Source organism: Rana temporaria, chromosome 1, assembly GCF_905171775.1.
Source record: "Rana temporaria chromosome 1, aRanTem1.1, whole genome shotgun sequence".
Taxonomy (NCBI): Eukaryota; Metazoa; Chordata; class Amphibia; order Anura; family Ranidae; genus Rana; species Rana temporaria.
This window is the reverse complement of record NC_053489.1, coordinates 398181841-398253929: the sequence shown is the minus strand read 5'-3', so window position 1 is coordinate 398253929 and position 72089 is coordinate 398181841. Positions and strand designations below refer to the sequence as shown.

At 43.5% G+C, this 72089-nt stretch overlaps 1 protein-coding gene across 2 annotated transcripts; it reads right to left on the bottom strand.

The window, feature by feature from the left end:
• Positions 1–17204: 17204 nt before the first annotated feature.
• On the bottom strand, positions 17205–65873 carry KLHL26 (kelch like family member 26). 2 transcript variants are annotated; one of them, XM_040322938.1, is made up of 3 exons: positions 65737–65873; positions 43297–43473; positions 17205–18855 (listed from the first exon to the last, which is right to left on the bottom strand). In XM_040322938.1, exons 1-3 carry the CDS (start codon positions 65781–65783, stop codon positions 17265–17267), a joined length of 1815 nt encoding a protein of 604 aa, XP_040178872.1. In that variant the 5' UTR covers positions 65784–65873; the 3' UTR covers positions 17205–17264. The 2 variants fall into 2 exon arrangements, with proteins under 2 accessions (XP_040178872.1, XP_040178879.1); XM_040322945.1 differs by lacking the exon at positions 43297–43473.
• Positions 65874–72089: the final 6216 nt, after the last annotated feature.

The window sequence follows — 72089 nt, the reverse complement described above, 5'->3', positions numbered from 1 at the left end:
ATTTCGACCTGTTTTCGGCCAGCATTCGGAAATTCAAAAATTTTGGCAATTCAAACATTGGAAATTCGAAAATCAGAAATTCGAAATTCCAAAATTTTAATTTCGGAAATTTGGAAATTCAAAAATCCGTAAATAAAAAAATCGTTATTTCGGATAATTCATAACTTCAGATAAATTTGTATTTGTTACATTCACTAACAGCCAAATTTAAAAGGAAATTACAATCACTATAATTTAATAGTTATTATTTTGAATTTTATTGATTTTTCTTTTTTTTCTTCAGATATTCGGAAATTCAAAAATCTGAAAATTTTCAAAATTCTATAATTTGAAGTTACGAAATCCGAAAATTTCAATATTCCGAAATTCAAGTTTCAAATTTCGGAAATTTGGAAATTCAAAATTAGGAAATTTGAAAATGCGTAAATAAAAAAAAAAATTTCATTATTTCGGATAATTTGTATTTGTTACATTTACCAACAGCCAAATTTGAAAGGAAATTTCTATAATTTATTAGTTATTATTTCGAATTTTACCGATTTTTCTTTTTTTTTTAGATTTTCGAAAATTCTAAATTCGGAAATTCGAAAATCCCTAAATGATAAAAAAAAGTTTTCGTCATTTCGCATAATTCGTAACTTCAGATAAATTTTGTATTCGTTACATTCACTAACAGACAAATTTGATAGGTAAAAAATTCCAATAACTATAATTTTATAGTTATTTATTATAAGTTATTATTTCAAATTTTATTTGTAAGGTCGGTGGTTCAACTAGACCCCGGACTTTATAGGACTTCTGGATGTGTGGGGCTCTCTGATGCATCGGCAATGTCAATCCACCCACACAGACATATGGTGTGAAAAAACTAGACTTTATTTCTCATGCGTACTTGTACATAGTCAAATCATACAATAAAGGAATGCCTATGTCTCAGCCAATCATATTTAAGTAATTAGGTTATACAAGTAATATTCATCACAATTATACATCATGTGTAAAATATAACAATCTATCTTCTGTGTGTCCGACTAAACCTTGTTTCTACTGCACCTTATCTAATGTCATCGTTCTTTGCCCAGTACATAACATTTGGCAAGGTTGTTTTCTTAGCTTCTGTGTAACTAATCCTAGAAGCTCAAGGATACATCTTCATACAAGCATTAATTACTATGGGGGAACTCTAGCAAGTCTTAGAATGCATTGATATTATGGGGAAACTCTAGCAAGTCTTATAATGCATTGATATTATGGGGGAACTCTAGCCTTTCAATCCCTCCTTTTATTGTGTAGGCCCTAGCCTACACGATCACTCATTATACCATTTCTGCTCTATGGTCAACATTGCCATGCTGACCTTCTCACCCCTTTTCACATGGGGGTTAGTCATTTTCCTGGGATTGCAATAAGGAGAACACAACATGTATCAATCAGTGACAAAGAAAAATATTTTGCAACTTGGGCCTATGTGGAGTTGGTAAGTGGTCTAGGAACGAAACGGGGGTGAGGGGTTGCAGTGTTGTGTTGTGCCTAAGGCCCAATGTTTCTGCCCCTGTTTAACAGGGGCATCTAATAACAATTTTTAATGCAATACTTTGCATGTGGCTCTTTGCTGTGCTCCAATTACAGTATCTGTGAGGGGTTGCAGTGTTGTGCCTAAGGCCCAATGTTTCTGCACCTGTTTAACAGGGGCATCTAATAACAATTTTTAATGCAATACTTTGCATGTGGTTCTTTGCTGTGCTCCAATTACAGTATATGTGAGGGGTTGCAGTGTTGTGTTGTGCCTAAGGCCCAATGTTTCTGCCCCTGTTTAACAGGAGCATCTAATAACAATTTGTGATGCAATACTTTGCATGTGGCTCTTTGCTGCGCTCCAATTACATTATCTGTGAGGGGTTGCAGTTTTGTGACCCCAAATTTTCTGCCCCTGTTCTAGTACTTTTCATTGTTTGATTCTTTTCTAATTTGAGTTCATTCTAGCTTTCTCCTACGTTATCATAGTGTCATGTTTATTTTCCTGTACTAAATACTCATCATTGTCAATGTAAACACCACAAATCGAGATTTGTTCTTTTAAGCAGCATTGATATAATAAGAAGCCATACATTGTTGAGTATCGAAAAATATTTATTGCATCACACTTAAAATGTGTAATTTTTATTTTTTCAAAAAATATTTTAATATAAATTCTTGAATTTTTTTTGTCAAGAAATATATTTTTGATTTGAAATACTTGTCTACATCAATTTTTATTTTATTTTTTTAATTTATTTTTTTAATTCCTCCCCAGCACATCAATAAGATTCTTCATTTTTTGTTTATAATATTCTCTAGGGCGAGGTTTGTGTCCTTAATTTCTGCCCTGCAGGACATGATCTCCCCAATTAGGACATGGGCACTGTAGGTGTCCAATCCGCCCCCAACAGCTCGGACACCTCCTGAAATTTGAAAAAAAAACATGTGTTACAATTATGCAGGCCTACATGTATTACCTGAAGCTGTGCTGTATGACACTGACCTGATGTGGTGACATTTTGCACTTCCTGCACATCCGGCGAGGGTGGGGCTTGGCTCTGTGTGGGGTTGGTCGGCTCCACTGCTGCAGCTTCATTGCGCCCTATGAGATTGTAAAAAAAGGGATACATGAATCAAAAAGATTAGAGGCCTGAAAGAGGAATATCAATCATTCTTTTTAAAAAGTGTGGTAAAATTGTCTGTTTTTACAATCCTTCTAAGCTTAACACAGGATTTTATCCATTACCAAAGCTGCTACAATCTTTGGCCAAGTTTCCTACATGGAAAAACAACAAATATACACTGGATCACCTGTGTGTGACACCCTAACTAGGTTGTTCTTGTGACCAACACTCAGTGCCGATCCCGACCTCCCTGGGGCCCGAAGCAAAATGACATGGCACATTAAAAATGAGAAGCGGGAGGCGCTCTGACGACAGTGACATGTCACATTAAAGAATGTAGAGAAGTGGGGGGAGGGGGTGTTCTGCTGTCGGAAATGACATCTTACATTTAATTGAGAAGCAAGGGGTGCTGACTGCTTGCCTCTTCTCCCATGCAGCCAGCGAGTTGAGAAGTGGGGTGAGGGGGTGAAAATGACTTACCAGGCGGGGCCTCTAGTTATTTGGGGGGCCCTTTGCAGCTTTGCAGGGCCCTAAGCGGCTTGCATAGTGAGCCTATAGGTCGAATCGGCCATGCCAACCATTGTGCTACCAAGTCCATATGTGTAATCAACTGCTGTGCTGCTGAGCATACTCTCCTTTTACTGTATATTGACTTAAGTTGAATTATTTAAATCTAGTTAATAACACATCTACATTAAATAAAAAATTGGTCTCACATAAAATGATCATAAATAGAATGAACAACCGATTATTATGCCCACAAACATGAACCTTGAGACATCTATTCTTGAACTGTAAGACAACCTGAAAGAAAAAGCACATGCCGCAAAATAATAAACACAAATACTCAGAGTACACATGAAAATTACTTACGTCTTATGAGGACTCTTCGAATTCTCTCCATCTGCTCCAGGTCTCTTCTTTTCAAGTCTGACCACCTCTTCCTTAATTGCTGCCTTGACCTCTGCACCTTGAATTTCTCATGGAGAGTCATCTGAACCTTCTCCATTATCTGGGCCTTTACCTTCTTGGGCTTCTTGTAAGGCCCTTTTACACAATCATAGTCCTCCTTTTCAACAATGGCAACCATCTCCACCATCTCATCGAAGGTCATGTTGGTGGCTTTGTTCATGCTCCTGCTCCTGGTGCGTGCCTGGCCTCTCTCCTTACTTGAGGTTGAAGCTTCCTGTCTCTCCTGAGTGTCCTCCATCATGTCTTCAGTGAAGTGCATTGACCGACTGAAAAGGGGCGTGGCAATTACTAGCACGATTGTCATGGGCGGGGAGACGTGCGGAGCTTCTTGCATGCATAGTGTATAAGGGATATTGTGTGAGTGAGAACGTTGTTCGCAGTCGGTAGAAAACGTCGGTAAAACGATCGTGCAGTACGACGATACGAAACTTGATTTTTGGACTTTATGATCAGTGGATGGGTTTGTGGGTTAGATATGGGGAGAAAGCTAAGGCTTGACTGACATTAGCTTTTTTTGCTTAATTTTGACTTGCAGAAATAATGGAGGCCTTCAGAGAACAGGAGTTCTTCACAGAATGTGTTCAAAGGGGGCCCCGGATGGCAACCCCCTTTTTTCTAGAATTTTTCTTTCCCAAAAAAAAAAAAAAAAAAAGATTGAGCCAAGATCTGGCATTGTAATGGCCCCCCCACCCCTAAAATAATCGACATATTGTTGCCACACAGCACGTGCGCTTTGGGGGGCCAAGCCTGCATGGACAGTCTCACGGGCCACCACCACTGGAACATCAGTGGCCTCATCAGGCACAAGTGTCATGTAGTTTGTTGAGGGTCCCTTTAGGAAATTGTGCAATATGCAGCAGCAAAGTCTGAAATGGTTCAGATTCTTAACAAACCTTCAGTCCTTATCTTAGAGTCTCTCCCCATTTACAGATCATGTTAATCTGGCCATACACAAGTAGATTTTCAGAACATTTTTGCCAACATTTATATGAAAATTCTCAGTACAAGTTCCCGGTAAAGTTGCTGGCAAAGTTCACAGTAAAGTTGCCGGAAAAGTTCCCGGCAAAGCTGCCGGAAAAGTTCCCGGTAAAGTTTCCGGCAAAGTTGCCAGTAAAGTCCCGGCCAAGTTCCCTGTAAAGTTGCCAGAAAGTTCCCGGCAAACTTGCCTGTGAAGTTCCTGGTAAAGTTGCTGGCAAAGTTCCCGACAAAGTCCCCGGCAAAGCTGCCAGTAAAGTTGCCGGTAAAGTTGCCGGAAAAGCTGCCGGTAAAGTTCCCGGCAAAGTCCCCGGCAAAGCTGCCAGTAAAGTTTCCGGCAAAGTTCACGGTTAAATTGCCAGTTAAGTTGCCGGCAAAGTTCCAGGTAAAGTTGCCGGTAAAGTTACCAGTAAAGTTCCCGGCAAAGTTTCTGGCAAAGTTCCCTGTAAAGTTGCCGAAAAGTTACCAGCAAAGTTCCCAACAAAGTTCCCGGCAAACTTGCTTGTAAAGTTGCCGGCAAAGTTCCTGGCAAAGCTGCTGGTAAAGTCGCAGGTAAAGTTGCTGGCAAAGTTCCCGGTAAAGTTGCTGGAAAGTTCCCGATGAAGTTGCCGGAAAAGTAGCTGGGAAAGTTGCCGGTAAAGTTGCTGGAAAAGTTCACAGTAAAGTTGCCGGAAAAGTTCCCGGCAAAGCTGCCGGAAAAGTTCCCGGTAAAGTTTCCGGCAAAGTTGCCAGTAAAGTCCCGGCCAAGTTCCCTGTAAAGTTGCCAGAAAGTTCCCGGCAAACTTGCCTGTGAAGTTCCTGGTAAAGTTGCCGGCAAAGTTCCCGACAAAGTCCCCGGCAAAGCTGCCAGTAAAGTTGCCGCAAAGTTGCCGGTAAAGTTGCCGGAAAAGCTGCCAGTAAAGTTTCCGGCAAAGTTCACGGTTAAATTGCCAGTTAAGTTGCCGGCAAAGTTCCAGGTAAAGTTACCAGTAAAGTTCCCGGCAAAGTTTCTGGCAAAGTTCCCTGTAAAGTTGCCGAAAAGTTACCAGCAAAGTTCCCAACAAAGTTCCCGGCAAACTTGCTTGTAAAGTTGCCGGCAAAGTTCCTGGCAAAGCTGCTGGTAAAGTCGCAGGTAAAGTTGCTGGCAAAGTTCCCGGTAAAGTTGCTGGAAAGTTCCCGATGAAGTTGCCGGTAAAGTTGCTGGTAAAGTTGCTGGAAAAGTTCCCGGTAAAGTTGCTGGAAAAGTTCCTGACAAAGTTGCCAACAAAGTTCCCGGTAAAGTTGCCGGCAAAATTGCCGGAAAAGTAGCTGGGAAAGTTGCCAGAAAAGTTGCCGGTAAAGTTGCTGGAAAAGTTCCCGGTAAAGTTGCCAACAAAGTTCCTGACAAAGTTGCCAACAAAGTTCCCGGTAAAGTTGCCGGCAAAGTTCCCGGTAAAGTTGCCAGCAAAATTGCCAGAAAAGTAGCCGGCAAAGTTCCAGACAAAGTCCCTGGCAAAGCTGCCGGTAAAGTCGCCGGCAAAATTCCCGGTAAAGTTGCTGGAAAGTTCCCAGAAGAGTTCCCGGTAAAGTTGCTGGAAAGTTCCCAGAAGAGTTCCCGATGAAGTTGCCAACAAAGTTCCTGACAAAGTTGCCAACAAAGTTGCCGGTAAAGTTGCTGGAAAAGTTCCCGGTAAAGTTGCCGGCAAAATTGCCAACAAAGTTCCCAGTAAAGTTGCCAACAAAGTTGCCGGCAAAATTGCCGGAAAAGTAGCTGGGAAAGTTGCCAGAAAAGTTGCCGGTAAAGTTGCTGGAAAAGTTCCCGGCAAAGTTGCCGGGAAAGTTCAAGGTAAAGTTTCCGGTAAAGTTCCTGACAAAGTTCCCAGTACGTTTGCCGGCAAAGTTGCCAGTAAAGTTGGCGGCAACGTTCCCGGAAAAATTGCCAGAAAAGTTCCCGGCAAAGTTCCTGATGAAGTTGCTCGTAAAGTTGCCAACAAAGTTCCTGACAAAGTTGCCAACAAAGTTCCCAAAAAAGTTCCCGGTAAAGTTGCCGGCAAAATTGCCGGAAAAGTAGCTGGGAAAGTTCCCGGTAAAGTTGCCAACAAAGTTCCTGACAAAGTTGCCGGAAAGTTCCCGGCAAAGTTGCCGGAAAAGTAGCTGGGAAAGTTGCGAGAAAAGTTGCCGGTAAAGTTGCTGGAAAAGTTCCCGGTAAAGTTGCCAACAAAGTTCCTGGTAAAGTTGCCGGCAAAGTTCCCGGTAAAGTTGCTGGCAAAATTGCCGGAAAAGTATCTGGAAAAGTTGCCGGCAAAGTTCCCGACAAAGTTCCAGACAAAGCTGCCGGTAAAGTCGCCGGCAAAGTTCCCGGTAAAGTTGCCGGAAAAGATGCCAGCAAAGTTCCCGGCAAAGTTCCCAGAAGAGTTCCCGATGAAGTTGCCGGCAAAGTTCCCGGTAAAGTTGCTGGAAAAGTTCCCGGTAAAGTTCTCAACAAAGTTCCTGGTAAAGTTGCCGGCAAAATTGCCGGTAAAGTTGCTGGAAAAGTTCCCGGTAAAGTCGCCAACAAAGTTCCTGACAAAGTTGCTAACAAAGTTCCCGGTAAAGTTGCCAGAAAAGTTCCCGGTAAAGTTGCCGGCAAAATTGCCGGAAAAGTAGCTGGGAAAGTTGCCAGAAAAGTTCCCGGTAAAGTTGCCAACAAAGTTCCTGACAAAGTTGCCAACAAAGTTCCCAGTAAAGTTGCCGGAAAAGTTCCCAGTAAAGTTGCCGGAAAAGTTCCCAGTAAAGTTGCCAGTAAAGTTAACGGCAAAGCTGCCGGTAAAGTCCCTGGCAAAGCTGCCGGTAAAGTCGCCGGCAAAGTTCCCGGTAAAGTTGCCGGCAAAGTTCCCGGTAAAGTTGCCAGCAAAGTTCCTGATGAAGTTGCCGGTAAAGTTGCTGGAAAAGTTCCCGGTAAAAGTTGCCAACAAAGTTCCTGACAAAGTTGCCAACAAAGTTGCCGGGAAAAAGTTGCCAGCAAAATTGACGGAAAAGTAGCTGGGAAAGTTGCCAGTAAAGTTGCTGGAAAAGTTCCCGGCAAAGTTGCCGGAAAAGTTCCCGGTAAAGTTCCCGGTAATGTTGCCGGTAATGTTGCCGGCAAAGTTCCCGGTAATGTTGCCTGCAAAGTTCCCGGTAAAGTTGCCGGCAAAGTTCCTGACAAAGTTTCCGGTAAAGTTGCCGACAAAGTTCCCAGTACGTTTGCCGGCAAAATTGCCAGTAAAGTTGGCGGCAAAGTTCCCGGAAAAATTGCCAGAAAAGTTTCCGGCAAAGTTCCCGGTAAAGTTGCTGAAAATTTTTCCGGCAAAGTTCCCAGTAAAGTTGCCGGAAAATTCACGGTAAAGTTCCCAGCAAAGGTCCCGGTAAAGTTCCTGGCAAAGTTGCTGGTAAAGTTCCCGGTAAAATTGCCGGAAAAGGTTCTGGCAAAGTTCCCTGTAAAGTTGCCGAAAAGTTACCAGCAAAGTTCTCAACAAAGTTCCCGGCAAACGTGCCTATACAGTTCCTGGTAAAGTTGCCGACAAAGTTGCCGACAAAGTTCCCGGCAAAGTTCCCGGTAAAGTTGCCAACAAAGTTCCTGACAAAGTTGCCAACAAAGTTCCTGACAAAAGTTGCCAACAAAGTTCCTGACAAAGTTGCCGACAAAGTTGCCGACAAAGTTGCCGACAAAGTTGCCGGCAAAGTTCCCGGCAAAGTTCCCGGTAAAGTTGCCAACAAAGTTCCTGACAAAGTTGCCAACAAAGTTCCTGACAAAAGTTGCCAACAAAGTTCCTGACAAAGTTGCCAACAAAGTTCCTGACAAAGTTGCCAACAAAGTTCCCGGTAAAGTTGCCGGAAAAGTTGCCAGTAAAGTTGCCGGAAAAGTTCCTGGTAAAGTTGCCGGTAAAGTTCCCTACAAAGTTCCCGGTAAAGTTGCCGGAAAAAGTTCCCGGTGAAGTTGCTGGCAAAGTTCATGGTAAAGATCCCGGTAGAGTTGCCGGCAAAGTTCCTGGTAAAGTTGCCGGTAAAGGCCCCGGCAAAGGTCCCGGTAAAGTTGCCAGAAAAGTTCCCGGGAAAAGTTGCCAGCAAAGTTTCCGGTAAAGTTACCTGCAAAGTTCCTGGCAAAGGTCCCGGTAAAGGTCCCGGCAAAGTTCCTGGTAAAGTTCCCAGCAAAGTTGCCGGAAAAGTTCCTGGTAAAGTTGCCGGAAAGTTCCTGGTAAAGTTGCCGGCAAAGTTGCCGGAAAAGTTCATGGTAAAGATCCCGGTAGAGTTGCCGGAAAAGTTGCCGGTAAAGTTGCCAGTAAAGGCCCCGGCAAAGTTGCCGGAAAGTTCCTGGTAAAGTTGCCGGCAAAGTTCCTGGTAAAGTTGCCGGCAAAGTTCCTGGTAAAGTTGCTGGCAAAGTTCCCGGTAAAGTTGCCGGCAAAGTTCCTGGCAAAGGTCCCGGCAAAGTTGCCGGAAAAGTTCCCGGCAAAGTTCCCAGCAAAGTTGCCGGAAAAGTTCCTGGTAAAGTTGCCGGAAAGTTCCTGGTAAAGTTGCCGGCAAAGTTGCCGGAAAAGTTCATGGTAAAGATCCCGGTAGAGTTGCCGGAAAAGTTGCCGGTAAAGTTGCCAGTAAAGGCCCCGGCAAAGTTGCCGGAAAGTTCCTGGTAAAGTTGCCGGCAAAGTTCCTGGTAAAGTTGCCGGCAAAGTTCCTGGTAAAGTTGCTGGCAAAGTTCCCGGTAAAGTTGCCGGCAAAGTTCCTGGCAAAGGTCCCGGCAAAGTTGCCGGAAAAGTTCCCGGCAAAGTTCCCAGCAAAGTTGCCGGCAAAGTTCCTGGTAAAGTTGCCGGCAAAGTTGCCGGTAAAGTTCCTGGCAAAGGTCCCGGCAAAGTTCCTGGTAAAGTTGCCGGAAAAGTTCCCGGCAAAGTTCCTGGTAAAGTTCCCAGCAAAGTTGCCGGCAAAGTTCCTGGTAAAGTTGCCGGCAAAGTTCCCGGTAAAGTTGCCGGCAAAGTTGCCGGTAAAGTTCCTGGCAAAGGTCCCGGCAAAGTTCCTGGTAAAGTTGCCGGAAAAGTTCCCGGTAAAGTTGCTGGCAAAGTTCCCGGTAAAGTTGCCGGATAAGTTCCCGTCAAAGTTCCTGGTAATGTTGCCGGTAAAGTTGCTGGCAAAGTTCCCGGTAAAGTTGACGGCAAAGTTCCTGGCAAAGCTCCCGGTAAAGTTGCCGGCAAAGCTCCCGGTAAAGTTGCCGGAAAAGCTCCCGGTAAAGTTGCCGGCAAAGCTCCCAGTAAAGTTGCCGGAAAAAGTTCCCGGTAAAGTTGCCAGAAAAGCTCCCGGTAAAGTTGCCGGCAAAGTTGCCGGAAAAGTTCCTGGTAAAGTTGCCGGCAAAGTTCCTGGTAAAGTTGCTGGCAAAGTTCCCGGTAAAGTTGCCGGAAAAGTTCCTGGCAAAGGTCCCGGCAAAGTTGCCGGAAAAGTTCCCGGCAAAGTTCCCAGCAAAGTTGCCGGCAAAGTTCCTGGTAAAGTTGCCGGCAAAGTTGCCGGTAAAGTTCCTGGCAAAGGTCCCGGCAAAGTTCCTGGTAAAGTTGCCGGAAAAGTTCCCGGCAAAGTTCCTGGTAAAGTTCCCAGCAAAGTTGCCGGCAAAGTTCCTGGTAAAGTTGCCGGCAAAGTTCCCGGTAAAGTTGCCGGCAAAGTTGCCGGTAAAGTTCCTGGCAAAGGTCCCGGCAAAGTTCCTGGTAAAGTTGCCGGAAAAGTTCCCGGTAAAGTTGCTGGCAAAGTTCCCGGTAAAGTTGCCGGATAAGTTCCCGTCAAAGTTCCTGGTAATGTTGCCGGTAAAGTTGCTGGCAAAGTTCCCGGTAAAGTTGACGGCAAAGTTCCTGGCAAAGCTCCCGGTAAAGTTGCCGGCAAAGCTCCCGGTAAAGTTGCCGGAAAAGCTCCCGGTAAAGTTGCCGGCAAAGCTCCCAGTAAAGTTGCCGGAAAAAGTTCCCGGTAAAGTTGCCAGAAAAGCTCCCGGTAAAGTTGCCGGCAAAGCTCCCGGTAAAGTTGCCGTCAAAGTTCCCGGTAAAGTTGCCGGCAAAGTTCCCGGTAAAGTTGCCGGAAAAAGTTCCCGGTAAAGTTGCTGGAAAAAGTTCCCGGTAAAGTTGCTGGCAAAGTTCATGGTAAAGATCCCGGTAGAGTTGCCGGCAAAGTTCCTGGTAAAGTTGCCGGTAAAGTTGCCAGTAAAGGCCCCGGCAAAGTTGCCAGTAAAGTTCCTGGCAAAGGTCCCGGTAAAGTTGCCAGAAAAGTTCCCGGGAAAAGTTGCCAGCAAAGTTTCCGGTCAAGTTCCCTGCAAAGTTCCTGGCAAAGGTCCCGGCAAAGTTCCTGGTAAAGTTGCCGGAAAAGTTCCCGGCAAAGTTCCTGGTAAAGTTCCCAGCAAAGTTGCCGGCAAAGTTCCTGGTAAAGTTGCCGGCAAAGTTCCCGGTAAAGTTGCCGGCAAAGTTGCCGGTAAAGTTCCTGGCAAAGGTCCCGGCAAAGTTCCTGGTAAAGTTGCCGGAAAAGTTCCCGGTAAAGTTGCTGGCAAAGTTCCCGGTAAAGTTGCCGGATAAGTTCCCGTCAAAGTTCCTGGTAATGTTGCCGGTAAAGTTGCTGGCAAAGTTCCCGGTAAAGTTGACGGCAAAGTTCCTGGCAAAGCTCCCGGTAAAGTTGCCGGCAAAGCTCCCGGTAAAGTTGCCGGAAAAGCTCCCGGTAAAGTTGCCGGCAAAGCTCCCAGTAAAGTTGCCGGAAAAAGTTCCCGGTAAAGTTGCCAGAAAAGCTCCCGGTAAAGTTGCCGGCAAAGCTCCCGGTAAAGTTGCCGTCAAAGTTCCCGGTAAAGTTGCCGGCAAAGTTCCCGGTAAAGTTGCCGGAAAAAGTTCCCGGTAAAGTTGCTGGAAAAAGTTCCCGGTAAAGTTGCTGGCAAAGTTCATGGTAAAGATCCCGGTAGAGTTGCCGGCAAAGTTCCTGGTAAAGTTGCCGGTAAAGTTGCCAGTAAAGGCCCCGGCAAAGTTGCCAGTAAAGTTCCTGGCAAAGGTCCCGGTAAAGTTGCCAGAAAAGTTCCCGGGAAAAGTTGCCAGCAAAGTTTCCGGTCAAGTTCCCTGCAAAGTTCCTGGCAAAGGTCCCGGCAAAGTTCCTGGTAAAGTTCCCAGCAAAGTTGCCGGCAAAGTTCCTGGTAAAGTTGCCGGAAATATTGCCGGAAAAGTTCCTGGTAAAGTTGCCGGCAAAGTTCCTGGTAAAGTTGCCGGCAAAGTTCCTGGCAAAGGTCCCGGCAAAGTTCCTGGTAAAGTTGCCGGAAAAGTTCCCGGTAAAGTTGCTGGCAAAGTTCCCGGTAAAGTTGCCGGAAAAGTTCCCGGTAAAGTTGCCGGGAAAGGTCCCGGTAAAGTTGCCGGTAAAGTTCCCGATAAATTTGTCGGCAAAGTTGCCCAAAGCCAGGACTAACAAATCCCCCTACATACAGACTGAAGTCTCCCCTCTTCTGTCTTTACCACTGGGCACTTAAACCCCCTTAATAACAAGACCAATTTTCATCTTTCGGTGCTCTCACATTTTGAATGACAATTACTCAGTCATACAACATTGTACCCAAATAAAAATGTTGTCCTTTTTTCCCCACAAATGGAGCTTTCTTTTGGTGGCATTTAAATCACTGTTTGTTTTTTTGCACTATAAAAGAAAAAAGACTGAAAATTCTGTAAAAAAAAGAATTTTTCTTTGTTTGATATAAAATTTAGCAAATTTGTAATTTTTCTTCATAAATTTTGGCCAAAATTTATACTGCTACATATCTTTGGTAAAAATAAGTACAAATTGGTGAATATTATTTGGTCTTTGTGAAAGTTATAGCGTCCACAAGCTATGGTGCCAATATCCGAAAATTGTTCGGGGGTATTGCAGAGTATTGCACAGGGTATTGCAAAGTTGCCGGTAAAGTTCCCGGTAAAGTTGCCGGCAAAGTTTCCGGTAAAGTTGCCGGCAAAGTTTCTTATCACTATGGTCAAAACCAAAAAAAACGATTAAGCCCCACTAATCCATAGAAAAAGGAAACATTTTGAACGACATTCTACTAGTGTATGGTCAGCTTTAGAAGCAGTGTTAACAGTGAAGGACTTTTCTGAATAGAGGAAGAGGAAGGAGGGGATGTCTTCTTTGGACTACCTGTTAAACAGTGTAGTGATGGAAGTTCAGAGACAGGAAGAGGAGGCGGCATCTCGGCAGTGAAGATTTCTCTAGGGTGCAGCTGCCTGCACAATGTGGGGCATGCTTCATTACAGGTAAGTGATGTCATTAAATCTATAGGATTTTTTTGGGGGGGGATGCATTTCAGCTTTAACTAAGCAAAGGGGTTCAGGGTTCTCCATCTAACTTCTTGTTTCATAATGCAACTGACACAACATACCTCCATTACCATTTTGAGACAGCAGTCTTTGCTGCTCTCCATTTTCAGTCACATGAAACAGCCATTCACAAGAAAGCCTGGAACACTATCACAATTAATTGTTTTAATATTAATTAAATATTAGGAGTCAATGTATCAGAAAGCTAGGAAATTCTTCAGCCGAGTGAAAAAAAACATTAAAAAAAAAACCTGTGTCAGTTAACTGCAGTGTGAACATGTACAAAAGTTAAAGAGTCCTTTTTTTTTTGGAAAACTTAAATTTTATTGATTTTCAGCATTTTCCAGGCAAAAAAAAAAAAAGAGAAAAGGGACAAAAGAACATAAAACATTGTAGAGAGTCAGCACTTGGCAGGACAAACAGTATTGCCAGCTATAAAACTGAAGCAAAATATGCAGGACAAACAACTAAAGACAGTTCAAAGCAAGATTCGATCAGGTGAACGAAGGGCCAAGTTTCTATATCATCACGTTGTCCAGCCTGCCAGAGTGTGCTTTAGCGAACAAAGAAAAATGGGGGTATAGTGTAGAAGTTAGGAGAAGTCAGTAAAAATGAAGGAGAGTAGAGAAAGAGAGGTAGAGTAGAGAGGAGAATAAGAAAGGAGAGGACAACCACCAGCCAACCAACCATGCGGCGCTACCCCAAAAACGGGGGGGGGGGGGTTCATCATGTGATTGGAGCCTCCAGCACATTCCTATTTTTCTAATTTTTATTAAAGAATGTTCAAAGTACAGACAAAACTATATGGAGTATGCAGGTGGACAGAACACTGAGTAAGAGATGTGGAAATGCCTATGAAAGCCTTGAAGAGAGTTTGAAGGGCTGGAGAAATACTGGTTAGAGAGTAATATTTGACCTAATTGGGAGGGGTGATCCACTTCAAAGAAGGAAAAAAAAAAAAGATCCCCCCAGTGGGGGGGGGGGGGGGGATAGAGAAGGAAAATGAAGGAGTGGGGAACTATAGGACAGTAGATACCAAGGACAGGGAGCAGGATGGGAGGAAGGGAAGGGTGGAAGGGACATCAAGGGTGGTCAAATGAAACCCCCATCACTTCTTTCCTACAGGGATGAGAAGCTTGCTATTGGCATTGAGGGATGGGCATACTATATCCAAGGAGAACCTTCAAAACCAATATTTAAAGAGATAGTCCATTGTCTTAAATCACTTAAGGACCGCCTAATGCCGATATACGTTGGCAGAATGGCACGGCTGGGCAAAGGCATGTACAGGTATGTCGCCTTTAAGAGCCCAGTGGGTTGCGTGACCCGGTCCGAAGCTCCGTGACCACGCCCGCGGACCCGATCACTGCCGGTGTCCCGTGATCGATCACAGGAGCTAAAGAACGGGGAGAGGTGTGTTTAAACACACCTTCCCCATTCTTCACTGTGGCAATGTCAGTGATCGTCTGTTCCCTGATATAGGGAACGACGATCACTGATGTCACACCTCCAGCCCCGCCACCTACAGTTAGAAACACATAACCCCTAAAGCGCCCCCTAGTGGTTAACTCCTAAATTGCCATTTTCACAGTAATCAGTGCATTTGTATAGCACTTTTCGCTGTGAAAATTACAATGGTCCCAACAATGTGTCAAAATTGTCCGATGTGTCCGCCATAATGTCGCAGTCATGAAAAAAAATGCCAATCGCCGCCATTAGTAGTAAAAAATGTATCATTAATAAAAATGCAATAAAACTATCCCCTATTTTGTAAATGCTATAAATTTGGCGCAACCCAATCGATAAACGCTTATTGCGATTTTTTTTTTGCAAAAATAGGTAGAAGAATACCTATCGGCCTAAACTGAGAAAAAATAATGTTTTTTCATATCTTTTTTGGGGATATTATATCAAAAAGTAAAAAATATTGCATTTTTTTCAAAATTGTTGCTCTATTTTTGTTTATAGCGCAAAAAATAAAAACCGCAGAGGCGATCAAATACCACCAAAAGAAAGCTCTATTTGTGGGAAAAAAAGGACGGCAATTTTGTTTGGGTGCCACGTCGCACGACCGCGCAATTGTCAGTTAAAGCGACGCAGTGCCGAATCGCAAAAACTGGCCAGGTCCTTAGGCTGCATATTGGTCCGGGTCTTAAGTGGTTAATGCTTTCCAACAAAGTTATCGACTGCTTGTACTTGCTTCACCACTACCTTCCTGTCATTCTGCAAAGTGGAACGGAGGAAACAGCAACATTAAGCTTCCTCTGCAATCATGGGTTTCAATTTCTTAATTTTTTTTTGGTAAAAAAAGTAATTCTTGGTAAAGCACAGTTTGGATTATGAAGATTCGGATGGAAGTTTGTGAACAGGAAAATGGTTACAGCAGCAAAAAAGTTGAGTTAAACCATACTATATTTTTGCAACTGAAGGCAGTGCAATCTTGGCAACTGGCAACTGTGTCAGTTATCAACAGAGACATCCCTTTAATGAAGCATACACAGCTAATATGCTAGAGGGAAGAATGTAAAGGAAATAATTGCAGAAAACAAAACTGGTATGTTTAAGGATTTAATAACAGTTATTAACTGACTTTAGCTTTCTTTTGGGAAACAGTTAAACCGGTGGGTTTAGTTTCACTTCAACAGTAGTAGTGTTTAGTAGCAATCAATTTACAACTGCCACAGCAGCTTATCGTGTGTACTGATGAGCTACGAATAGGAAAAAGATACAATGTAGACCAGGGGTCTCAAACTGGCGACCCTCCAGCTGTTGCAAAACTACAAGTCCCATCATGCCTCTGCCTGTGGGAGTCGTGCTTGTAACTGTCAGCCTCGCAATGCCTCATAGGAGTTTTGCAACAGCTGGAGGGCCACCAGTTTCAGACAGGATGGAAGTCAAGAGGTAGGCAACTGCAAAAGTCAACTTACAGAAATACTTATATTTACTAATGTTTCTTCAATATTGCTTATAACTTCACAGCATATGTCAACAAAAGTGTGATTGAAATAGCAATAGAGAAATTTCAGAAAATACTTTGTGCAAATAATAAGGACACATTTAGAGAGCTTGCAGGAAGAGATGGTACGCTTTTCTATTCCCTGTACAATACATAATAAAGAATATGCAGAGAAGTGTTAGTTTATGCAATGGTTGATCCTTAATGTACCAGACACCAACATTTCTATCTGTACTACTGTCACAGGGTTATACTTTTCAATAAAATTTGCCAAGTGAGGAGCGTCTTTTCTTATTACTCTATAAAAAAGTGGCCACAGCACACTAACAAATATAACAGCCTGGGTGCAGTTCTATTAAAGTATGCTCATAAATATTCTGTAAATAGGTGCACTATTGCACCTAGGCCTTGGCACCAGAGATAACATTCTAAAGTGTAGTTTATTCTGGTTGATGCGATTGCTGGGTGCAGCCTGCCTTTCTTCAAGACGTCTTAAGAAAGACAAGTTACACCCCACTTCCAGAAGTGTCAACCTGAATAAACTACAGATTTGAATGTTATCTTTATTGCCAAGTCCTGTGGAGTGCACCCATTTGAGCCATATTCTCTATATAATGTGTATATGTAAGGAGACTACGGTTTGTATGTGTCACAATTAAACTGCTATATGCCATGCTAAAACTGCAATTAGAATTGGCTATTTCTCTAACTAAAATTACTAGTCAGGATATTGCAGGGATATCTAAATATGATGGAAATGCAGCCCTGACCTAAAAATTAGCACCTTAAATAAGAGCACCTAGAACTTGCCATAATAATTTTTCAATACAATAGAAGGAGTGAGAAGGTTTTAAGGCAAATAAGGTCTGCAGAGGGAAGCTTCGACTTCCGTACAACCAGCCTGTTGGAAAAAAATTTGCTTGATCAGTGACACCAGCTATAAGTAGGCAGTGCCAATACTGTTTCTGTAGCTGCTGACTTTCAATAAACGAAACATTTTTGTGGAACTCCGCTTTAGTACTAATGCTTCTTGTGAATGTTCTCAGTCTACTGGTTCAAAGTGTAATGAAGACATTGTTCTCTGCCTTTAGCAGAAATAGTCTAAGTGTAAAAATAAAGCCAAGAGAAAAAAGTGGCTCCGACTGTACGGGGGTGTTGCAGGACCCAGCACTGTTTTGTTTGCAGAGGAGGATGGAGACTGATTATACTTGGAACAGTGGTAGAACAAGCTTTTTAAGCTGAGGAATAAATGTATAAAATGTTTGAGATGGGTTGTGTATAAATGATTAGTAGGTGACATGTTTGACTAAAACATAGGTAGAAGGCTAAATAAAACTTTAAGTCATATATGCAATGTGGCACCGAAGGAGGTTGTATAACCTCCTTTGCCTTTGCAACCTTATGACCAAAATCTAACAATCCTTAAAAAATAAAAAATAAATAAAAAATAAGTTAAGTTTTTTCAGGTTGTGTCCAAGCTTGTGGTAGTATAACAGATGCACATGCTATTCCAGCAAAAGACTCTGGGAAGTGCAAGTCCCTTTCCCATTTGTTAGTTTCTGTATTGTATACCTGTACAATACTAGTTACATTGTTCAAATGCCAGTTGTAGCCCCCTACAATATAAATCTTATTGTCCAATACAGAGCAGCCAGCTTCAGACTGTCCGGTTCTCATTGGTGTCACAGTTGTCCATGTGTCATTCTCTGGAGCATAATACTCCACACCTAAAATGTCAAAACATCGGTCAATGTGATCCAGTCTTCCACCAAATACATACATTCTGTGATTTGTCCCAACCATTGCATGAAGAACTCTTGGTTCGTTCATAGGAGTTTTGAATTCCCATTGGTCTAAGGAAGGATCATAGCAATGTAAGGCTTTTTTGTCTTCCACAGACACACCATAGCCTCCTGAAATATAAAGCCTGCCCCCAAGTGTAGCACCAGCATGACCCCATGCTCTTCGTTTTAGTGAACAGACGTAGGTCCATTCATTCTTTTTTGGACAATATCTTTCCACGGAGGACAAACTGCCTGATCTATTTCTTCCTCCGACTGCATATAGTACACCATACAGGACATTTAGTTGAAACTGAATTCTGCTCTCCTGCATAGGTTGTATCCGTAGCCATTGATTCAAATGGGGATCATAGCGGAAGCAAGCATCTACAGCTCCTTCACCACTGCGGTATTGCAAATGTTGCCCACCTACTACATATACAAAATTATCCAGGACTGCAACACAAGCATGACTGCAACCGATCTCCATTTCATTAAGGTCTTTAAATTGACGAGCACTTACGTCTGGCAGATAATACACTTTGCTGCTCACGGTTCGGTCATTATCTGTATAAGGAGTTCCACCAAATGTTATAAGTGAAAATACATCTGATCTAATAGCTGTCCTACAAGATTGCATCTCATGTTGTCGGAATGGGAGGATTTGGTAGTTGAAAGCCTCGAGAAGATATTGGCGGCACAGGACATCCTCTACCATAATATCCACAATCTGGACGCTATCCACCAACTCAGAAGACTGCATAAGTGGAAATCGAACGTGACAAAGGACTTGACTAGCAAGAGCCCGGCGAGAAAAATCAAACTGCAGCCAACGGATAGCAGCACGAAATAAATCTATTTCCCTGCAGTTTTTCAGCTTGTTACTTTGAAGGAAAAAAACAAGTCTTTCTAAAGGCAAATGGAGAAAATCTTCTTCCTCAGAAATTTGAAGAAAATTATGGAAAGTGAAAGAATCCACTGACTCTTTTAAAGATGCCAAACTGAAAGTAGTAGCCATTTGTCCAATATTGAGGCAGGTCTCCACACTCATTTCAGATTTCAGGAACTCTTCACAAAGTTCTATAACAGGTACCATCTGAAGAAACACTGCAGCTCCCAAGACATCATGAATACAGTCAAGGTCTAGTGTAACCTCTGCAGTGTAAGCAAAGTCAATGATATGTCGCAAACCTCTAGAAGATACACCTTTTATTTCAATTACATCTTGACTGGCTTCTCTCATTCCTCCTGTAAACATTGCCCTTCAAATTGAAAAAAAAATATATAATTAATTATATACATACATATAAACATTTTAATCAAATTCTATTACAACATTTTAAACTTGGTCAACCTAATTAAACCTACACTTTAGTGATCCAGGGCAAAGTAACAGCATCACTTAGTAGTTCCCTGATTTTCTTTACTCCCTATTAACTCAGTCAGTCATAGTTCACAAAGGGCCAAGGGCACTTCCTTTATCGGTCAGTGCTTGGGCATGGCAGTTGGCCACCCAGATGCCGAACACTGCATCTCGGATGGAATGGGAGAGATCTACATACTCTAAAGTATTGTGATGTTTTTTCTTTACCCTGGTGGCAAACAGAGTGGGGGAACAAATGAAAGGTAAGTACAGTATAGGCCTCATGTGTTTTTTTTTAAAGCGGAACTATACTTGCCTTTACTTTAGCACTGTGGTGTCCCAGATTTCCTCATCACTGAGTGAAATCTTTGGCCAGGCAGCTCCCAGGTACCGATCTCCGCCTATTTCTATTGGCCAGGATGAGGTGATGTCACTCCTATGCATGCATGGGAGCCAACATTGTGCACTAAACTGCATGTGCACAGCTCAGTGTACAAGGGCAGACAGGCAAGTAAGAGACTTTAATGCAGAAGAGACCTAGTTTGTCTCTTTTCTAATGAAAATCCTGTTTGTTCCCCATCTTGTTTTTACCTAAAGTTCCACTATATGTGCAACTTTTACTTTGCCATAAATAGGTCAAGATAGTGTTAAAGAAGAACTCTAGCATTAGCCAAAATGCAATATATGTTTGGTAATATGTGCAAATTCATTGTAGTAAAAATCTGCAGAGATTTGCCCAAGTCCATAATATGCAAATGAACTCCAGTGGCAAACCTAAGCACCAGAATAATTAGTTGTTGGCATAGGAGTCATGGTTCCCCTATAGAGAATATGTACATTACCAGTTGGGAAAGTGTGCAAATCTGACAAGCCGACTGTTGGCTTTAAGATGGAAGAGATTGGGCGGCTAAGCGCGATCTACACTCCATTAGCTTTATTATAGGGCAGGTGTGACACCAGTGGGGGTTGGGGTTGGGGGTTTTAAGTGCTTTTTTTTTTTTTTTTTAAACAGGTTGTAAAAATGTAAAAAAAAAACAGCTCTGGCACCAAAAGGGTTAAGGATGCAACAGAAAGAGTCATTTGACCTTCCTATATCTAGGGGTCACTTTTATACAATGAGCTGCTGTCTTAAAGATGGTGGCACACAATATGCATTTTAATTACACATTCTAATTTTGGGTTTGGAACTTATATTTAAAATTGACTTTTCACTAGTACTGGCTACTGCTGTTACTGTATTTCAACATATTTTACAAAATCATTCACATTTTCATGTAAAAAATATATATGAAAAAAATTTAACTTCAGGCAGACAGCTACACAGTTCAGATCCATTTATGTGAAATCTATTACATGAAAGAGGATATATACAGCTACTTTTGTGAGAGACAGCACCAGGATTCTGACCTCTACTGCAAAAGAATAATAAACCCTAGCTTGCTGACTGGACAGTGATGGAGCAACTCACACTGATAAGTCATCAACTGTACTCAATCTGTTCTGCCTCTCTATGAGCCTGACTGGCATCTAATGCTGGCACTCCCAATCTGAGGGTTTACAAGGGTAAGGTATTTAGCTAAATTCAGATACTTACACTAGTTGCACTTAAAATACAGTTAATGATGCGTTTACCTTCAAACTTTATATTATTTTCAGAGTGGTATACTTTAGAGCTGTACGATTAATCGTTAAACAAAAAAAAAATATATATATGTCACACCGTATTTGCACAGTGGTCTTTCAAACGCAATTTTTGAGGAAAAGAATACACTTCAATGAATTAAAAAAAACTAAAGAGTAAAGTTATGTAAATAGAGAACACTAAACGGGTGGGACTTTAAATGAAGCGTAAGGCATAGAGCCGAGCGCTTCCATCCCCGATACTTAGAGCAAGGAAGAACAAGGGTGGGACTTTAAATGAGGCATGCACCCCAGGAGGACAACGGTAACGATAGACATTGGCAGGTGATTGACCCAGTAGTACCAAACAAATAATATGAAAGCATTGCGTGATAACAATGGGCAGTCAGTTATTTAGTAGCATGATAATTATACAATAAATACAATAATCACATGATAAAACTGTTACAATAATCAAAGGAATATTGTATAACTTACAACAGTTCATGGTATTGGTAATCAACATAATTGAAACAGGTACATACTGGGAATGATATCAAGAAAGGGGGGGCCAATTCATTGGAGCGTGTCTCCATGGTATATAGATATAATATTAGTACGTTGGTACAATCCACTAGTATAGAGAAGAGATAATTGATATTAGAGTGTCAAATGATGACAAAAGGGGAGCCTCTAATAGCTCACAGTAATATAAAGTAAGTGCATAATGTAGCCATTATACAATCTCCAATTCGTTGGGGTATCTACAAATTACATTATAGTCGATGTATAGAAGGGAGGGTTAAAAGTATAATAGCAGCTGGTAAAAGGGGGCATCTAGTGGCTCTTCCATAGTACTCGTAGCCATGGTATAATACATTCAATATATAAAAGTTGGCAGATGGTAAACTGTCAACGAACAAAGAAGGGGGGCGTCTATTGGCTCAACGCGTTTCGTGGCTACTGCCACTCTTCAGGAGCAGGGTATGAGGTAGGTGTCTGTAGATATTAAACATAAAATAATTTAGAATAAGGGTATGCATAGTAAACCCAGTCTAGGGGGCAGGGGAGAAGGAATAGAGTAATAACTATTCCCCAACTTACTTACAGGTATGTCAAGACCATGGGAACAAGCCAGGGGGGCAGAAAGGTGGCCGGATAGGTAACAGCCCACGGGAGCTGCGGTGGGCTAAACCCACCACAGGATGGAGCTGATCCAGTAAAAAGCGCTGAATTCTCCCAATGGCGGAATCATGGGTGCATGGAGGTTGGTATGACTCATATAGAAAAAGTGATCTGTGAAAATAAAATAAAAAAAATAAAAAAAATATAAAATTATAAAAAGTAGGAGCTAATAGTAGCTGGGACGTGAAATGGTGTGGCACCAACAAAAATTAGTGTAATGGTGTAATGAGGCATAAGCCAGGGGTATAATGATACATAAATTGTAGCAAAAACAAATGTGGAAAAGTGCACTGTGTCCCAATATGGTACCAAGCGTCATAAGGGAACTGTAAGTGGACCCCAATACAGGGAAATGGGGTGATATGCCAGAAACAGGAAGGGATAGAGAATTGGGACCTAGTGTATGTAAAAATAAGTTTAGTGAGACATGGTAACAAGAGTAAAAATAGTTATACAGTACCCCTCACATCGTTACCCACGATGTGTTCTTTTGATATGTTGCTGCCCTATATTGGGACAGCCTTTGTCTGGGCGGATCTACATAGGCCGGTCCTTTCAGTCCCGGGAGCTGTGATGCGCTCTTGGGGCCCGCCCTCTCTCGATCTCCCCATTGCCCTCGGGCATGGCGGGAGTTGGGCGGACGCCCAATTTCGCATCGACGGCACGTCTCCTCCGTCATGTTCGCTGCGACACTACCAGTGACGTCAGCGGACAGACGCTGTTGAAATCCATCCGGAAGTCCTTCACCGGACGACCTACGTGCCGGTGGTGAGCCACCCCCCACCCTCAGTGAGTATATATACTCCCTCCAGTCCAGCGGTTCCTCTCATGGCGGTGCATATCATGGTCTTGGCTGTTTCCCTGGCACGTATAGCACTTTACAAACTCAGGTACATATTTTTACTCTTGTTACCATGTCTCACTAAACTTATTTTTACATACACTAGGTCCCAATTCTCTATCCCTTCCTGTTTCTGGCATATCACCCCATTTCCCTGTATTGGGGTCCACTTACAGTTCCCTTATGACGCTTGGTACCATATTGGGACACAGTGCACTTTTCCACATTTGTTTTTGCTACAATTTATGTATCATTATACCCCTGGCTTATGCCTCATTACACCATTACACTAATTTTTGTTGGTGCCACACCATTTCACGTCCCAGCTACTATTAGCTCCTACTTTTTATAATTTTATATTTTTTTTATTTTTTTAATTTTATTTTCACAGATCACTTTTTCTATATGAGTCATACCAACCTCCATGCACCCATGATTCCGCCATTGGGAGAATTCAGCGCTTTTTACTGGATCAGCTCCATCCTGTGGTGGGTTTAGCCCACCGCAGCTCCCGTGGGCTGTTACCTATCCGGCCACCTTTCTGCCCCCCTGGCTTGTTCCCATGGTCTTGACATACCTGTAAGTAAGTTGGGGAATAGTTATTACTCTATTCCTTCTCCCCTGCCCCCTAGACTGGGTTTACTATGCATACCCTTATTCTAAATTATTTTATGTTTAATATCTACAGACACCTACCTCATACCCTGCTCCTGAAGAGTGGCAGTAGCCACGAAACGCGTTGAGCCAATAGACGCCCCCCTTCTTTGTTCGTTGACAGTTTACCATCTACCAACTTTTATATATTGAATGTATTATACCATGGCTACGAGTACTATGGAAGAGCCACTAGATGCCCCCTTTTACCAGCTGCTATTATACTTTTAACCCTCCCTTCTATACATCGACTATAATGTAATTTGTAGATACCCCAACGAATTGGAGATTGTATAATGGCTACATTATGCACTTACTTTATATTACTGTGAGCTATTAGAGGCTCCCCTTTTGTCATCATTTGACACTCTAATATCAATTATCTCTTCTCTATACTAGTGGATTGTACCAACGTACTAATATTATATCTATATACCATGGAGACACGCTCCAATGAATTGGCCCCCCCTTTCTTGATATCATTCCCAGTATGTACCTGTTTCAATTATGTTGATTACCAATACCATGAACTGTTGTAAGTTATACAATATTCCTTTGATTATTGTAACAGTTTTATCATGTGATTATTGTATTTATTGTATAATTATCATGCTACTAAATAACTGACTGCCCATTGTTATCACGCAATGCTTTCATATTATTTGTTTGGTACTACTGGGTCAATCACCTGCCAATGTCTATCGTTACCGTTGTCCTCCTGGGGTGCATGCCTCATTTAAAGTCCCACCCTTGTTCTTCCTTGCTCTAAGTATCGGGGATGGAAGCGCTCGGCTCTATGCCTTACGCTTCATTTAAAGTCCCACCCGTTTAGTGTTCTCTATTTACATATTTTCCGGGGATGGATACATGCACCCTTATAATTAAACAACACTAACGTTGGTACTCTCCCTCCCCTAGGCTACCCAGTTGTCTGTTGATTTTAAACTTTATAGTTACATTATTATGTTCCAACTTTTATTTTATTTTACCAGCTTAGGTTTCAGGGGTTTAGTTATACAGTACCCCTCACATCGTTACCCACGATGTGTTCTTTTGATATGTTGCTGCCCTATATTGGGACAGCCTTTGTCTGGGCGGATCTACATAGGCCGGTCCTTTCAGTCCCGGGAGCTGTGATGCGCTCTTGGGGCCCGCCCTCTCTCGATCTCCCCATTGCCCTCGGGCATGGCGGGAGTTGGGCGGACGCCCAATTTCGCATCGACGGCACGTCTCCTCCGTCATGTTCGCTGCGACACTACCAGTGACGTCAGCGGACAGACGCTGTTGAAATCCATCCGGAAGTCCTTCACCGGACGACCTACGTGCCGGTGGTGAGCCACCCCCCACCCTCAGTGAGTATATATACTCCCTCCAGTCCAGCGGTTCCTCTCATGGCGGTGCATATCATGGTCTTGGCTGTTTCCCTGGCACGTATAGCACTTTACAAACTCAGGTACCTATTTTTACTCTTGTTACCATGTCTCACTAAACTTATTTTTACATACACTAGGTCCCAATTCTCTATCCCTTCCTGTTTCTGGCATATCACCCCATTTCCCTGTATTGGGGTCCACTTACAGTTCCCTTATGACGCTTGGTACCATATTGGGACACAGTGCACTTTTCCACATTTGTTTTTGCTACAATTTATGTATCATTATACCCCTGGCTTATGCCTCATTACACCATTACACTAATTTTTGTTGGTGCCACACCATTTCACGTCCCAGCTACTATTAGCTCCTACTTTTTATAATTTTATATTTTTTTTATTTTTTTTATTTTATTTTCACAGATCACTTTTTCTATATGAGTCATACCAACCTCCATGCACCCATGATTCCGCCATTGGGAGAATTCAGCGCTTTTTACTGGATCAGCTCCATCCTGTGGTGGGTTTAGCCCACCGCAGCTCCCGTGGGCTGTTACCTATCCGGCCACCTTTCTGCCCCCCTGGCTTGTTCCCATGGTCTTGACATACCTGTAAGTAAGTTGGGGAATAGTTATTACTCTATTCCTTCTCCCCTGCCCCCTAGACTGGGTTTACTATGCATACCCTTATTCTAAATTATTTTATGTTTAATATCTACAGACACCTACCTCATACCCTGCTCCTGAAGAGTGGCAGTAGCCACGAAACGCGTTGAGCCAATAGACGCCCCCCTTCTTTGTTCGTTGACAGTTTACCATCTACCAACTTTTATATATTGAATGTATTATACCATGGCTACGAGTACTATGGAAGAGCCACTAGATGCCCCCTTTTACCAGCTGCTATTATACTTTTAACCCTCCCTTCTATACATCGACTATAATGTAATTTGTAGATACCCCAACGAATTGGAGATTGTATAATGGCTACATTATGCACTTACTTTATATTACTGTGAGCTATTAGAGGCTCCCCTTTTGTCATCATTTGACACTCTAATATCAATTATCTCTTCTCTATACTAGTGGATTGTACCAACGTACTAATATTATATCTATATACCATGGAGACACGCTCCAATGAATTGGCCCCCCCTTTCTTGATATCATTCCCAGTATGTACCTGTTTCAATTATGTTGATTACCAATACCATGAACTGTTGTAAGTTATACAATATTCCTTTGATTATTGTAACAGTTTTATCATGTGATTATTGTATTTATTGTATAATTATCATGCTACTAAATAACTGACTGCCCATTGTTATCACGCAATGCTTTCATATTATTTGTTTGGTACTACTGGGTCAATCACCTGCCAATGTCTATCGTTACCGTTGTCCTCCTGGGGTGCATGCCTCATTTAAAGTCCCACCCTTGTTCTTCCTTGCTCTAAAGAGTAAAGTTAGCCCAATTTTTTGTATAATTTGAAAGACGATGTTATGTCACGAGAATCGTGATCTTTATTCTAAGCAAAAAAAAAAAATTGTGATTCTCATTTTATCCAGAATCGTGCAGCTCTAGAATACATTCAGAAAGCCTATTAAGAGGAAAAACTGAAAATAACTTTATAATAACTATTTTAGAAAAGATATAAAAATTTGTGTATGCAATAAAATCTTCTTGTACAGAATGGCTTTGATCTATTATAATCAGGTCAATCAAGCTGGAGAGTTTCTTGGGCAAAGAGAAGAAAGACAAAATCGGAAATATATTTTTGACACATACACATAAGTTTTAACTTTCTGGTTTCCAGTAAAAGTAATGACCATGTAAATGTTAGAAATAATGTTCGGAGATTAGTTCTCATCTGAATTACATTCATTTTTTATCATTACAAATCCTGCACTTAAAGAAAAAAAAAAAATTAAGATAACTGAGGACATTCATCAAACAAATTGGAAACATGCTTAGCCGTATATCAGCCTACCTCTCACTGGACCAGGGTGTCGTAAATTCTGGGCAGATAACTGACAGATTCGCTCAGGCGTGTGACAGATTTATCAATGTAGATAATAGAGACTGTGGGACATTTATCAAGCAATTTTGTGACAGACAAAAATCAGTTTGGGGCTCATTTATCAATTATGTTGCACAAGGCAATGCTTAACGGAGAAGTGAGATAGATTGTGTGACAGATTTTCTACAAATTACAGCTTATGCCATAAATTCCTGTCACCAAGATCACCAGAACTAGTGTCCTCACTGGAAAATATCCCCCTTGTTTGTTTTGGGGACAATCCAAACTTTGGGATTTTCTTTTACTTTCAGTTTCAGTGAACATGGTAAACGGGACAAACAAAAAGGGTGAACATCCCTAAACTGAAGATGAAATAAAAACTGACAAGTGTTCTAATCCATCTCCACTCTATCCAAAAGTTTTGACTTTTGTTACACTTTAAGTTTGTTACCCAATCTCTCGTTTTGCAAAGTCTATGCAACAGTTTTCCTGTGCATCTGTAATCTAGGACAGCCAATTGCGTAAAAAAATTAATACAGGTTTTACACAGCCGCACTCTTTTTAAATTCCGACAGCAGGTGCAAGGATAAGATCCCCTGCTCACTGTCAAAATGGTGTCTCAGGGGGGTGTGGGGGCTGCTAATTTATTAACATGTAACATGTTATTGTAGCCAAGTCCTGGGCCTCTCCAGGACTAATGGTGACCTCCAGAGTTAGGGACAGCTGACATCCTTCTGTGTAGAGTGGGTTACAAAGTATGGTGGGTGCAATGTATGGTAGATTAATGGGTGCCAGACACTTCTTGAATGCAGAGATTCATTTTCTCTTAAACAGAACTGTGGGAGAGAGGGTTAGGGCCAGAACACGCTTGAGTAAGTTAATTAGCAGACTGAGGCCGCGTACACACGGTCGATCCATCCGATGAGAATGGTCCGACGGACAGTTTTCAACGGTTCACCGCTGAAGCAGACTGATGGTCTGATGTGTGTACACACCATCAGTTCAAAAACCAATCGGGTCAGAATGCGGTGACGTAAAACACGACGTGCTGAAAAAAAAGAAGTTCAATGCTTTCAAGCATGCGTCGACTTGATTCTGAGCATGCGCGGGTTTTGAACCGATGCTTTTGTGTACTAACCATCGGTTTGGACCTATCGGTTCAGCGGTCCTTCGATTCGATTTTAAAGCAAGTTGTCCGAAGGCCAAAAGACCGATGGGGCGTACACACGGACGGTTTGGAACGATGAAACTGAACTTCGGTCCGTTTTCATCGGTTTGGACCAATGGTGTGTACGCGGCCTGAGACTTATATAGGTAGACAGCCATGCAAGGAAAGGCACCCAGCCGGACACAACATCTGCATGTGTAGAAACTGTCTCCTATGGCAACAATCTTGAACAGTTTCTAACAAAGGTTGTAATGAACTCTTACTTCCTTCACAATCTCCTTTTTAGATCTTCACTCAACTTCGCTCCCAGTCTATCACTTAGACCCGCTGACCACTGCCACTGGATCTCCTGAGCTTTTCCAATCTTCTCTCCTAGTATCTTCCTCAAGCATCACACCTGTGTCCCTGCTGGGTCCTTAGCTTGGCACTCACAGACACTCATCAAGCTTCACCCCACTGGCCTGCTCGCTCCCTGGCTTGGCACACAATATTGCTCTGCAAGTGTCACCTCCACTGGCTGGGTCCCGGGCTTGACATTGGCTGAAGTTTCCCTGGATAGTGAGAATACTGCTCTGGTACTTGCTTCAGCTACACACAGTGGTCCCTGGAAGCTGTCCCTTAGTGGTGACACCTTCCCCTCTACCTCCGACCACAACGGTTCTCCGATCAGCAGAACCGTCACTTCTGGTTAGACTGCAAGCCGCAATCCCAACCCTACGTTGCTCTCTCTTGCTTCTGGATAAGCCCTCAGACAGCCTTGCAGAACCATGCCCCCGGGATAGGCCGCAGGTCTCTGGCCTAGCAGCGCAGGGCAATACAACACATGTCCACCCAGACAGCCGTCCAGGTGGCACAGAACCCTGATCACCTGACCTCACCCAAATAAATAGGCTCTCCCAGCAGGCCAAGGGACCCAAGAAAATCCCTGCCCATTGGTTGAGACACCCTATATTTTCCTAATCTGTGCTTGCAATGCCCTTGTTTTATCTAATGTCACCAGATACCCAGTCACCTAGCGACAGAAGAGAGAAGTGCAGCAATTCATTCATTCATTCATTCAATTCCAGAATTAGTGTGAAATTAATTGATCTAGCAATTCGCCAAAGCAACCATCAATTGGCAGATAAATTAAAGAGCAACCCTGCCTAAACATCAGGGTGCTACATCATGAAAGGTGAACTTATCCTTTAAGGCATCTTGTGGATGATAACTGTCACATCTGCTTTTGTTTCCAAACAAACTGATCACATGTGCAGCATCATGGAAACTGCAGATCAAACAGAGGCCACAATGCAGGTTGCTTGGCTGTAAAGTATAGGAATGTTTAGTTCTGCTTTAGGTGTCCGTTTATGAAGCAGTGAAATCTATTCACTGCTTCTTTCTCCGGCATTCACGGTGAAGATTTTTCTCCTCTGGTGCCTGTTTATGAAGCGGGGAAGATAGCTTCACCCTTGGAGGAGTGAAGTGATCTTCCAACGCTTCAAACACTGGAGAACAGACCAGAAATTCACAGAAATACGGAGATGTCAGTTTATTGAGCAGTGATAAATGATCACCGCTCAGTTCACTGAAAGACACGTGGTTAATGTAATTAAAATAACGAGTCCCCCTGCATAATATATATATGTATACACACACACACACACACACACACATTGTATATACATGTACATGTATACATTATATATATTTATGTATATATATGTATACACATAAAAATTACAGGGGGACATGGTTACAGTGTTGGGGGGTCTGAACGAGGTTGAAGGAAGACCTGTGTGAAGTTGGCACCCCATGTTTGTAAAATCTGAATAAAAATATACCATTCGTTTGTGCCGCGTTTGTGCTGGTTTGTGCCGCAAAAAGAAACGTTTGTGCCGTTTTGGTTCCGGAGATATTGAGCGTTATATTTTCTGTAACCCCGCCCACTTTGCACCCCATGTTGCTGAATTTTTAAAAAAACGGCGCCATTCGTTTGTGCCGCGTTTGTGATGGTTTGTGCCGCAAAAAGAAATGTTTGTGCCGCTCAATATCTCCGGAACCAAAGCAGCACAAACGTTTCTTTTTGCGGCACAAACGCGGCACAAACGAATGGCGCAGTTTTTTTTTTAATTCAGCAACATGGGGTGCAAAGTGGGCGGGGTTACAGAAAATATAACGCTCAATATCTCCGGAACCAAAGCGGCACAAACGTTTCTTTTTGCGGCACAAACCAGCACAAACGCGGCACAAACGAATGGCGCCGTTTTTTTAAAAATTCAGCAACATGGGGTGCAAAGTGGGCGGGGCTTGCATTAAATTGAATGTTTAATATCTCAGAAACCAAACCGGCACAAATGCTCGTTTTAGCGGCACAAACAAGCACAAACGAATGGAATATTTTTATTCAGATTTTACAAACATGGGGTGCCAACTTCACACAGGTTTAGCCTAGGTTCACACTGCTGCGATTTCGCCGCCGATTTTGCCGCGATTTCGGCCGCAATTTAATGTGAATCGCGGCCCGAAATCGCAAAAAGTAGTACAGGAACTACTTTTTGATATCGCAGATGCGGCATCGCATTGATTAGGACAGTGCCATTGCCGACAATTGCCGTGGATTTGAGATGCGATTTGACATGTCAAATTGCATCTCAAATCGTTCCAAATCGTACCCAGTGTGAACCAGGGCTGAAGGAAGTTAAAAATCTTCCTCCTTCCTCCTCAGAACCCCTGGGATTCCCTCTTCACTCCCCGCTTCACCAGCTCTGAGCTGGTGAATCAGGGAGTGTGAATTCTGACACAGATCACCAGTGAAGAGCTCAGATCACAGCTTCATAAACTGGCCGTTTCTGTGTCAGTCTATGAGACTTCACTGTGTGTAGAGATAATCTGCAGGAGAACAAGTTCAAACACTTCTCCCCCCGATTATCACTGTTTCATAAACTGTTTATGGGCTGTGATCACTGGTGATCCCTGAGATCACCGCTCTTCACTGCTTCATAAACGGACACCTTAAAGTGGAACTAAACTCACCGATTGTCAGGTGTCTGCAGCTGGGATGACTAGATATATGTAGCTACACAAGGAAACTGGGACCAAACAATGTATAATGAAGTAAGTTTATTAACAGCAAAAAAAAAAAAAAACAACACATGCACACACCAGCAAATAGAGAACATAAACAACCAGTGAACCACAACCAAAAATGCCTAAGCAACAGAAAACCAACAAACTAAATATGTAAAAAATATATTCAATATGGGCAGCAAGGGTAACGGGGGCAATGCAAGGAGAAGGGGAAATCAGGACTGGGTACAGAAATGGTGGGCAGGCAGTGGATAAAAGAAATGCGAGCAGCAGTAAGTGAACAGGATCCTAGGCTAGCTAAAGAACAGGAGAAATCTGGCAGTGAACAAGGCTATCAAAACACTGATGCAAGAAAGAAGCAATAGCAGGAGGTGAAACTTAAAGGTGGACCCCCCCCCCCCAATACCATGCCCTCCTGTCCCCCCAATACCATTATGTCCCCCCCAGTGCCATGCCCTCTAGAGACCCCAGCCCTCCTGATACCCCTGTACTGTGGCCTCCATATCTCCCAGTGCAATACTCTACTGCCCCCCATACCGTGCCCCCAGATCCCCCTATAGCTTGCCCTCCTGACCTCCCTATACCATGCCCTCCCAACCACTACTATACATGCTACCGACCTCTGTACGCCGCCCTACATACTACCAACCTAAATACCACTGTCCCCTGTACTACTGACCTCTGTACGCCGCCCTGCCTACTACTGACCTCTGTACACTGCCCTGCCTACTACGGAACCCTGGACGCCGCCCTACATACTACACACACTGACCAGAAATCAGAGCAGTCAGCCAGGCCTGAAATTAGTCAAGAAAATCAGCCTGCAGTACCAGATCTTCTGCTTTTGTGATGAACTAAGGCTTAGACTTGTGGGGGTAACCAATTGCTTCCCAGACATGAAAAAATTTGTGAATGAAAGTGAATGCCGAGTTTCTCACTGAAGACAATGTTTAAGGTGGGCTAAGTTTATATTTTTACGGTGACAGTTTTAGTAGATTTTTTTTAGGTTTTTTATTGCTGTCTTTACTTTTTATTGGGGGCTTGCTAGTTAATTTCTTAAAAAGAAAGGGGGGTGCTGCTCCCTGGGGATCTTTGATCTCTTCAATGTTGTCCAAGTAGATCTCCATCTCTCAAAAGGTTGACTACCCCTGCCCTAGACAATAAAAATTGTTTTTGCTCAGCAGTGCATGAAAAATAGTTTAAATAAACACCAATACAAAAAACAAAAACAAAAACAAAAAAACAGACCACCCTCAATAGGGTGTGATGTGTATTTACAGTTCATACACCCTGGGTATGCAGCCCTGGAAGCAAATTACTATGATAGCAGGGCATATTATTTTTATGTTTTTATTTTAACCATTTTATTCGGTTCATAGTTATACTGTAGGTTTATCCCAAGAAAGTTAATTTATGACTGACTACAAATAATTTTTCATTAAAATTAGCTTCATAATAAAATTACTGTCCTGAACCTTGTTCACACCGTTATGGTTTTTAAAAGTTTTAGTCATGATCATCCATTCCTTGAGACTGTACATATTAAAAAGGTACCTGCAGTCTTTCTCCGATATGGTTTATCCCTCAGACCATCCACCATTTTTGTTGCCCATTTCTGGACTCTTTCTATCTTAATATCTTTTTGCGAGTGAGGTCTCTAGAACTGGACACAGTATTCAAAAAACAGTTTCTACTGATTACACCAATCTGCTCTCAATGTCAGATCATAATCTGCGTTACAACGCAACTGTGTGCCATTAACAAAAAATATGCCTTGCCCACCAACCTTCAGTTATAGCACTTACAACTTGAGTAAATAGTACAAAGTTATCCTTTAGCCAACTGGGTATCTATGGAAACACTGAAGAGTTAAGCCCTAGCTTATACAAATTATTTATGAGATCATCACATGGCAAAGTATCAAATGTTTTGCTGAAATCAAGATAGCTATGTCCACATCACCTCCCTAGTCCAAAACATTTGTGATAGGGTCAAAAATGTCAATTAGATTAATCTTACATGTTGTGTGTTTTTAAATAATCACCAAGTTCCATAAATGTTACTACTACAGATGTTATACTCTGTAATTGCCATTTTCTTTCCGATTACTCTTCTTGTGCCTGTCCGCCAATTATGGGTTACTTCTCCCGGTAGTAGAGATTTATTAAAAAGACTAGTTAACAGTCCAACTTCAAAGTTCTGTTTGTGTCATTCACTTACAAGAAGACTGAACAGAAGTCTATGGCCCGGATTCACAAAGCACTTACGCCGACGTATCTCGAGATACGCCGCGTAAGTGTAAATATGCGCCGTCGTATCAATGCGCCGTGCCCATAAACTGAGATACGCCTGAAAATAGGCTTCATCCGACCGATGTAACTTTCCTACGCCGGCGTATCGTGGGCGCATATTTACGCTGGGTGCATTTGCCGCTCCCATTGATTTTCTATGCACATATGCAAATTTATGAAAGTACTTGCTCCCGGCGCATAATATATGCGGTTTGCGTAAGTCGTACGTCCAGCATAAAGTTATTCCCCATATAGGAGGCGCAACTCATGCTAAGGTATGGACCAGGGAACACAAGCCGTCGTATCTTTTGTCATTTACGTTGTACGTGAATATGACTAGGCGTAGGTTACGTTCATGTCGTAGGCAGTGATTCGATGTATCTTCGGCAGTTGTTTCGATGTGATTCTGAGCATGCGCATTTTAAGTACTTCTATGGCGCTTGGCCCATCATTTGCATGGGGTCACGCCTCATTAGCATGGCTCATGCCCACTTCCACCTACGCTGGCTTACGCCGAGGAAACCCAGCGTATCTTTAAGAGCGAGTGCTTTGTGAATCCAGTGCTTGCCTCTGTGCGCTGAGTCGGCGTAGCGTATATTAGATACGCTACGCCCGCATAAATATGCACCGATGTATGTGAATCCGGGCCTATATGTTTAAATGGTTTGTTACATCCAGGTTTCCCTTAAAATAAGTATTGTTCCCAGTTTTCATTTTCATGATCCCCTAGTATTTTTTCTTCCTTTTATTGATAGAACTAAAAAGGTTTTGTCTTCTTTCTTTCACTGATTGTATGTTTGGCTTTCTTTTACTTGTTTTTGGACACTTATGTATCAGCTGCACTGTTTCCTTGTATCTTTTACACTGATATTTTTTTTTTTTTTTTTTTTTTTTTAACCATCCTACTTTACCTCCGTAGTGAACCATAACAGTTTTCTTTTCCATGTTGTGCTTACTAATTTGCTTGATTGCCTGCCTCCAAGATGGTAGGTTATAATAGTAGCTATTGATTACTGACTGCTGGTGCTTTACCTCAACCTTTTAAATATCATTATTTTTTTAGATTCTCTATTTCAGCAAAACCAAAGACATTAGTGATCAATTATCTTCCATCTCAACATCAGACATTTAACTTATCCCCATTTGTCAATATCAGGTCTAGAACATGCTCCCCTCTGGTTGGGCTTTTTAGAACGGTTTTAGGGGAATTTCTTTCAGTGCCTACATCTTTGCCCCAAATGTAAGTGCAGTGTGAAAACTTCAGTAATGTCTGGCATATTGAAGTTACTATAATTATAACCTCCCCTTTCATTGTAACTTGAGTTATATTGTCAATCAATAGGTTATGATCTTCAGACTGTCCTACACCAATTGTAAGCAGAGATTCCTGTCTGGTTTGTAGGCAAACCCAGGGGGTTTCAAGTAGTTTGTTTGTTTTATGCATCTCCCCTCTTTCCTACTCTGTCTTTCTGTTGTAGAATATACCCTACTTGAATCCCTAAACCATGTCTCTGGAATCGCAAAAAATTCCAAAGAAAGTCTGTATTTTTCTTCCTTGCCCATGCATGGAAAAGCAACAGGTTCACTTTAATCGTCCCTCTGCTTCTTACACAGAACTGGTGATTGGCTCAGAGCTGTCACATGAAGTGAGACTTATGTTCCTGAATACTTAGAAGTACCTGGTATTTTCTTCCTTCCTTGCAGTAAACAGAGAAGCAGGGGTGAGAAGTAAGATAAGTATATGCTTTAGGGAAGGGTATACAGTGAGGGAAAAAGTATTTGACCCCTTGCTGATTTTCTACATTTGCCCACTAACAAAAAAAATGATCCGTCTATAATTTTAATGGTAGGTTTATTTTAACAGCGAGAGACAGAATAGCTACAAAAATAGCATTATCAACAAACACATTTCAAAAAAGTTATAATATGGATATGGATTTGCATTTTAATGAGTGAAATAAGTATTTGATCATCTATCAATCAGCAGGAATTCTGGCTCCCAGATGTCTTCTATACAGGTAAGGAGCTGAGATTAGGAACACTCACTAAAAGGGAGTGCTCCTAATCTCAGATTGTTACCTGTATAAAAGACACCTGTCCACAGAAGCAATCAGATTCCACAAGATTGTAGACCAAGGCTGGAATGGGCTACAAGATCATCGACAAGCAGCTTCGCAAATGGAAGAAACACAAAAGAACTGTCAATCTCCCTTGGTCTGGGGCTCCATGCAAGATCTCACCTCGTTGAGTTTCATTGATCATGAGAATGGTGAGGAATCAGCCCAAAACTACACAAGAGAATCTGGTCAATGATCTCAAGGCAGCTGTGACCATAGTCCCCAAGAAAACAATTGGTAACACACCATGCCGTAAAGGACTGAAATCCTGCAGCACCCACAAGGTCCCCCTGATCAAGAAAGCACATGTACAAGCCCGTCTGAAGTTTGCTAATGAACATCTGAATGATTCAGAGGAGAACAGAAGGGCAACAAAGCTAGTAAAGGGCCTGAAGGAGATTAGTTAAGAGGAAAGGTTGTGAGCACTGAACTTATTCTCTCTGGAAAAGAGACGCTTGAGAGGGGATATGATTTCAATTTAGAAAAATAGTTTTGACCTTAAACTACGTAGAGGGTTCTTTACTGTAAGGCCTTGTACACACGGCCGAACATGTCTGATGAAAACGGTCCTGGAGATTGAACGAAAGCCTATTGCAGGAGGTGGTTGTATTAGAAGATGTGCGGAAGGAACTGAGGTGGTATTTTGAGGCTAATATGACCCCAAATTGTAACATGGGCGTGGTGTGGGAAGCCCATAAGGCGGTAATAAGAGGGGTTCTAATGAAACACGGGGCAAGGATAAAAAGAGAGAGAGAGCTGAGGGTAACAACCCTTATGACAGAAGTGGCAAATCTGGAGACAAAACACAAACACAACCCCAATCCCGCGCTGGAACGTGATCTAAGGGCGGCTCGGAGAGAAATTGCTGAATTACTTCTACAGAGGGCTAAATGGGTAATTCAAAATGGCAGAAGGCAGAATTACGAATTCGGTAATAAAAGTGGAAAACAATTAGCTAATGCATTAAAGGAACAACAGACCAAAACCTATATCCCGTCGATTCAGGGTACAGAGGGGGAGAAAATTGTGCTGCCTAGAGAGATAGCAGGGAGGTTTGGGGATTTTTACAGCTCCCTATATAACTTACAAACAAACCCTAAGGACCAGGCGGAAATGGGTAATTACATAGCAACCTCAGGTATCCCGAGCCTAAGACCAGAAATGTCCCAGGAAATGGAAAAACCAATTACAATGGACGAATTGCAGCAGGTAGTGAAAAAGGGGAAGGGAGGAAAGGCACCAGGGCCGGACGGATATACCACTCAATATTACAAAACCTTTATGCCTGAACTGGGTTCATTTATGGTAAATCTGTTTAACAGTCTAGGGGAATCAGGCGCTCTTCATAGCGAGTCACTAAAGGCGGTGATAGCGGTGATTCCTAAAGAAGGAAAGGACTCCTCCCAATGTGGGAGTTATAGACCAATTTTCGTTGTTGAACGAAGACCTGAAGCTCTTTGCCAAGATCTTGGCAGGGCGGATACAGCAGAACATACCAGGGCTTGTCCACAAAGACCAGGTGGGATTCGTGCAGTTGCGGGAAGCCCGAGACAATACAGTCAAGACTATGAACTTGATCCATCTGGTAGGCACCACCCGAACCCCATGTGTCTTTTTAGGTACAGATGCAGAGAAAGCATTTGACCGGATCAACTGGCAATTTATGTTTGCAGTGCTAAGGCACATGGGGTTCGGGAGAAAGATGCTGCAGTGGATCGCAAGCAATTACACGCAACCAACGGCACAGGTGAGAGTGAATGAAATATTGTCACCACCTTTTAAACTATCAAACGGGACAAGGCAGGGTTGCCCCCTGTCACCGCTCTTATTTGCCCTGACGGTTGAACCACTACTGAGCAGGATCCGCCTGAACCCGGGTATCAAGGGGGTGTCTCTGAGAGGTACAGAATATAAAATTTCAGCTTATGCTGATGACATGATGTTCAGTTTGACCAGCCCGAGTGAATCCCTCCCCAATTTGGAACAAGAACTAGGTCTGTACGGTGAGTGGTCAAATTTCAAGATTAATTATGATAAATCGGAGGCGATGGGAGTGGCGATCCCGGGGAGAGAATTAAGGATATTGAAATCAAAATTTAAAATGTAAATGGTCTGACACTGCCCTTACATACTTGGGAACCTCCATACCGGCGGACCTAACACAAGTTTTTAAACTTAATTTTTTGCCCTTGTTGTCCAAAACACGGGTCCTCCTGGATGGATGGCACAGGGGGTTTCATTCATGGCTGGGGAGATCTAGCATCATTAAAATGAGTATATTACCCAAATTTTTGTATCTCTTCCAGACCCTCCCGATAGCAATACCCAGATCTTTCTTCAGGCAGGTACAGGCTCTCATTAATAAAGTTTATTTGGGCAAATAAACGCCCAAGAATTAAGGCTCATATTATAACATTGGCCAAACGGGACGGAGGAATTGCGGCCCCAGATATTTTTAGATATTACCAAGCAACATTACTGGGTCGACTTATTGACTGGAGCCGACATACTGGAAAAAAAGTTATGGCCGGGGCTAGAGCAGGACCAATGCGACAGTGTCCTACAGCGGGCAGCATGGTGTTACCGGGCTCTCCCAATAGAAATGAAAAGACATCCGCTGATAGGCCCCACCTTGCGGGTGGCACACAAGCTATTTGTAAGGGGGGTACTATCGACGGAGGACTCACCCCTTTTTCCTATTTTGGGAAATCCGCAGTTTGTACCAGGGTCATTGAACGGCCCCTTTAGTAAGTTAATGGAACAGGGGTGGTTCCAAGCATCGCATTTCTTGAGGGAGGGCGCTTGGATCCCCAGGCAGGAAATGGAGAGGAAAGACTTGCCCTACCAACTAGACTTTTGGAGATCCTTACAATTGTACCACTTCTTAGACACTCTAAAACCACCAGTTAGATACTGCCGAAGTCTGACAATGTTTGAGAGGTACTGCAGCGGGCAGGGGACTTTACGGCATTCCCTCTCAAAAATCAGTGCGTTACTCAATACTCCATCAGCGGACTCTCAGTTACCCTTCTTTAATAAATGGGAACGGGAACTAGGAAGACCTTTTACAGAAGATCAAAAAACCAAGATAATAGGGAATATTTTCGAAACATCTATGTGTATAAAGACACAAGAGATGAATTATAAAATCTTGTCTCAATGGTATCGGACCCCTGAGATCTTGAGTAAATGTTTTCCAGACATGACAGACAGATGTTGGAGGTGTGGGCAGGAAGGAGGAACCCTAATGCATATTTTTTGGGCCTGTCCTAAGATTCTAAGTTACTGGAGTAGGGTCCGGGAAATTACACAAAGATTTTGTAGGGAACAACTACCAATTGAATGGTCTTTTTTCATACTTCAGGATGTGGAAATATCAGTGAGGCGTTACAGGAAATCAGTGGTGTGTCATCTCTTGAATGCGGCCCGGGCTTGTATTACAGGGCTGTGGAAACAGACAAGGGCCCCATCCATTAAGATGTGGCTTAATAGAGTGGAAAACTTGAATAGAATGGAGGACCTAGTACGGACCTCAAGGCAGAAGCGGAGGGTTTACTTGGAAACATGGGCGGAATGGAACATATTCAGATATTCGGAGGAGGGGAAAGCCTTGATGGATGTAGACTGAAGGGGGGATGACTGCTGCGGGGTCCGTGGGGGGGGAGACAGGCAGGGGCGCTGCTTTTTTTTTTCTTCTCTTTTTCTTTGGGTTTAATGGGTATTGGGGATGGGTTAGGGACTGGGGGGGGGGTTAAGTAAAGTAAACAAGGAGATACAGGGGAAACGTCCCAATCATGGCGGGATTTTGGTTTCCCGCTATGAAGGGGATGAAACCGAAACGGGATAATAAAGGTGTTATCAGGGTTAGAGCCCTGACTTTTGAGGAGTGAGGGAGGGGGAAAAAACAGGGATAAGAATATTTAAAATGTAATTTGTTTTTCCTTCCCCTGGTTATAAATGAAGAATAATTTGATGGGGAAATGGTTTTTGAAATGTTTGTTTTCTTTCCATGGGTAATCAAATGGATATTCCTGTTATATGTGATCAAAGGGGGTTAAACCAGAGGAATACCCCCCGGGTTTGGTTTCTTTTTCCTTTTTCTTTTCTTTGGATTGTACTCGTGAATCTCTGTTTTCCTTGTTGTTTAAAATCAAATAAAGGATGATTAAAAGAAAACGGTCTGCGCACCGTTTTCATCTGACATGTCTGCTGGGAGGTTTTGGTCTGATGTGTGTACACACCATCAGACCAAAATTCCCGCGGACAGAGAACGCGCTGACGTAGAAGACACCGACGTTCTCTGACACGGAAGTTCAATGCTTCCATGCATGCGCCGAATCAATTTGACGCATGCGCGGGATTTCGGGCCGCTGGTTATACGTCATAACCAGCGGACATGTCCGATGAGTCATACTAACCATCGGACATGTCCGACGGACAGCTTTCCAGCGGACAAGTTTCTTAGCATGCTAAGAAACTTTTGTCCGCTGGAAACCTGTCCGCTCAGCCAGAAAACTGTCCGCTAGGCCCTACACACAGTCGGACATGTCCGCGGAAACTGGTCCGCGGACCAGTTTCAGCGGACATGTTCGGTCGTGTGTACGAGGCCTAAGAACGGCAAGGAGATGGAATTCACAGGCGGTGGTCTCAGCAGGGAGCATCGATAGTTTTAGAAAAATAGTAGATAAACACCTGAACGACCATAACATATAGAGATAATGATATACAATGTAATTTTGACATATAATCAACGTGACAGCATTAAAGGGACAATGGAGGGGGTCATGTATCATCTATCTTGGGTGAGAACCTCCTTCCCTCAGCCAGGGAATTAAAAATGGGTTGTGGATGGGTATTCCAGCATGACAATGACCCAAAACACACGGTCAAGGCAATAAAAAGGAGTGGCTCAAGAAGAAGCACATTAATGTCTTGGAGAGGCCTAGCCAGTCCCCGGACCTTAATCCCATAAAAAATATGTGGAGAGAGCTGAAGGTTCGAGTTACCAAACGTCAGCCTTGAAACCTTAATGACTTGGAGAGGATATGCAAACAGAAATGGGACAAAATCCCTCCTGAGATGTGTGCAAACCTCGTGGCCAACTACAAGAAACTTCTGACCTCTGATCGCCAACAAGGGTTTTGCCAGCAAGTACTAATCCATGTTTTGCGAATGGGGTCAAATACTTATTTCACTCATTAACCACTTAAGGATATTCTCCCTTAATGACCAGGCCGTTTTTTTGAGATACGGCACTGCGTGGCTTTAACAGCCAATTGCGTGGTCATGCAACGCTGTACCCAAACAAAATTTACACCCCCCCCCCCCCCACAAATAGAGCTTTCTTTTGGTGGCATTTGATCACCTCTGCGGTTTTTATTTTTTGCGCTATAAACAAAAATATGTCAGCCAATTTTTTTTTAAAACAGTATTTTTGCTTTAATAAATACCCCCATCCCCCCCCCAAAAAAATCATCAGTTTAGGGCAATAGGTATTCTTACCAAAAAATTTTTTTGGTAAAAGAATAAAAAAAAATTAATCCCAATAAGCGTTTTGGTTTGCGCAAAAGTTATAGCGTCTACAAAATATGGTATAGATTTATGGCATTTTTATTATAATTTTTTTTTTTTTTACTAGTAATGGAGGTGATCAGCAATTTTTTGCGGGACTGTGACCTTGTAGTGGACAGATCGGACCCTTTTTTTTGGACCAGTGACATTTATACAGTGATGCACTGATGCACTGATTACTGTATAAATGACACTGGCAGGGAAGGGGTTGACACTAGTAGTGATCAAGGGGTTAAATGTGTTCCCTGGTAGGCGTTTCTAACTGTGGGGGAGGAGACTGACTGGAGGAGGAGAGAGATTGCTGTTCCTGATCACTAGGAAAAGCAGATCTTTCCCTCTACTCCCCTGTCAGAACGGGGATCTGTTTGTTTACATTGGCAGATCCTTGTTCTGGCTCTCTTTGGAGCGATCGTGGGCTGCTGGCAGACATTGCGGCTGCCAGTCACATGCATCGGCTTCCCAGCAGTGCAGTGGGCGAGTGTGCGCACCTGCTATAGCTCTTAAAACCGACATACACCTACATCGATTAGCGGGAAAGAGCCGACCTGCAGCAGTATAATGACGGCGACTGGTCAGCAAGTGGTTAAAATGAAAATCGTTTAAATAACTTTTTTTGAAATGCGTTTTTCTGGATATTTTTGTTGTTATTCTGTCTCTCACTGTTAAAATAAACCTACCATTAAAATTATAGACTGATCATTTCTTTGTCAGTGGGCAAACGTACAAATCCAGCAGGGGATCAAATACTTTTTTTCCCTCACTGCATAGTAAACTAACCTGTTGCCCTATAGGGACAAAGCTCAGGTTGGCTTTAAAGTAATATTAAAGAAAATGTTTTCCTAAATCAGATACCAATAACATACAATACATGCATTTTCTGTTTTTTTTTTTAATAAAATTTCCCCCTCCGAATTTCTTTTTGAAAAACTGTCCCCTGGCCGTGCTGTCATGCACACCTTATGAAGTCCAGTAGGAATCTCCTCTACGTGCATGCTCATGCTTGGAAGTACAAACTTGAAACTACAACTGTACATGCTGCCATTCAGAGTGCTGCACACACAGGCAGCAGAAGAGGGACACAGAGCTCCTGTTAATCACCTCTGTAGATGCAGAGCTTGGCTTTTGTGGTCATGTCCCATTTGTGTGTGTGGCACTCTGAATGACTGCACATTCTGGTGTAATTCCAAGCAGGAGTGCGCACAAAGAAAAGACTTCTATAAGACTCCATAGGTGCTGGTGGCACAAATATAGTGAGAACGTGGCAGCTTGGCCAAGGAACAATTTCAAAAGAAAGAACCAATTGTGTGCAAGTTACATCATTAGTGTCTGATTAACCACTTCCCAACCGCCGCACGGCTATATACACCTCGGCAGAAAGGCACAGGCAGGCAAATGGGAGTACCTGTACGTCCCTTCGAATTTGCCGCCTAGCGGGCGCATGTGTGCCCGCCACGCCTCGGGAGTGTGCCTGTGGGTCCCGCAAACTCGATGTTCGCTGGCGGCCCGTGATTGCGATGAGGAGAGGGAGAACAGGGAGTTATAAACAAGGCATTTCCCTGTTATGCCTAGTGACATAACAGGGATCTACTGCTCCCTGAGAGCAGTGATCTCTGTCATGTCAGTGGTAGCCCACCCCGCCCCACAGTTAGAATCACTACCTAGGACACACTTAACCCCTTGATCACCCCCTAGTGTTTAACCACTTCCCTGCCAGTGCCATTTATACAGTAATCAGTGGCTATTTATAATGTTGCAGTCCCAATAAAAGTCGCACATCACAGCCATTACTAGTAAAAATAAAAATACTAATAAAAATGCCATAAAGCCATCCCCTATTTTGTAGACGCTATAACTTTTGCGCAAACTAATCAATATATGCTTATTGCGATTTATTTACCAAAGATATGTAGAAGAATACATATCTGTCTAAACTGAGGAAAAAAATATTTTCTTCAATATATTTTTTGAGGATATTTATTATAGCAAAAAATATTGTTTTTTTTTTTCAAAATTGTCGCTCTTTTTTTGTTTATAGTGCAAAAAAAAAATGCAGAGTTGATCAAATACCACCAAAAGAAAGCTCTATTTGTGAAAAAAAAAAAAAAAAAGATGTAAAATTTGGTTTGGGTACAACATCACACGACCGCACAATTGTCAGCTAAATGGACACAGTGCCGAATCGCAAAAAATGCTCTGGTCAGGAAGGGGGTAAATTCGTCCGGGGCGGAAGTGGTTAAAAAATATTTTACTTTAATATCACTTTAAGGACATTGTTTATGTTGTATTAATGGGAAATATTTTTTTTACACAATGTGAGAATATGCGCAATGTTTATCCAGTGTCACATATACCATGTGTCCTTTATATAGTAAAACTGTTAACACTGACATATAGGGATTAAATAGGGAATGGAAGGCACACAAACACACCTACCTAAAATAGTCGCTGCAAGCAGCTAAGACTACTTTGTGGACTTGGAAAACATCATTGTTTATAGTAAGAATGACATCAAGTAGCTGACCTTGATCACGCAGTGCACTTAGTCCCTGAAGGAGAGCTGTGCTATGACCAGGAGCAGAAAAAGTGCATTTCATGCCACTGTCAATCATCCTAAAACATCAAGAAAGTCACAACAAGTTAATTACAGTTCTTACAAGAAATCTAAAGATACACTAATAACAATTAAAGTAAAGCCTGCCGAGGAAAAATGTATGAGGCCTCGTACACACGACAGAGTTTCTCGGCAGAATTCACCGAGAAACTCGGTCAAAACCCGGATTCTGCCGAGAAACTCTGTCGTCTGTACAGTTTTGGCTCGATGGAGCCGCCGAGGAACTCGACGAGAAAATAGAGAACATGTTCTCTATTTTCTCGTTGTCCGCGTTGTTCTATGGGAGAAGGCGGCCCGCCGAGCTCCTCGGCGGCTTCATCCCAAAACTCGACGAGGAACTCGACGTGCCAAGCACGTCGAGTTCCTCTGTCGTGTGTACGGGGCCTAAGACTTGGCAAAACATTAAGCTTCCACTGATCTCTAAAAGGTGAACTCCACTCCAGAATAGATGTTCTCGCAAATGTGCATATTGTCCTTGAATGTCCTTTGTCAGTCTCAAGAACAAGTTGCACAGATACGTTTCGCTAAAACCTTATGTAGGACACCACACCACCTTTACTAACATAGTATCACTAAACCCTAGAATACTGCAATAAATAAATACGTTAAATGTATCCCTTATTCTTAAATTTTTAAGTTCTTTACCAATTTAACTGTACATCCTTCACCTCAAACTTTACAAAAGGAAAAGGAGGTGTACATTAAACAAGACTGTATTGGTAGTAACACAACACAGAATGTACCCTACGCCGCCGTATGTTTCCTGGCTCTAAGTCGAATCCAGGAAGATTTTGCACCGTAAGTTACGGCGGCGTAGTGTATCTCTCGGCGCGTAATTCAAATCGGCGGGTAGGGGGTGTGATCCATTTAAATGAAGTGCGTCCCCGCACCGAATGAACTGCGCATGCTCCGTTTCGAAATTTCCCGCCGTGCTTTGAGCGAAATGCTGTTGCACCGACGTCATTTTTTGAACTTAGACGTGAGTTACGTCCTTTCCTATTCACGGACGACTTACGCGAAAAAAAAAAAAAAAATGTAAAATTCAACGCGGGAACGACGGCCATACTTTAACATGGCAAGTCTATCTATACGCCACAAAATAGCAGCTTTAACTATACGCCGGGAAAAGCAGACTAGCGACGACGTAAGAGAATGCGACGGCCGCGCGTACCTTCGTGGATCGACGGAAAAAGCTAATTAGCATACCGACGTGGAAAACGATGCAAACTCCACCCAGCGGGCGTCGAAGTATTGCACCTACGATCCGAAGGTGTACGAAGCCGTACGCCGGTCGGATCGAAGCCAGAAGCCGTCGTATCTTGGTTTGAGGATTCAAACTAAAGATACGACGCGGCAAATTTGAAAGTACGCCGGCGTATCAGTAGATACGCCGGCGTACTCGCTCTGAGAATCTGGCCCCCAGTGTTCAAAAAATACTTGAAACACTTGTATACATCACCACAACGAGAAGGATTACACCCAAGAGTCCTTAAAGCACTTAGCCATGTTATAGCCAAAGTGTTATTCCTAATTTTTAGGGACAGCTTATTGACTGGAATGGTACCAGCTACCGTATATACTCGAGTATAAGCCGACCCGAATATAAGCCGAGGCACCTAATTTTACACGAAAAACTTATTGACTCGAGTATAAACCGGGACGGACATTGGTCACACTTCAGCCTCCACTTCATACCATACGGGGTTAATCTTCCTCTATATGTGATGATGTGTTGGGGAGGAAGAGGAGAACATGGGAACTGGCTGGAGCATAGAATCAGGCAAGTAAAAAAAGGCTAAACCCCCCCTTCTCCTCCTCCCCCACACTGCAAGAGTGGACTTCTGTACTTTCTTGGAGTTGGGCTGGGATATCATCACATCCTTTGCTGTGTATTCTTATATTCTTGAACAGGTTAGGAATTAGTGTGACATTGCAGGTGCTACATAGATGAAATCTACATACACATATGTACCGTATTTTCCGGCGTATAAGACGACCTTTTGCATGTAAAAAAATGCCTCAAAACTCGGGGGTCGTCTTATACGCCGGTACCTGTCTGTGAGACTGCGGGCATCCATTATTCAAAAGCCGCGCCTCCTCAGGCTGTTCCGTGATAGGAGGAACACTCATTTTCCCAGCAGAGCCTCTGTTCCAGTGTTCCGCCTATCACGGATGCCTTCTCATCCATGGCCGAGAGGACATCCGTGATAGGCGAAACACTGAACAGAGGCTCTGCTGGGAAAATTTGTGTTCCGCCTATCACAGAACAGCCTGAGGAGGAGGCGCGGCTTTTGAATAATAAACGCCAACAGCCTGACAAACTCTGCAAACAGGAGAAGGTAGGGAGATCATCGAGGCAGGCAATGGCAGTGAGGCATGTATTATGGCACATTGAGGCATGTATTATGGAACAGTGAGGCATGTATTATGGAACAGTGAGGCATGTATAATGGCACAATGAGGTAGGCAATGGTACAGTGAGGCATGTAATGTAATGGCACAGGGAGATTTGAAAAAAGCCAGTTTCTGTCAGTGGTTGTTCCTGTCAGCAGTTGTTCTGGCTACCCCTCAGCTTCCAGACAGACTAGTAGGAAGGGGGTTGTCTTATACGGCGAGTATATCCCAAAACCAACATTTTAGCTGGAAAATTAGGGGGTCGTCTTATACGCCGGCAAATACGGTAATTAAAAATCATTTTTAGAAGATATAATGTGTATGTGGATGACATCTCTGTAGCACCTGAAATGTCACACTAATTCCTAACCTGTTCAAGAATTTTACTTTCACTTTTAATAAAGCTGCACTGAAAAGTACAGAGCAGGTTCACATCACAGTATGCAGAGCAGTGGAAACTTACAGTAAGTAGCAAATGATCCAGCCTCCCTTCCGTTCTGTACATAAGCTAAAATGTGCCCTATAGGAGATTTCTGCTGTGTGCTGGGCGGGACCCAATCATCAGTGTGAGGTTCTTCCTGGAAAGGGGTGTATCTTCTGCCACAGAGCAACGAGCGCATAATCTTTATTTTGGGCTGGCAACAGGGGCATACAAGTGGTATGACTAGATTTTGTGGGCAGATATTCCTGCTCACAATCTGGTGCCCCCTCCAACCCCTTGTACCACCCCTGCTTGCAGTCATCCATCGCCCAGCCCGAGCAAGCGAGTCACCCTTTGCCTGCCTCTGAAGACTACAACCCCCAGAATGCAGCGCGGGAGCAACACAGTCAATCGACAGGTAAGTGGGACTCGAGTATAAGCCGAGGGGGCTTTTTCAGCATAAAAAAATGTTGCTGAAAAACTCGGCTTATACTCGAGTATATACGGTAATTGGCAAAAACCTAAGTGGTGCCAATATTCAAAAAGGGCCAAGATATATATCAGAAAACTACAGTCTAACATCAAAAGTATGTAAACTATTGGAGGAGATGATAAGGAACCATACACAAACATTTACTGATGAAAAGAGTATAAGTAGTAACCAGAATGGTTTTATGAAAGATTGTTCTTGACAGACCAACTTTTTAAGGTTCTATGAAGAAGTGAGCTGTAATCTGGATAGAGGAAGGCCTGTGGACCTGGTGTATCTTGATTTCTTAAAATCATTCAATACAGTTCCCCAGAAACACGTCTTGGCATTGACAATAGTGTATGCACCTGGATCGAAAACTGGTTACAGAAGCACGTCCAGAGGGTGGTGATAAATAGCATATCTCCAGAATGGTCTGAATTTGTAAGTGGGGTATGCCAAGGTTCTGTCCCGGAACCAATTTGGTTTTACTTGTTCATAAATTATATTTAAGTTGGAATAGTTCATTCTCAGTATTGGCTGACGATACAAAGCTAAGCAGGGTGATGACTTCACAACTGCATACAGCAACATTACAAGAAAAACGCTATAAAATAAAGGGGTAAGCAACTTCATGGCAAATGAGGTTTAATATTTAAAACAGGAAGTGAAGGGAAATCCCTGCAATGGCGAAAAAAATCTGACGGGGCTTATACCCCCCCCCCCTTACTAGTTTTGTCTATTGTTCTACTTTAAGTCTTAGGTTAAAGGAACAGACACATTTATAGCAAAATCTTTTAAAATGAGTGCTTGTGCATACAACAATACTTAACCTCTTGAGTCCCAGCACTGTTTTTAAATGGCGGCTGGTGGTAGACTTTTAAACACTGCTTTAGCAGCCGAGTGTGCTTGTTAAGCTGTCTATTCCCTTCTTGCCATGTTTCTCCAGCTCCATGGTCCCACCTACTGGCCCAGGACAGCTATGGTGGGTGTTGCCGAGTAGAGCAAAGAGAGATCAGGGATCATCTATTTATTAACCCTCCCCTTCAGTAAATAATTCTGGAAGCGACATGTATTACATCACTTCCAGATTCAGCGTGGTCATTGCCCAGCGGCACCAGGAGTGAAGGGAAGCCGCTTATTAAGCATGATAATATGAAAATATTAAGGGTCCAATAGGCCCCTGGTGTCTCATTAAAGACTTCATAAAATGCTATCAGATAGAGGGGCTGTTGGCCCTCTATGTGAAAGCAATAAAGTGTAAAAAAAAATATTTAAAGCAGTGTTCCAGCTGTAAATTATTATTATAATTTTTTTTTAAGTCAGCAGCTACAAACACTGTAGCTGCTGACTTTTAATAAGGACACTTACCTGTCCAGGCTGCCAGCGATGTTGGCCTCCCGAGGCCGATCCGTCCATCGTATCGTGTGCCGGCGCTGCCATCCTCACTAAGGGAAACAGGCAGTGGAGCTTTGCGGCTTCACTGCCCGTTTCCTACTGCTCATGTGCGAGTCGCACGCCGCTTTGTGAATGGCCGGCTGTCTTCTGGGGGACACACAGGTCCCAGAAGACAGAGTACCCAAATTTCCCATAAGAAAATGCGAGGAGGAGAAGAATGAAGAGTGCTGCGGTACAGGAAGTGGGAGATTAGGACGATCTGCCTAGCAACAGCCATTTCTGGGAAGTAAATGTTTTTCTCTAATGTTTATTGTATTTTAAAGGAGCGTGTTTATGTAAGCCTCACCTTTTGTATGTAAACTTTCTGTATGAGCCTATGTACGAAAACAGCAATTATGTTAAACATTTTAGGTATCACTGTACACAATGTAGTGAGAGCAGTTGGGCTTAATTCACTTGAGCGTAGCACAGCGACAGCTGCTGCAGGTTTTTTTTTTTTTAGCTTTTTTGTATTTTTTAGTGCAGCATTTTTGGGCAGCACCATTCATTTGAATGGACCTCCCTCCGCTCCAAAAGAAGCTTGTGTACCAAGCCAGGAGTGTTTGGCGGTGCGATTTTTGCTGCGATTGTAGCAATCATAGCAAAATCACACCAATTTTAGGGTGCCATTAAGTAATAATGGCATCGCAAACGTGTCCCATGTTTTGCCGCGATTCTGGAATCACGATCAGAAACGCGTCAATTACACCCGTGATTCAAACTAGGTGTGAATAGAGCCTTTTAAAGAATTGCCTATGGACATATTTGGTCACAGTTTTACAGGCACAAGCAATTTTTAAGGCCCGACATATCTGATATCTATTAACTGGATGCAACATCATATATCACTCATGTGACCTAAAAAATTTCAGAAAATAATGTGCCTAAAATGTGCATATTAACGTCTGCGCAAAAAATGGCTCTCAGATTGAAGTCGTTAAAACCATAATGTATGCGATTCCAAAGGACCAATGAAAAATATCGATTTTATATACACACACACACACACACACGCTCTAGTGGAAACCGAGCCGAATGCCGCGTACAGACGGTCGTTTTTTGTGATGAAAAAAAACTTCATTTAAAATGACCGTGTGTGGGGGAAACGTCGTTTTATGTCAACTGAAAAACGACAAAAAAAAATTAGAGCATGCTTCAATTTTTTATGTCGTTTTTTTTGTGTCACAAAAAATGACCGTGTGTAGATAAAACGACGTTTAAAACTACGTTTTTAAATCCGCGCATGCTCAGAAGCAAGTTAGGACGCGAGTTTGAATGGAACAGAGTGCCGTCGTACGTGCTGAACGTAACCGCGCTTTGCTAGAGCTTTTGGAAAAAACGATGGTGTGTATGCTACGTCGTTTTTGAAAATGAAGTTTGAAAAACGTTTTTTTACATCACAAAAAACGACCGTCTGTGCGCGGCATTAGGCCTCTATAAACAGCATGATAATCAACAGTGGCTATCATGCTATTTAAGAGAACACAGGTAAAACAAGACATTAGGGGTTTATTTCTAAATGTTTTCATTCCACTGTAACCCAAGGATCGTTTTTCTAAATGCATTCAATTAAAAAATAATGCACGAATACCGAGTTAAAGATGTGTTTAAACATTTGGGCTGGGTTCACACTGATGCGGGTTTCTCTGCATCCAATTCGCAATAAAAAGGAGAGTGTGACCGGCTCTCTATGGAGCCGGTTTACACATCTCCGGAGTGGTTGCGGAGAGAATTGCACAGAAATCCTCCATTTGATGTCCGAATTCAGGCAAAAAAAAAAAAATCTGGCCTGATTCGTCCCTGAAACATAGAACAGGGACGCACCGGACCGCATGCTGTGAGCCGCATTCGCACACAGTGTAAACCCAGCCTAAAAGACAGTACCAATCCTTTGCACTTCATTGCAGCTAGCACGTTTTACCAAATTTAGATATATTTTGTGACTAGCTTGTTAAAATACAGCATGCTTCAAGAGATATTATTCAAAACATTTGAATCACTATTAACGAAAAATAATGATGTTCTTATGTATATAAAGTGTCATAACACACGCTAAAAGGTACTCTAGATTTTTTGCTGTGCCTCTTTGTATCAGATTTCCTACCAATTAGCAGACAATTGTCAGGAGACTGGAAATGTATCAGTAGCAGAAAAGTTGTGCTATCAATAGAAACTGTTATTTAGTCCTGAATGAGCAATTTAACCACTTCAGCTCCGGGCCTTTTTTTTTTTTAACTTTTGTTTACATGTAAAAATCTGTATTTGCCAGAAAATTTGCTAGAAACCCCAAGCAGATGAAGATGCCATTTTCTTCCCCTAGAAAGCAGGGATCAAGGTTTTTTTAGCTCATGTTTTCCGGGGTAGAAGAGAGATTTGGGGTCTTCTAGTCCTCAGATGTCTCCATAAAGAAGACCTGTCACGCCTTATTTCTATCACAAGGGATGTCTATCACAAGGGATGTCTATCACAAGGGATGTCTATCACAAGGGATGTCTATCACAAGGGATGTCTATCACAAGGGATGTCTATCACAAGGGATGTCTATCACAAGGGATGTTTACATTTCTTGTGATAGGAATAAAAGTGATACAAAAAATTTAAAGGGACAGTGTAAAAATAAAACTTAAAGGGACACTAAATTTTTTTAAATAACAAACATGTTATACTTACCTCCGCTGTGCAGTTTGTTTTGCACAGAGTGACTCGGATCCGTGTCTTCTGGGGTCCCTCGGCGGCTGTCCTCCTCGCAAAAGCTTATCACGTTCATGCGAGCTCCCTCGCATGGTGGAAAGCTTTTGCGAGCGCGCTCCCGTTATACATCGGCGGCCATCCGCTGTGATTGACAGCAGCGCCAGCCAATGGCTGCGCTGCTATCAATCCGCCCAGCCTAGCCAATCAACGGCCAGGCTGGGAACCGAACATGATGACAAGCACGCGCCCGGGACTTTCAAACGGCGAGGTAAGTAAAACGGGGGCTCGGGGGGGATTGGCGGTGCTGTCAGATGTTTTTTTACCTTAATGCATAGGATGCATTAAGGTAAAAAAACGTTTACCTTTACAACCCCTTTAAATGAATAATGATAATAAAAAATGTTTTAGGCGCACCATCTCCTCGTGCCTGTGTGCAGAAGTGAACACATACATAAGTTGTGCCCGCATAACTAAATGTTAAATTGAGCGCAATACTTCTAGCGCTAGACCTCCTCTGTTACTCTAAACTGGTAAAGTTTTTTTTATTCATTATTTTTTAAAGCAGAGGCCCTAGAGAACAAATTGGTGAGTGTTGCAATTTTGTATGTCACACAGATAGCCAGATTCACGTAGACGTGCCTAATGTTAGGCAGGCGTAGCGTATCTCATATACGCCACGACACCGTAAGTTAGAGCGGCAAGTGCTGTATTCACAAAGCACTTGCGTCCTAAGTTACGGCGGCGTAGGGTAAATGTGCCGGCGTAAGCGCGCCTAATTCAAATTGTGAAGAGGTGGGCGTGTTTTATGTAAATAAAGCATGACCCCACGTAAATGACGTTTTTAACGAACGGCGCATGCGCCGTCCGTGGACGTAACCCAGTGCGCATGCTCCAAATTACGCCGCAAAGACTCATTGCTTTCGACGTGTACGTAAATTACGGCCAGCCCCATTCACGGACGACTTACGCAAACGACGTAAAATTTCTAAAATTCGACGCGGTTCCGACGTCCATACTTAACATTGGCTGCGCCATCTTTTTGGTGGATTATCTTTACGCCTGAAAACGCCTTACATAAACGGCGTATCTTTACTGCGACGGACAAGCGTACGTTCGTGAATAGGTGTATCTCGCCGATTTACGCATTCTAGTCGTAAATCAGTGTACACGCCCCTAGCGGCCAGCGTAAACAAACAGCTAAGATACGACGGCGCCGGCGGTCGTATCTTAGCAACATTTAAGCGTATCTCAATTTGAGAATACACTTAAATATATGACGGTGCAGATTCGGAGTTACGACGGCGTATCTACGGATACGCCGTTGTATCTCTACGTGAATCTGGCTAAGAGTGTTTTTTCAAACAGAATTTTTCTGGAATACACTTTTTTGCATATTAATAGAAAAATCCCACAATACATAGTCCAATTCTTTGTAAAATATAAAAAGATGATGTTAAGCCAAGTAAATAGATACTAAACATGTCATGCTTTAAAATTGCGCACATCCGTGCAACGGCGACAAACGACATACATTTTACTAGCCATAGGCATCGCTTTAGAGTTACAGAGGAGGTATAGTGCTAGAATTAGATGTTTGCAGCGATACCTCGTGGGATTCTCTTGTCAACATCTGTTCTTAGAACAATTTTTTTTGTCCAACAGAAAAATCACAAGAACAGTGTGCACCTAAACCACCTGCGCCACATCCCTAATGCCGCTTTCACACTAAGGCATCGGCGGTAAAGCACCGTTATTTTTAGCAAAGCTTTTCTGTCGTATTTGCGGTGCTATTCAGCCGCTAGCAGGGTGCTTTTTCACCACTGCTAGCGGCCAAAAAAGGGTTAAAACCGCCCGCAAAGCAGATGCGCTTTAGGAGCGATGTATACAACGTTCCTACAGCGCCTCAAAGATGCTGCTAGCAGGACTTTTTTTTACCGCTCCAGTGTGAAAGCCCTCTACATTGGAGTGAAAGGAGAGGCTCTTTCCAAGTGCTTTGCAAGTGCTATTTTTAGCGATATAGCGCCTCAGTCTGAAAGCAGCCTTATCCCCATAGTAAAAACAAGTTAGGCATACACTAGTTAGGTTTACTACTCCTGATTAACCACCTGACCTCCGGAAGATTTGTGAGCAGGGAGAGTATTCCTGTCCAGAACAGAACACATCTGCGAATCAGATACATTTCCATAGAATATAATGTGCAAACAATTCGCACCACAATGCCTAGAAAACGCACACAGTTTTTGAGCCGTGAAACAGGCTGAGCCTTCGTTCCCAGTAGAATCCTTATACAGGGAAACGCGTAGGGTGGAGCGACAAGTCTCTGACGTCATCACGATCTACGATCTAGCCAACTGGTGTGAACCGCGGCTAGGTTTGAAAATTCCTTTTAATCTTATGGATGTTAGTTTTTAACAAAGCCTGTGCAATAAATATTTTTATAAGGGAATACTGCACCATGAGATTTTTTCTTCTTCCCTTCCTGTGGTAATTTACTGCTGTTTCACGGAGGTGGATTATTTTGTTTTCTCTGTGGAAATCGTGATTTAATATACGGAAGTACACCAGCCAGGGGAAAATCCACCACCATGTCCGGGGGAGCTTTGAGTGATTTACAGCTGTTTGGAAGCCACCCCTAAGGTGTCCAGCTCCGGAGCCGATGATCAATCCATGTGTGAAGTGCCTGGAAAGGATTCCCCAAGGGCAGGTCAGCCCAATACTATCATCTATCTGGTAAGCAGCCATTCACTTATCAGTAGAAAATTGGATATGACTATACGATATCAACCAGTTCACCAATTATGTTCTGTGTGACATGAGAATATCTTCATAGCAACATTGCACACTCACATGGCAAATTAATTTTGGACTTTTATCACATAAATATATTTTGGATTTCAATTTTTGGACTTTAAAGGGTTTGTAAAGGAGCATTTTCTTTTAGCTTAATATCTTCCTTTACCTTAATGCAGTGCTGTTTTCATGTCCTCATTGTTCGTTTTTGCTCTCAAGTTGCTGTAATTCTTCTCTGATCTCCACACTTCCTGGTTGTCTGTTTCCTGATAACCCACAGTACTGGGAGCTTTCTCTCTGTGGTCACTAATCAAGGAGGTGTGATTACTGTGTGTCTAAAACCCCTCAGCACCAATCAGTTTCGTTTTCCAAACCATCACTGCCCTGTATTGGCTCTGTGGTTCTGTACAGCACAGGCAGGAAACAACATGCAAAAACGAAACTAGAAACTGCAGGTACATTATATGATTTTTATCTATTTTTAATCATTTTTAAAAGGAATCACTTAAAGCGGAGGTTCACCCTAAAACAATTATATACCATTCCATCCAGCATACTGCCGACATGTACAGTACATACCGTTTAATCGTTCCTTTTCCACGGGGAATAGGAGTTCCTATGAAGAGGCGTAGATGATTGACGTGCAGCTAAGGCGGGTCATGCGTTCCGAAAATAGCCGGACTGGGACTCGGCTCTATACGGCGCCTGCGCACAGACTAGGAGCTGACTGCGCAGGCGCCGTATATAGCCTAGTCCCAGTCCAGCTATTTTCGGAACGCGTGACGCGCCTTAGCCGCACGTCAATCATCTACACCTCTTCATAGGAACGCCTATTCTCTGCGGGAGTCTGAAAAGAAAAAGAACGATTAAACGGTATGTACAGCGCAAAAAAAACCCAGCATACTGTACATGTCGGCAGTATGCTGGATGGAATGGTATATAATTGTTTTAGGGTGAACCTCCGCTTTAACTATTATGTCTTTATACCCTGTAAACAGTCATTTCAGCAAAGATAAATGTTTCATTTACAACTCCTTTAATCACATTTCACTTACAGCTATATATATATATATATATATATATATATATATATATATATATATATATATATATATATTACATACATACATACATACATATATTATACATATATATATACACACACACACACACACACACACACAATTATATATATATATATATATATATATATATATATATATATATATATATATATATATATATATATATATATATATATATATATATTGTGGTAAAGTTTTTTGCAACAATTTTGTTACAGTTTCTTTATCTGTAATTTCTTGGTAATTATTTAGTATGACTTAGCTTTGGGTTGCGCATGTTTTAATTTTCTTTTTTCCCCCATTGTATTTAGGATACCCTGGAAATTAAAATGTTGATACATGCCTGGAGAGACATGCCTGGAGAGACACTGTAATGGTTAGTCCAAAAATAGGATTTTTGTACTCACCGTAAAATCCATTTCTCTGAGTTCATGGACGGGCACAGCAGCCTTTGACCTTAGGGTTATATCCGCTTCCTTCCAGGGGAGTTAGGCAGAAATACAGCACTTTTCTTCAGTGCAGCTCCTCCCAGGGGGCGTGGTTCCCTGGGTATAACCCACACCCTGCTCTAGCAGCCTCAGTTCCCAACAAGCAGTACAAACAAAGGAGGTGTGGGTGCTGTGTCCGTCCATGAACTCAGAGATAGGATTTTTCTACTCACCGTAAAATTCATATTTTCTCTTCCGTTCATGGACAGACACAGCAGCCTTTGACCCCAAGCAGTGTCAAAAAATTTCGAGGGGTGGGAAAATATTTTTACACTGCCCCTTCAGGGCATAGGCCTGAAGCACAACCTGTCGGATCCACCTAGAAATGGTGGCCGACAAGACTGCCAGGCCCTTTCTAGGACCAGTAACCGACACGAACAGTGAGTCCGACTTCCGGAACGGATCCGTCGCCGATAAGTACACTCGAAGGGCCTGAACCACATCCAGGGAATGTAAAGTGGCCTCCTTCTGGTTCTTCAGCTGAGGACATAAGGATGGAAGAACAATGTCCTCATTAATGTGAAAAGCCGAAACGACCTTTGGGAGAAAAGAAGACTGCGGATGCAGCACCACCTTATCCTTATGGATGACCAAGTAGGGGGCCTTGCAAGACAAGGCCGCCAGTTCAGACACCCGTCTGATCGAGGTAATTGCTACCAGAAAAACCACCTTCTGTGACAGAGTCAACAAGGGGATCTTCCGAATGTCCTCAAAGGGAACTTGTTGAAGCACCGAGAGGACCAAATTCAAGTCCCATGGGGGCAGTGAAGGGCGCGCCGGAGGGGCCACATGCCGGACCCCCTGCACAAACGTGCGTATCAAGGAGTGCGCTGCCAAGGGTCGCTGAAAGTAAACAGCCAGAGCAGAAATTTGACTCTTGACCGTACTTAAGGCGAGAGCCTGTTCCACTCCCCGCTGTAGAAACAGCAGAATCCGGGACACCATGTATGTACGGGGGTGCCACTTCATCTCCTCACACAGAGATGTAGGCCTTCCACGTACGATGGTAAATTCTCCTAGAAGTAGACTTCCACGCACACAGCATGGTAGAAACCACTGAGCCCGATAGGCCCCGGTCCTTCAACACCTGGCTTTTACCAGCCACGCTGTTAAAGCCAGCGACTGTAAAGCAGGATGGAAGATCGGACCCTGCAACAGAAGATCTTCTCTCAGGGGTAGACGCCAGGGGACGTCTGCCACCAGACGCACCAGGTCCGCGTACCAGGAGCGGCGCGGCGATCAGGATTGTTGTAATCCCTTCGGCTTCCACCCTGCGCAGCAGGCGAGGAAAAAGCTTCAGAGGAGGGAAGGCGTAGATTAGGCGATAGTGACCCCAAGGTGCTACCAACGCGTCTGACGCGTCCGCCCACGGGTCCCTTGACCTGGCCACGAACTGTGGCCCTTTCCGATTGAGACGGGACGCTAGGAGGTCCACGTCCGGAGTGCTCCACTTTCGGCACAGACTCAGAAATACCACCGGGTGTAGAGACCACACCGTCGCTGCAGCTGAGCTCCTTGTGCCTCCCTGATGATTGACGTACGACACGGCCGTGGCGTTGTCAGACTGGATCCTGACCGGTTGGCCCTGCAGATCCAGGGACCACCTGGCAAGGCACAGCTTGATTGCTCGGAGCTCCAGAATATTGATCGGTAGGCGGGACTCCTCCTGAGTCCAACGCCCCTGGGCTGACTGGGTGCCCCAAACACCCCCCCCAACCGGAGAGGCTGGCATCCGTTGTGACCACTGTCCAGCGGCATGGTAGAAAAGACTTCCCGGTCCGAAGCACCGGAGACGTCAGCCACCAAACCAGGGAAGACTTGACCAGATGGCTCAACTGAATCTGGTAATCCAGAGAAGACGGGAGCTTGTCCCAACGTGACAGAATTTCCTTCTGTAGCTCCCTGGGACCACCTTGAAAGAGGCCAACATCAGACCCAGAACTCTCATGCAGAATCGAAGAGACGACCACTTTTGGGTCGACAACTGCTTTACTGCAGATTGCAGGGTCTTCAGTTTCTCCATCGGGAGAAAAACTCACCTCCGCGTAATGCAGGACTAGTCCCAGGTATTCCAGTCTCTGGGACGGAACTAACACTGACTTCTGGACATTCAGAAGCCAGCCGAACTCTTGGAGAGCCTGACACGTGATAGACACATCCTCTTCTAATACTGAGCCTGAGGAAGCTCGCAGGAGAAGGTCGTCCAGATATCCCACGAAAGCGATCCCTCGCTGCCTCAGCAGGGCTAGCATCGGGGCGAGCACCTCAGTGAAAACCCGGGGGGTGCCGAACGGGAGGGCCACAAATCGAAAGTGGTCCTCCCCGATCGCAAAGCACAGAAATCTGATGCTTTATGCATATGGGAACATGTAGGTACGTGTCCATGATATCCAAGGACGCCAGAAAGTCCCCCTGATGGAGTGCCGCTATCATCGAGCGAATCGACTCCATCCTGAATTTTTGCACTTTGACAAAACAATTGAGGGCCTTGAGGTCCAGGATTGGACGGACCCCCTCCTTCTAGGGGACCACGAACAGATTGGAGTAAAACCCCTGAAACTGTTCCTGCGAGGGAACTGGCACAATCACTCCCCTGCCCAGTAGATCCTGGAAAGCCCCCACCAGAGCCTGCCGGCGATCTGGAGGTTGGAAGGAAAGAATCTGTTTGGCGGACAAGAGAGAAACTCTATCTTGTACCCCGAGGAAACTACTTTGCAAACCCAATGGTCGGAAAGAAGAGACTTCCACCGAGCCACAAATTTGCGAAGCCGGCCCCCCACCCGAGACCCGGGCGGAGGCAGACCTTAATGCGGAAGCAGGCTTGTTGGGCTTGCGGTACCAGGTGCGCTTCTGCCCCGCAGCGGGGGCCTTAGCACCTTGCACACGAAAAAAACGATTGGGAGCAGTAAAGGAGGGCCCTTGCTTACGGCGAGGCTCCTTGCCCTTCCCAGACTGTGGGAGCAACGTGCTCTCACCACCTGTGGCATCCTTAATGATGTCATCCAGGGATGCCCCAAAAATCCGCTCACCCTTAAAGGGCAAATCCACCAAGGCCTTTTTTGAGGACTGGTCCGCAGACCAGCATTTTAGCCACACAAGGCGGCGCAATACCACCGCATAGGCGGAAGCCCTGGAAAGCAAGGGGAGCGTATCCAGGACCGACTCACAGACGAACTTCAGACCCTGAACCAATTGTTCAGCCAGGTCCTTACAGGTCTCGAAAGTATCCTGTTCCTCCAGCTCCTGCAGCAGAAGCTTCGCCCTTTCGGTCAGAGTCTGTGACACCAGAGTCCCGGACAAAACTGGCCTCACAGCCGAACCCACTACAGTGAAGAGGGAGCGGGCCACAGCCTCCACTCTACTATGAGCAGGGTCCTTAAATGCAGGAGCCCCTTCCACAGGCAACATGGTGGCCTAGCTCAATCTGGACACGGGAGGGTCCACAGACGGAGGAGAGACCCACTTTTTCAAAAAGTCCTCCTCAAAGGGATAACGGGTTGCAAAGTTTTTTGGAACGGCAAAAACTTTTTGCGGCGTATCCCATTCCTTGTACAACAATTTGTCCAAATAAGGAACGCAAGGAAACACTTTCACGGTGCGTGGCGGTTCGCGGAACCCAAAAGGGACTGGCACATCAGCCATTGCGCAGTTTAAAATACCCATAGTGACACAGCACCCAGCGCAGCACACAGTACACACAGCGCAGCACACACAAACATGTATGTAAAACACACACAGCCCCGCTATACACACCGGTCGAACCCTCAGTCGACCTCCCAGGGGAAAATTCCAGCCATACCACCTTACCTGAGCAAGGGGCCACTACTTACCCGTCCTGCGATCACCGGCTGGAGGTATCCCAGACAGAACCAACGTCCACTAACGGCATGGCTGTCGGCCAGACACACTGTGACAAAGCCATAGAGACCGGTCATGTGTGCCCTGGAACATGAAGTTCCCCGGCCGCCCCTGGAGCAATGGGGCCTGTCGTGGACGACCCAAAGCTGAGCTGAGGGCTGGCACACGCTCGATGGCCGAACATGGGGGGACTACAAGAGTCAAGACCCAGCCCATCACCCAGTCGGCAGTTAATAGAAGAATCACAGGATCCAAAAATGCACGAACAAAAACAATAAAAAGCGGAAAAAAAAAAAAAAGTACAGGACTCTAGAGGGCCTGTCCTCTCCTGACGTTAGGCAGAGAAAAACTGAGATTGCTAGAGCAGGGTGTGGGTTATACCCGGGGAACCACGCCCCCTGGGAGGAGCTGCACTGAAGAAAAGTTGTTAACACTTTAAATGCTGTATTTCTGCCTAACTAACTCTCCTGGAAGGAAGCGGATATAACCCTAAGGTCAAAGGCTGCTGTGTCCGTCCATGAACGGAAGAGAAAACCTGCTTTGAGGAAAATCTATCATGAAAATAATAAATACCGCTCTCTTAAACTGATAAACAATAGTAGAGGGCTCAAAATCACTTACATTTCCACTGTATTTTTAACTTGCTTAGCTGCTGTTCCACTTTAAATATAACTGCTTTAAATGTCTGTGAGCCAGTCCAAATAGGAACAATATTAAACGGGTAAATAAATCCACCCCACTGTTCAAATAAATGGTGTCCTGGCTTACAACTATCCGGATATAAACATAATTGCAAAACTAGAAAAGGTAAGCACATAATTTACAGAAGCGCAAAAACATTTACACCATGTCAAGACTTCAGTAACAAAAAAAGCAACACAATAATAATAATAATAATAATAATAATAATAATAATAATAATATTATACAGGATTTATATAGGGCTAACAGTTTGTGCAGTACTTTACAAGGTAAGGACAGACAGTACAATTACAATAAAATTTAATACGGAAAGAATCAGAGGGCCCTGCTCGTTGGAGCTTACAATACAATCTAATAGAAATGTCAGGTTTTTGAATGTATGTAGGCACAGGAAGTACTTATATACTTACACATTTGCAAAAAGTAATGATGTGTTCTAGGAGTTCACATGGATACCTACAACAAGGATTTACCAGGTAATCTACATTTTCAATCACGTAAAAACGTACACCCCATGGAAACCTGTTGAACTTATTTGAACAGGCAAACATTAAAGAGGAAGTAAAGCTTTTTTTTTTTTGGTTTTGTTTTTTTCCTGACCTGCAAAAGTAAAGGCGTAATGTGCTGGTATGCATTGCATACTAGCACATTATGTGACACTTACCTGCAAACAAAGCCTTCGGTGTCACAGCTGGAGGCCACATCCATCTTTGTCCAACTTCCTTCTGGGTCCACGGACTCCGGCTGTGTGACTGGCCGTAGCCGCGTGACATCACTTGTGCATGGGAGCCGCCGGTCGTGGCACAGGGCTCTGAAGAAATGGTGGCTGTTCCTTCAGAGCGCATGTGCTGATGATGTCATCGATTGCATATACAGTAAATATCTCCTAAACGGCGCACAATTAGGAAATGTTTACAGTACATAAAGGGAAGTCTTATTTTAGGCTTACCTACAGGTACAAACAATACATTAAAGTTTACTTCCTCTTTAAGATCTTCATTCAAACAGTGCCTACAAGTAAAGGTGACTTTTACTGGTAATCATACATACCTGCAGTTCTCACTTTGAAATGCTTCAACTAGAGTAACAGTGCCATACATGGATCGAAATTTAGCCTGTTAAGCAGGGACCAGCCAAATTTCAAACCATGAATGCATATACTGGTTGTACAGAAGTCGATCTACCAATTGACTTTTGTATAACCAGCCTGTCGGGATCAGGTCGGCTGGCAATAGCTAGCAACACTGATCACTGTGTTCTGGTGGCTGGGAAGGGTCCAACCAATGACGCTATGCAGCCAACATTGTCCTGACAATCAATGACGCTATGCAGCCTACAGTGTCCTAACAACCAATGACGCTATGCAGCCGACAGTGTCCTAACAACCAATGATGCTATGCAGCCTACAGTGTCCTAACAACCAATGACGCTATGCAGCCGACAGTGTCCTAACAACCAATGACGCTATGCAGCCGACAGTGTCCTAACAACCAATGACGCTAAGCAGCCGACAGTGTCCTAACAACCAATGACGCTATGCAGCTAACAGTGTCCCAACAACCAATGACACTATGCAGCCGACAGTGTCCTAACAACCAATGACACTAAGCAGCCGACAGTGTCCTAACAACCAATGACGCTATGCAGCCGACAGTGTCCTAACAACCAATGATGCTATGCAGCCTACAGTGTCCTAACAACCAATGACGCTATGCAGCCGACAGTGTCCTAACAACCAATGACGCTAAGCAGCCGACAGTGTCCTAACAACCAATGACGCTATGCAGCTAACAGTGTCCCAACAACCAATGACGCTATGCAGCCGACAGTGTCCTAACAACCAATGACGCTAAGCAGCCGACAGTGTCCTAACAACCAATGATGCTATGCAGCCCACAGTGTCCTAACAACCAATGATGCTATGCAGCCCACAGTGTCCTAACAACCAATGATGCTATGCAGCCGACAGTGTCCTAACAACCAATGATGCCTTGCAGCTGACAGTGTACTAGAAAGGTTCTTACTGCTCTCACTTAAAAACCTATTGATATGGCTGTGACAGATTTTTAAAGAATTACTGCCAGTTTGCTGATTATGAAAATTATGGCAATCAAAGTGGAACATTAAAGTGGAATTTAAAAAAAAAAAAAAAAAAAAAAAAAAAAATGTGAGTGTGACGGTATTGGTATGATATCCCCGTCAACGTTCCCTTCTTCCCATAACGAAAATCACCCCAATATTCCACGAGAAGGAATATCCCTGGAGTCGCCCAGAAAGCCACACATGCCAAGCTTACTGCTGGAACAACACAGACTTTAATGTTTTTTCTTCTCAGCTTTTTATACAGTCCAAGACATTGAAGCAACAATGAAATCTCCACCCCCCCTAATCACACACTAAGGCTAATTACTAAAACATTCCAGACAGGTCGGCACCGACCGACAATTATCATGTCTAATCACTGCACATTCCTTAAACAACAAACCACCTTCACACACTGAGTTTCCTAAGCAGACGTTTCGTCTGTATCCAGTTTGACACCTATTAACACCTCTGAGAATCACTAGGTTGTAGACAGGGTTATCACACAATTAAAGGCCTTTCAAAAGCTAGCCTTATTTAACATATGAACAGTGTTCACAGAGAGAGATAAATCACACATGAAACACCTGTTACCTGTAACCCACAGCATTAAGTTAGCAGGGAGAGCATTAGACTGAAGCATATAGGTAATTGCATCACAGTGAGCAGACATGGTTTTGTAATGTAGAAGAGGAACACTATGTATTTTGTGCAATAAAGTTTCTGTCCATACGTTACATAAAGCTGCGCAGGTCCCACTCAGAGATGAGTGAATGCCCTTGTATGTACAAGAGTGATGTCATCTCAGTCTGGCCAATCAAAGCGGCCAAAGATTACAACTTGGAAGAAAAGCAGTCAACAAACTTAATGGCCAGTGAAGAGTCTCGAAGGACAATTCAGTGCTGGAGTGAAGGTGAGTACAGTTACTACACATGTGCCCCTAGAGGCCAAAAGAAGAAGCAACGTAAGGTTACGTCTCTTCGCCCAGCCGTGCCATTCTGCCGCAGTAAAACTGCCGCGGCTGGTCGGCAACCAGTTAAATAAAATAAAAAACGTTATTTTTTTTTTAAATCATTGATTTTTATCTACCCTGGTTATGAGTAATTTTGTAACAAAAAAAATTATGATTTTTTTGCATGTAGGTGAGCCCAGCCTAATGCTGCGTACACACGGTCAGAACTTCCGACAACAAATGTTCGATGTGAGCTTTTGATCGGATATTCCGACCGTGTGTAGGCTCCATCGGACATTTGCTGTCGGAATTTCCGACAACAAATGTTTGAGAGCTGGTTCGCAATTTTTCCGGCAACAAAAGTTCTTGTCTGAAATTCCGATCGTCTGTATGCAATTCCAACGCACAAAAATCCTACGCATGCTCGGAATCAATTTGACGCATGCTCGGAGTCATTGAACTTCATTTTTCTCGGCTCGTCGTAGTGTTGTACATGACCGTGTTCTTGACGTTCGGAATTTCAGACAACATTTGTGTGACCATGTGTATGCAAGACAAGTTTGAGCGAACAATCCGTTGGAAAAAAATCCACTGTTTTGTTGTCGGAATGTCCGATCGTGTGTATGCGGCATTAGTGTGTGTATATGAGTAGGAGCCAGGATCTGGGGTCCCATGTGGTTCTCCCAGACCACTATATAAAGACCAGCTACATCTTCCAAATTCAGCGCTGAAGAAGAGGGATCCTCCATCGAGATGCGTCAGCTCTTTTTTTGACAGATATCTCACTTTTAGGACTTGTTCCACAGACTATGCTGGTCGGAATATCTATTGCAATTTGTTATGCCTGATTCATAGCTATGTTTGGGAGTACACACCTACACACATTTTTGTATAATAAATGGTCGCAAAGGTAATGCACTAGGCTGGTGCACCCTCTGTTACTTTACTTTTAGACCGCTTTCACACTGAGGCGGTTTTCAGGCGTTTTAGCGCTAGAAATAGCCTCTAAACAGCGCCTGAAAACCGCTTCCCATTCATTTCAGTTTGTCTTTTCAAACCGGGGCGGTGTGCTTACGGGACATTAGGAAAAGTCCTGCAAGCAGCATCTATGGGGCAGTTTGGGAGCGCTCCAAAAATGCCCTGCCCATTGAAACAAATGGCCAGTGCTTCCAAAGCGCCTGAAAGTGCTGCAACACAGGTATTTTTAACCCCTTCTTTGGGGTTAAAAGCGCCCCTCTAACGGCCGAAAAGCGCTGCTTAAACAGCGTCAAAGCGCCGCTACAACGAGCCGTGCTGACGTGGCTCAGTGTGAAAGGGGGGTCTTACAGTTGTCTATTCAGGTTTCCCTGGCCTGCTACGGGTGGAGAAGTGCAGAAGTTGATTTTGTTTTTTAGGGGGATTTTTTCCGCACATAATCCTCTCAAGCGCAGGAGGTTAGGTTTCCGAATATGGCAATGCCCGCACACATAATCCTCTCAAGCGCAGGAGGTTTGGTTTCCGAATATGGCAATGCCCGCGCACATAGTCCTCTCAAGCGCAGGAGGTTTGGTTTCCGAATATGGCAATGCCCGCACACATAATCCTCTCAAGCGCAGGAGGTTAGGTTTCCGAATATGGCAATGCCCGCACACATAATCCTCTCAAGCGCAGGAGGTTTGGTTTCCGAATATGGCAATGCCCGCGCACATAGTCCTCTCAAGCGCAGGAGGTTTGGTTTCCGAATATGGCAATGCCCGCACACATAATCCTCTCAAGCGCAGGAGGTTTGGTTTCCGAATATGGCAATGCCCGCGCACATAGTCCTCTCAAGCGCAGGTTTGGTTTCTGAATATGGCAATGCCCGCACACATAATCCTCTCAAGCGCAGGAGGTTTGGTTTCCGAATATGGCAATGCCCGCACACATAATCCTCTCAAGCGCAGGAGGTTTGGTTTCCGAATATGGCAATGCCCGCGCACATGATCCTCTCAAGCGCAGGAGGTTTGGTTTCCGAATTTGGCAATGCCCGCGCACATAATCCTCTCAAGCGCAGGAGGTTTGGTTTCCAAATATGGCAATGCCCACGCACATAATCCTCTCAAGCGCAGGAGGTTTGGTTTCCGAACATGGCAAATGCCCGCGCACATAATCCTCTCAAGTGTAGGAGGTTTGGTTTCCGAACATGGCAATGCCCGCACACATAATCCTCTCAAGCGCAGGAGGTTTGGTTTCCGAACATGGCAATGCCCACGCACATAGTCCTCTCAAGCGCAGGAGGTTTGGTTTCAGAATATGGCAATGCCCGTATTTGGAGAAGGACTTCTCCCTGGGTGGGCAGAGCCTGATGGAGAACTAAGAGACTAGTTCCCCATCAGGTCCACTTTACTTTTGATTGATAGCACAGATCCAAAGACTGCTATTGGACTGAATGGTACTATGGATGCACCCACTGCCATGTGCGGTCAATCAAAAGTAACTAGTCTCTCAGTTCCCCACCAGGCTCCGCCCAGTACCAGGTACATGAATAGGGCCCCGTGACTAGCACCCCTGCAGGATGAATTCCCCTGAAAGTATGTTCCCCGTGCCTGTGTGCACAGCTCTATTGAATGAGGAGAAGTTGCATTCTAAAGTATAGCATATGTCACAGATAGCAGAGTGTCTTGTCTCTCTCAGCCACTAGCACAGCACAGGTGTATGAGGAAGCCGTCCAGGATAACGAGGGAAGGGGGAAGTTTCCAGGCTCCACACCCCTCTTTGTGAGGCCTGCACCAACCATCATCCCCGGAGTGTGTTAGCGGCGCCTTCCCGCCCGTAGTACAGACTGAGCGCTATGTGTACATTGGAGGAGAAGCCGGACACTGGGTGACCCCACACTTCCTGTCCTTCTCCAGTGTACACAATGTGGATGTCTCACCTTCTGTGCCCGACACAGCTAAACTCTCCTCCACCGGACTCCGCCATGTTCCTGGGGCCGGCTCAGGTTAGAAGGCTTTAAAGAGACAGCCACATGACGAGCTCCACACACACCGCATATGAATGTGGGCCTCCTCATACTATCACATTCATCCTCTGATAGAGGTGGCTAGACTCTGCTCTCATGTCTTACACATCACCTATGCTCGACAAAATCATACAGGACTATTTATTATTATTTTATTAACTTCTCCTTCCCAATGCAATACGATTCTGGAAATCGCACTGTGTTTTGCATTCTGTTTCGGGGCATGGTTAACACTTTCACACCTAACCTATTCTGACACTTGTTGCTTACAAGTTAAAATCTGTATTTTTTGCTAGAACGCCAAACTTTTTTATTTATATATATATATATATATATATATATATACACACACACATTTAGCAGAGACCCTAGAGAATAAAATGGCGATCGTTGCAATATTTTATGTCATACGGTATTTGTAAAAGTTGATGTCTCTTAGATTGTAAACTCTAAGGAGCAGGGTTCCTCTGATTCCTACTGTATTAACCACTTGACCACTGGGCACGTAAACCCACTTAACCACTTAAAGACCACAGGTGTTTTTCAGATTTGGTGTTTGCAAGACTAAAACATTTTTTTCTGCTAGAAAATTACTTAAAACCCCCAAACATTATATTTTTTTTTTTTTCTAACACCCTAGAGAATAAAATGGCGGTCATTGCAATACTTTTTGTCACACCGTATTTGCGCAGCAGTCTTACAAGCGCACTTTTTTTGGAAAAAATTCACTTTTTTGAATTAAAAAATAACACAACAATAAATTTGGCCCAATTTTTTTATATATTGTGAAAGATAATGTTACGCCGAGTAAAATGATACCCAACATGTCACGCTTTAAAATTGCGCCCGCTCGTGGCATGGCGTCAAACTTTTACCCTTAAAAATCTAGATAGGCGACGTTTAAAAAATTCTATAAGTTGCATTTTTTGAGCTACAGAGTAGCTCTAGGGCTATAATTATTGCTCTCGCTCTAACGATCGCGGCGATACCTCACTTGTATGATTTGAACACCGTTTTCATATGCGGGCGCTACTTGCGTATGCGTTCGCTTCTGCGCGCGAGCTCGTCAGGACGGGGCGCTTTAAAAAAATTTTTTTTTTGTTTTCTCATTTAATTTTATTGATTTTATTATTTTTTACACTAAAATATAAAAAAAAAAAAAAATGATCACTTTTATTCCTATTACAAGGAATGTAAACATCCCTTGTAATAGAAAAAAGCATGACAGGTCCTCTTAAATATGAGATCTGGGGTCAAAAAGACCTCAGATCTCATATTTAGGCTTAAATGCAAAAAAAAAAAAAAAAAAGGAAAATTTGTCATTTAAAAAAATGACAGAAAAAAAATTGTCTCTTTAAGAGGCTGGGCGGGACTGACGTTTTGACGTCACTTCCGCCCAGCAGAGCTATGAGGACGGGTGGGGGCCATCTTGCCCTCACTCAAGTCCTCACACACAAGGCGGCAGCATCGGATCTCCTCCGCCGCTACCGACGGCTCCGGTAAGCGGCGGAGGGCGCGGAAAAGCGGCGGGAGGGGGGGGGGCCCCTCTCCCGCCACCGATAACGGCGATCTCGCGGCGAATCCGCCGCGGAGACCGCCGTTATCGTTTACCGGACTGCCCACTGAAAACATGGATATCTCAGTTGTGGCAGCAGCTGCTGCCGTTACTGAGATATCCATGTTTAAAAAGAGGACGTATATATACAGTGGGTGGTCCTTAAGTGGTTAATAACCAGACCAATTTTCAGCTTTCGGTGCTCTCACAATTTGAATGACAATTACTTAGTCATACAACATTGTACCCAAATGAAATTTTCGTCCTTTTTTTCACACAAATAGAGCTTTCTTTTGGTGGTATTTAATCACTGTTGGGTTTTTTATTTTTTGCGCTATAAGAGAAAAAAGACAAAAAATTCTGTAAAAAAAATGAAATTTTCTTTGTTTCTGTTATAAAATTTAGCACATTTAGTATTTTTTCTTCATTCTTTTGCATAAATGTGAAAGATGAAGTTACGCCGAGTAAATAGATACCCAACATGTCACCCTTCAAAATTGCACACGCTCGTGGAATGGCGCCAAACTTTGCTACATAAAAATCCCCATAGGCGACGTTGCAGAGTATTGTGGGGTATTGCAGAGTATGGGGGTATTGCACAGTATGGGGGGTATTGCAGAGTATTTATGTTATTGCAGAGTATTGCACAGGGAGGGATGGATGGCTGGATCTGTGACTGCATTTGTCACAGATCCAGCCCACAGCAGCTGCTGCTGCTTCCGCTCTCCCCCCTCTCCTCTCTCACACTGTACCGTTCGGTACAGAGGGGGAGGGAGGAACCGGCGTCTTCACATGACGCCGGTTTGTTTACAAGTGGTCGCTCCGTCATTGGACGGAGCGATCACGTGGTAAACCGCCGCTATCAGCGGCGATTTACCGTGCTCCGTGATCCGCCGGGTCCTCCGGACATTCCCAAGTGTGCGCCCCAGAGGGCGCGCGGGAGCGCGATTCTGGGAGGACGTCCATGGACATCCTCCCAGAGTTAAGCAACCGCCTTGTAGACGTATTTCGTCTATAGGGCGGTTGTTAACTGGTTAAAGTGTATTGTATTTGTACTGTCTAACCTCAAGTGCTGCGTAAACTGTTGGCGCTATATAAATCCTGTATTAGGGTCCCGATACCACTTTTTTTAAGACCGAGTACAAGTACCGATACCGATACTTTTATTTAATCTTATGTGACAGTGGCACATGTGTCAGTAGTTTTTTTTTTTTTTTTTACTATATTTATTTATTTACAATGCTTTATTTTTTTACGGGGGGTTGGGAATGGACAGTGTCAGTGTGTTTTTATTTTACATTTTATTTTTTACAATTTTTTTTTTATTATTTATTGCAATTATTATTATTACATTTTTTTAATAGCCCCTGTTGGGGGGCTATGGTGAGATTTCAGGGGTCTTAACAGACCTCTGACATATCCCCTTTGAGACAGAGAAAGGGACTAGGGACACAGATTCTCCACGGTTCTCAGTGCAGAGACGGTGGGGGACAGATGGAGCATCGGTCTGATGCTCCATCAACCAATGCAAGTATGAATCTCAAAAATAAAATAAAACCCAAACTTAAAGTGTTTGTAAAGCCACTGTGACAACTTGAACCTACAGGTAAGCCTAGATTAAAAGGGGTTGTAAAGGAAAAAAATATGTTTCCCTAAATAGCTTCCTTTACCTTAGTGCAGTCCTCCTTTACTTATCCTTCGATTTTGCTTTTAAATGTCCTTATTTCTTCTGAGAAATCCTCACTTCCTGTTCTTCTGTCTGTATCTCCACACAGTAATACAAGGCTTTCTTCCTGGTGTGGAGAAAGCCTCTTGAGGGGGGAGGGGGCGAGCAGGACACTCTACTTTGCAGATAGAGAAAGGAGCTGTGTGTTAGTGGGCGTCCTGACACTCCTGCTCGCCCCCTCCTGCTCGCCCCCTCAAGAGGCATTCTCCACACCAGGGAGAAAGTCTCGCATTACGGTGTGGAGTTACAGACAGAAAAACAGGAAGTGAGGATTTCTCAGAAGAAATAAGGACATTTAAAAGCAAAATCGAAGGTTGAGGCAAGTGAAGGAGGACTGCACTAAGGTAAAGGAAGCCATTTAGGGGGAAAAAAAAAAATGTCTTTACAACCGCTTTGAGGCTTACCTGAAGGTGCAAGAAATATAGATCTAGCATACTAATGATACTAAGGACATTTATTTTCGGGAGGTCATTTTTTTTTTCCCCTTTGTACATACCTTTATATTCTGATTTTGTCCAGGGCTTCCGGGTTCCGATGACTGCAGGACTGGGCGTTCCTATCCTTCGGTTCGATGATTGACGGCTTGTGAAACAGGTCCCCTGTCACACAACACGCGTCACCAGATTTCCGGAAATAGCCGAGCTGCGAGTCGGCACTATAGGGCGCCTGCGCAGTCAGCTCTACACAGGAGGCGCGGTATAGTGCCGACTCGCAGCTCGGCTATCTCCGGGAATCTGGTGACGCGCGTTGTGCGACAGGGGACCTGTTTCACAAGCCGTCAATCATCGAACTGAAGGATAGGAACGCCCAGTCCCGCAGTCATCGGAACCCTGAGGCTGGGATAGGAACGCCCAGTCCCGGAGTCATCAGAACGCGGAAGCCCTGGACAAAATCAGGATATAAAAAAGGTATGTACAGAGAGGAGAAGAAAAAAAAAAAAAAAAGAAGACCTGCCAAAAGTAAATGTACTTCGTATGCTGGCTCTAATGTTAAAAATTCGTTTTTAGGGTGAACCTCCACTTTAACCACTTAAAGCGGGGGTTCACCAATAAAAAAAAAAACATTTAACATTATATTCAGCCGAGTTGTCAGAATGACAATCGGCTGTTTTTTTTTTTTTTTATCCCCGTACATACTGTATTTTCACCGCCGCTTCCGGGTATGTCTTCTGCGGGACTGGGCGTTCCTAATTGATTGACAGGCTTCCGACCGTCGCATAGAGCGTGCCACGAGTTGCCGAAAGAAGCCGGACTGCGAGTCGGCTCTTTACGGAGCCTGCACACTGACGTTTCGGCAACTCGTGACCAGGGCTGTGGAGTCGGTAGATAAATGTTCCGACTCCTCAGTTTTATGTATTTCCGACTCCGACTCCGACTCCTCTGTATTAATATGCGAATGTATTTTATACATTCCTTGAGGGAAAGAAACGCAACCTACCACAGGACTACTGGCTGGGAAGCCAACAGTCTACTGTATTGCACAGTTTAAGCAAAAGACAAACACAATGAAAACAACGTTTTATAAAAAAAAAATTATTAATCAATCAAGTGGCTGGATAGTAGCAGCAGGCATAAACATCAGGAACAGGATTTTTACCAGTTCAAAAATACAAACCACATTATTTGGTTGTTTTAGAACAAAAACAAAGCTTATCTATAATGAACCAAAAACAAAATCTGTAAAACCTAGAAATGGTTTATATTAATCTTGAAATGTAGTTATAGGCTTAGCAAATGCAAATCAATTCAATGTAGAGTTCTAAGGAAGAGAATTGCCTCTGCCAGATCCTCTTTCATAGAGGCTCTTAAGTCAGACTTTATTATTTTTAGGGCTGAAAATAATCTTAGAGAGGTAGTTGGGCTGATGCTTTCTCCTTTGTGTGCTTATCTGCTGCTGAAGATAGGGCAGTGGGAGGATCCAGGAAGGGGCGTTTATTCTAAAACATGATTTTCCTAGGAGAATCCCATAGTCATGTTTAAAGTTTAAGCTAACAATCGGAGTTTACAAGTTTTTATAGCCTTAGCTAAATGACAACAGTTTTTCCAATGGTTTACAGCTTCAGTCTTGAACTATTGGCTCTCCATTCCCTTCACTTATACAAGTGTTTCACTTTCTAGTCCTGCAAAAAACATATTTATTTAATCCCTTATCAGTGAGAGGCTAGGTTACACATGGACGCTGCGTTCCCTGTAAAAGCAGAACACAACACTATGGAAAGTATAAGTATTGCAGCTCCTAATTGTGCGTTGCGTGCCATATAGTGAAGCACATGAAAAGCATGCTTCTTCACGGTCACTTAACGTGTTCGTTTTGTGGTTACGTGAGGCACTGCATGCATTGGTCTTTATTCTTACAGTAGAGGAGTCATTAATTATAACTTTTTGTGAATTGGGACATTTAAACTTGCTTTTTTTTTTATTCCAATCTAAATTTAGTAGGAGTTGGAGTCGGTGCATTGTTTGCCGACTCCGACTCCAGGTACCCAAAATTTTCCCCGACTCCGACTCCACAGCCCTGCTCGTGACGCGCAGTATGCAACGGTTGGAAGCCTGTCAATCAATTAGGAACGCCCAGTCCCGCAGAAGACATACCCGGAAGCGGCAGGGAAAAAAAAAAAAAACAGCCGATTGTCATTCTGACAACTAGGCTGAATATAATGTTAACATTTTTTTTTTTTTGGGTGAACCCCCGCTTTAAGCCCTGGACCAAAATGCAGGTAAAGGACCAGGCCCCTTTTTGCGATTCGGAACTGCGTTGCTTTAACTGACAATTGCGCGGTCGTGCGACGTGGCTCCCAAACAAAATTAGCGTCCTTTTTTCCCACAAATAGAGCTTTTTTTTGGTGGTATTTGATCAACTCTGCGGTTTTTATTTTTTGTGCTATAAACAAAAATAGAGCAACAATTTTGAAAAAAAATCAATATTTACTTTTTGCTATAATAAATATCCCCCCCCAAAAAAAAAAAAAAATATATATATATATAT

What these genes read in the sequence shown, in the direction of transcription:
- KLHL26 (XM_040322938.1), bottom strand. Translation starts at nt 65,783, where the DNA reads ATGGCGGAGTCCGGTGGAGGAGAGTTTAGCTGTGTCGGGCACAGAAG. An exon ending in AGCTGTGTCGGGCACAGAAG is followed by an intron (nt 43,474 to 65,736) that starts GTGAGACATCCA and finishes TTGATGTTTTAG; the next exon opens with GATGATTGACAGTGGCATGA. An exon ending in GCTTGCAGCGACTATTTTAG is followed by an intron (nt 18,856 to 43,296) that starts GTAGGTGTGTTT and finishes TTCAATTTGAAG; the next exon opens with GGCAATGTTTACAGGAGGAA.